The sequence below is a fragment of the Crocodylus siamensis genome, chromosome 4, assembly GCF_052110815.1.
Source record: "Crocodylus siamensis isolate JL-2025a chromosome 4, ASM5211081v1, whole genome shotgun sequence".
NCBI classification, from domain to species: domain Eukaryota; kingdom Metazoa; phylum Chordata; order Crocodylia; family Crocodylidae; genus Crocodylus; species Crocodylus siamensis.
The window spans coordinates 143364121-143435454 of NC_143398.1; the positions used below are offsets into that span (position 1 = coordinate 143364121).

General features: G+C 50.9%; 1 protein-coding gene across 2 annotated transcripts; it reads left to right on the forward strand.

The window, feature by feature from the left end:
• Positions 1 to 5351: 5351 nt before the first annotated feature.
• Positions 5352 to 26602, forward strand: LOC149866669 (killer cell lectin-like receptor subfamily G member 1). 2 transcript variants are annotated; one of them, XM_090044004.1, is made up of 5 exons: positions 5352 to 5791; positions 13075 to 13188; positions 21013 to 21182; positions 23426 to 23529; positions 23759 to 26602. In XM_090044004.1, exons 1-5 carry the CDS (start codon positions 5377 to 5379, stop codon positions 23892 to 23894), a joined length of 939 nt encoding a protein of 312 aa, XP_089900130.1. In that variant the 5' UTR covers positions 5352 to 5376; the 3' UTR covers positions 23895 to 26602. The 2 variants fall into 2 exon arrangements, with proteins under 2 accessions (XP_089900130.1, XP_089900131.1); XM_090044005.1 differs by having other exon boundaries at positions 5352 to 5782.
• Positions 26603 to 71334: the final 44732 nt, after the last annotated feature.

Genomic DNA, 71334 nt, shown 5'->3' on the forward strand with positions numbered 1-71334 from the left:
ATCAGTTGAAAATTGTCACTTCTGTCTGCACCTTAAGAGAAAAAAAGCTGCATCATAGATGCTGTTACCAGAAGTCATTGCAGATTTATGTTAAAATTTTTCCCAGAACAGGCAAGGGAGCCCAGCTTGGGATACAAAGGATTTATATTACAATAGCACTTGGCTTTCATTCCCTGAGGTTCTGAACACGTTTCATCAGAACCAATGCATGCAGGCACTGACATTGGCATTTCTGCTCTAAGACTGTGGTGGCACATGGTCCACCCTCCTCTAAGGCTCTGTGTCTCTGGCCATAGGAGTCATCACCTAGACCTGAATGACACCTTGCTGCCCCAGTACTATGACATGCTGAAAGAAGATGAGTCAGACAGTGAGTGAAATTCCAGCACTGCTCACTGGGATTTGTAAAAATTGACTTACTGCCACCATATTTCATCAGGTCATCATCAGTCTGGGCCTCCCATATCAATGAGGGACACACTTGTTTCCCCTAAAGAAGTGCTATTGAGCTGATTCTAACCCAGGGCCATCATATGTACTTTTTGCGTGGTGGGGTGGGAAAGTTCAGAAAAAGCATAACAGGGACCTACCACGCTGCCATTTTAGATAACACGGTAGCATGACCAGTAGATTTAGAACAGGACAAACTAAACTGTTCAGAGCAGGAGCCTGGTCCTAATGGGACCTTCATACACTGACTTATTTTTTTCAATCAAAACTGTTGCTGAACGTTGAGGAGGTTAAAATGAAACTCGCGGGCTCCTATAGGCACACAGAGAGCCTGCTCCAACATGCTGGAAATCCAAGGCATTGGAGCAGATTCAATTAATATGGAGCATGGAAATGACACACTCTGGCAGCCTTCCGTGTCACATGTACCAGGGTCCCCATGTGTCCCTGCACTGAAAAAATGGCAGCGGGGCGCTTTGAAATAAAACATGTTCAATGAGCTTTAGTTCATAGCACCTCACTGCAATTTTTTCAGCATAGGGATGCTGATACATGTGACGCATGGGTTCTTTTAATAAGCGCAGTTGCATCCCAACATGTAACAATGTCCACAGAGAATAAAGCCAGCCCTTCCCCCAGGGGCAAAAATCCCAAACAAAATTAAATCTAGATATTGTTACAGCAGCTCCTGAGAGAACACTGGTGGTGTTTGTTTGGCACATGGTAAAGAATGACCTGAAACATTTTTTAACTCATAACAATTTTCCCTACACAGTCATTTCTTTTCTAAATCTTTTGCAACTATCCTTGAATCCTGAATTTGATAATAATACTGTGTTGTCTGAAACACTAGAAATAAATACATACACTGAAGTTTCTATTCAGTATTTATCGTATGATGTTATGCAGCTAGCCAGTTGGGTCTTTAAACAACCTCTGGTTTCGAGGATGTTCCTTTCTGAAAGGGGTGTTTCTGTTTTTAAGTCCTCATCTTTTTCATACATGATCTCTGGCAGGCTCTGACCCCACTGAGACTTTCTACATGCTTTCTAGTGGTACAAAAGCAAACACATCAAGCTCAACCATGCCCTCATGCAGACACCCCACCCTGCAGAGCATCTGCCTTCAGGAAAAGGATTGAGCCCCAGGGGAGGCTATGACACTCCCTGATGGCCACCTGGCTCCTACCCTGCTTTGGTTCCTTGGGTGTTCTCCCTTTTCCTCTTTTTCTTGCCATGCCTTGCTGGTGTTATTAGATTGGAAAAAAGGAGGCTGCTTGGAGTCCCAGAGCAAGTTCTTGCCTATTTACTGTCAGTAGGTCCTTCCTGGACTCAGCCAATCCCTGCCCTGCTCTGCGTCTCAGGCACTAAGTGTGGCCCTCCCCGCCCATCCATGCACTAATGGCCTTAACAGCTAATTTCATGGCCTCTGATCTCCCCTGTATCCACACCCATGCTTCACAGATGTTACCATCACTTAGATGGGGTACTCTGCCCCCAAGCCAATGTCAGGCCACTTCAGGCTTCTACAACCTTGTTGGGGCCTCGGCTTTTCCAGGCGTCACCCCTTTTCTCTCTAGCATAGTCCCTTAGCATAGACCGACTGCACCAGACCTTGGCTTACAGGCTCTAGCTCCTATCTCCCCCATTCAGGCTCCAGCCCCTGGCTTTGGTTCCACCCCTCTCAGGCTCTGGCCTTAGCCTTCCTGTCTGCAGCCCACCTCTCTCGCCTTTCTGACACCAGCCTCAGCCCTCTCGGCTTCTGCCTGACTGTGTTGTGAGTCTGGTCCTTGGCAGAGTTCAAAACACCCAGTGCCCTTTGGGCACCACTGTAGCTTGCACCCCTGCCCCTGGCAGGCTTAAGCCCTCACGTGTCCTCTGGCATCTTCCATGGCCTCCAGACCTCCCCAATAGCCACCCTCAGTCCTCCAGTTTGGGCAAACAAAACTAGCAACTTTGCAACACAAGACCTTCTTGGTCTGGGCAAATGAACATGAGGAAAGAAAAAATCAGTCTAGGCTTTTATTTTTATAGGAATCCTTCCCCCTACTCAGGGTGAACAAAGGAACAAGCCTTCAGTCAGCCATCATCCAGCAGGGATCTCACAGTGTTTCTCAGGCAGCTCCTCCCTGAGAGCTCTCTCCACTGTGGAGCCTGGCTTTCCCTTCTTGTCTCCACCTGCCAGCTTTAAACTCCCCAGAGCAGAGCAGGGCCCCTTTTGAGCCAGGTGATTCTCCAGCACGGGGGACTGGTGCCTCCTAAAACTGTGGGGGCAGTAGTGGCTGATCACCAACTGGGAGACGGGGTGTCACCCCCGCCAGCGGAAGTGTCAGCAGCAACCAGAACGGTGCTTCTCTCAGAGGGTGCACGGCCAATCTCAGGAGGTGCGCATGCACCTGCGCATCGCCAATGCTCTCCAGCCTCAACACAGTCATCCTCCTGATGGGCATCTTACAGGGGCTCCTCTGGCTGCCCTAGCTGTGCTGTTGCTGCTCAAAAAGGACTGTGCCTTGCTGTCCTATTGCTGGGCAGCTAGCCCAATGTCCACAGCCTGTAGGTGTCTGGCAGCTTACTGCCTTACAGCCACCCACTAAAGAGCAGCCTTTCTCCACAGCCCCCATCAAACTTGAGGATCTCTCTGGGACTACTTCTCCCTTAAAGTACTGGGAACCCTGACTCCCTATTACACTGAGCCTGACTAGGCCCCAACACTCACACTTTTTGGCTGGATGGGTAGTGCCCAATCCCCCTGTGGGCCAGATCTAGTGGGGCCCCATCTGGCCATGAGCAGTGAGGAGTGGGCAGCCCAGCCCCAATCTAGCTATACAGTGGAAAGGGACTTGGGGCAGCCCCAACCTGGCCTTGCAGGGGGCAGGGACCATAACCTGATCAAATGTGGCCCCATGGGGTAAGGGGGCATGGCCCAGCCCCATGGGTACAAGGAGACATGGTTCAGCCCTGAATCAGCTGCACAGGCTGAGGGGGCATGGCCTGATCTCCGGATGACCAGGTGGAGGGAGGAGGGCATGGCCCAGCCCTGTGGGGACAAGGGGTGCAGCCTGGCTTGAACTTGGCTGTCCTGAGAGAAAATGTAGTCTGCAGGATCTCTGTGGGGGTGGAGTGTGTGTGTGTGTGTCTGTGTCTGTGTGTGTTTGTGTGTGTGTCCCAGCCCGTCACTTGGAGTGGACACCATGTCTTCTAGGAACATGTCTGGCAGCAGCTCTTTCTGGCCATGCTCTTAAGCCTCTTGTTCCCAGCCAGGCTGACTCTCAAGTGCCTTACAAAAGCCTGTCTCAGCCTGGAGGAGTCTGAATAGACTGGTAGGCCAAGGCCACGCTTCTGTCCTTACTGCCCAGGCTGGGTCCAAGGCCCCTCGGGAGTTACCAAGAGGTTACTAAGGTCAAGTAGGGAGCCTGTGGCAGTGCTGGGGATTGTAGCCAGTACTCTGGGTCTGGCCCAGCACTGCAGCCCCTGGCGCTTCCAGTGCCTTAGGGAGCTCACAGCTCCAGACTTCAGGAGCCCCCCAGCAGCTCCCAGACCTCCCCTGCCCCCAGAGCATCTTCAGGGGCACCTGCATCTTGGCCTACTGTACTGCTGTCCCCCACTGCCAGCCCAGCAGCATTGCAGGGTCTGAGTGCACAGTTTTTACCAGTGGGAGTGAGAGCCCCCATGGCCAGGGGCTCAGGTCAGTGTCTGTGGGGGTCCCAGGCAGCAGCAATCATGGGGTAGAAGAAGAAGGTGTGCTGGTTTCCAGGAACCTCCAGCTGAAGACCCACCCTGTACCCTACTGGGAAGTGCTGTGGGAAGCATCAAGGCAGGAGAAAGCCCAGGTGGGCTGGGAGCCACTGAGCAGGTGTAGAGCCCCTTGCTGTCACCACACCCAGGCAGCACTAGCCAAGTTTGCAAAACCTATGGGATACAGGTGGTATTGCCAAGAAACAGACTAGCATACAGAAGCTGCTTAAAGCACTGTAGCTTGCTAAAGTGCTCTAAAATATAGCGCTTCACATGTAATACCTCACTGAACAAGAGTTAATTTAAAGTGCTGTACCCATTTTTAAAGTTCTGTAAAGCTGTGCACTTCTGTTAAGTTATGGCAATGCTGCCTTTAAATGGTGAAAACTACAACTTCTGTATACACCCCTAGGTGTGAACATCATCATCATCATCATCATGTGACTGAGCAGGAGAGCTGGGTTTGAAGCCCCTTTCACCCAGTGGGCTCATGAGCTTGCATCTTCTTCCCAGCAAAGTGAACTAACCAGGCCCCAGGCTGCTCCAGCTTTCCACTTGAAGCTCAGCCACTGTACCTTGTATTTCACATGGCTTAAATGGACAAGCCACCCTGGGAACACTCCTCTCTCATTGGGAGCAAGATCTGCTCCCTTCCAGGGTAGCAGGCCTCTCACCCAGCCGTGCACACTGCGGCTTGTTCTCGTCCTCCGAGCCCATGTTTCTTATTGCCAGGTTGCCCAGTGGGGCAGCTTCAAGAGAGGTCTGGGTGGGCACTCCTGGCCTGGGGGCTGGTGATTCATAATTTGGTTCTTTTCCAGTGCTCTCCCATGTTTTTATGAGGATGGGAACATCATCCCTACCCAAGCACAGAGCTCATACACAGGATGCTCTCTGGCTGGTGCTAGAGGAGCAGCAAGGATCAGGCACCCTCTCCCGTGCCCAGGCAGCTGGGAGAAAACCCCTGGCCCGCACAACCAAGCTCCGTGCAGGGAAGCCGGGTCCTGCACGTCCCGTCTCCCCAGCAGGGATGGCGGGCTCACCCCATGGCGGATATGATGACACCTCCCTGCAAGGCTGCGGTGTCAGGGTAATTGCAACCCGGGCGGCACTGCGCCGTGCTCCTCTTACCGCTGTAAGGGGGAGGGGCGGGGAGGGGTGGGGCGGGGCCGGGCCTGTCTCGCAGGCTTGGGGCATGGCGGCGGGCAGCACGGAGAGCCTGGGGTCCCTGGGCTTTGAGGGCAGGGCCGAGCTAGAGCTGCGCGGCGGCGGCGACGACGGGGGCTACGCCTCCTGCAGCAGGGGCAATACCCCCTTCGAGGAACACGCGTGGGAGCGGGAGCCGGGCCGCGCCGGCAGCAGGAAGGACATCGCGCAGGAGAGCGACTCCGAGTCCGGCTACGTTGCCTCTGGCAGCCGGCGCGACAGCCTTCAGGACGGGGCATGCGGCGCGGCTGAAGAGAGCAAGGAGGCCCCGGGGAGCCCGGCTCCGGATCTGGGCTCACAGCGTGCGGGGAGGCCGGGGGAGGCCGGCGCCGACCGCCGCGCCCCGCCGGAGGAGCCTGCAGGCGCAGAAGCGGCGGAATCGCTCCTGCCAGCCGGTGCGCACGGTGGGGCTTCCCCCCTTCTGGGTCTCAGCTCTGCCCTCACTCATCCTTGAGATCCACTTCTCTAAACTGCTTTGACGACTCCTTCCTTCTAACAACTCACCTGAGTCCCATGTCATTGCTGCCGCTGTATGCACACCTGGCCGCAGGGCAGATGTTCTCGCCCCTTGCTTCTTTCAACCCTGCCTGGGGGGACAGACTTGTCTTTTTCGTAGAAATACTGGCAGCTCCGTTTCTATTCCTCTCTCTTACTTTTTCTGCTGTAAAAGTTTGACTCCGAAGTGGCCTGCATTTATTCCTTCCTAACAATGTACTGCTGCACCTAGGCTACTAGGTGGTGGAATGAAGTTAAGCACCTGCGTGTGTGTAGATAGGTCCTGTACCTACATTGCCTTACTGCTGTCTTGGAGAAGCTGGCCCATGAAAAGGACTTTGAATGAAGTATCTTTTGTTACAGAATGAGAAATCAGTTGCAGTGCCACTGTGTTCTTAGCAATTATCACGACACAGCCCAGTTTTTTTCTTCGTAAAAGTGTGTTTCCTGTTTTGTGAGGATGACTGCAAATAGAGCTAGCTCCATGCTGAGACCTGCTTCCTGTGTAGGTGCACGAATGCTCTAAAATCCATGTGTTGGCAATGTTGAGGTGATACTGGATAGTCTAGGAAATATGCAAAAGGAAAGAATTCTTGCAAGTGATATATTTTGTTGAACCAACTGCATGACTGGGATAGACATAGACAAGCTTTTGGGTATCACAGATTTTAACAGAGACCTGAGGAAATATACTGTGTGCAATCTTCTTCTTCCTTCTTTTTTTTTTTTTTTTTTTTGCTGTGCATCATCAGGGTTCAGGGTATGCCAGCAAAGTGAATTTGAGCAAGGAGATCTAAGATGCATGGCCTTGAAAAAAGCACATGTTAGAAACATGTCTCTTTGCATCCCTGGAAGTCAAATTATTGCACCGATCCATCCCAGACTGATACCATCTGGTTGGATTGCAGCTCAACTAGTGTCTGGCATCTGCTGCTCTTCCGAGGAATCTGTAGTCCAGAAATTATGTTGGGTTATGTCAGGGGCGGACAATTATTTTGGGCAGAGGGCCATTTACTGAGTTTTGGCAAGCCATCAAGGGGTGCATGACAGGCAGCCCAGGGCAGATTAATATTAATTTTCTACATTTTTTAGGGGCCCTGCGGGCCAGATAGAATGGCCTGGCAGGCCGCATCCAGCCCCTGGGCTGCATTTTACCCACCCCTGGGTTAAGTTCACAGTGGGTAGCCCGTTATAGAAGTGCACACGTGCATGCTTGAAAACAAAGCCGTTTTAAAATGAATCATATAAATCAGTAACGTACACTGTTCTGTGTTTGACTGGTAAACAGATATGTCAAAGAACCACAGTGGAAAGAAAGGAGCAGAACCACAGACTTTTGGGTGCTCATTTAGTTGTTTGGGACTAACTATCATGAAGATAAGAATTAAACAGTGTATCTTAAAGGTTAGATAGGTCTGTTTTGCTCATGGCCAGTTATGTCCTTGGGAAGCTATGCTGTATTCCACAAGGTGTATGGCATTGTGGTAGTGCAGTTTGGAAATATCCAGGTTACATATAACAGGCTAGATTGTCAGCTGCCAGGATAGGATGGGATGAAATGTCCTAGATGATCTTAAATGGTGTAATTCAGAATGCTACAGGAAAGCTTGGATTGAAATCTTGTTTTAACTTTTTCTTCCCCTAGTGGTATTTATGTAACCAAGTAAGGTGTGTGATTTTGTCACTTAGGCACTGTTCAGATTTTGCTTCTGCCTATAGCCAGGATTACAAGGGTCGGGGAGGAGGAGAGTGCTTCTGTGTTTTAGTGCCATAGTCTAATGGTTAGGGCACTGGCCAGGAAGTACAAGCCCTTGGTTCTAGGTCCCCTCAACCTGGGGGGTGTTGAATTTGAGGAGGCTGAAGTTGATTGTTTATTTCTGGTTCCTTATTCCCAGTTCTTTACTCCTTATTTCCAGTTCCTGGTTCCTTTACAAAGCTAATCTAGACCCAGTAAAACTTGTTATTAATGATTTACACATTCTAAAGAGAGAAAATTTAATTAGCTATGCATACGTACTAATTAATATGTAACATAATATCCCACATCAAGTACAGAGCCCTAACTGAAGCTCAGATTAGGGTGCGATTATGGGGCAAAATACTTCTTGGGCCACCCCAGACTTCCTCTCGATGCCACCTGGAGACTGTCCCAAAGAACCCTGACCACAGTCTTGCCTGGCCCAAAGTATGGTTTGGCCATGCCAGGCTGCTAGCTAACAGCCCCTATGCCCACTATACTAAGTATAATGGCTCGAGTAAGGAACTGGTTTTTGGGCAGGGATTATGGCTAAAAATTATTTGGGACACCGACTAGAATATCTCTGTGCCACCAGGGGATTCTCGCAGATGCATCTGACCAGAGACATGCCAGGCCCAAAGCACGGTTTGGTTGTGCCAGACTGCCAAGTGACAAGACTCCTGCCACTGTGATAAGTATATAGACCTGAATAATGAACTACAATCTGGGCTGTGATTATAGCTAGAAATCCTTCTTGGGCCACCCCATGCCATGCCTCTGTGGCACCAGGGGACTGTCCTGGACATCTTTGACCACAGACGTACCCAGTCTAAAGCGCAGTTTAGCTGTGCCAGGCTGCCAACTGACAGCATCCCAGCCACAGTGCTAAGTATATAGACCTGAATAAGGAACTGGATTTTGGGTCAGGATCATAGCTACAGATCCTTCTTGGGCCACCCAGACCACATCTCTGTGTCAGAGGGGACTCTGAAGGACATCTCTGACCAGAGACTTGCCCGGCCCAAAACACGGTTTGGTCCTGCCAAGCTGCCAACTGACAGCATCCCAGCCACTGTGCTAAGTATATGGACCTGAATAAGGAAATGTATTTTGGGCTGGGATTGCAGATAGAAATCCTTTTGCGCCACCCTGTGTCATACCTCTGTGCCCCCGGGGGACTCTCCTGGACATCTCTGACCAGTCACTTGCCTGGCCCAAAGTGGCCTTATGCCGTGCCAGGCTGCCAACTGACAGCAGCCCAGCCACCGTGCTAAGTATCTGGACCCTAATAAGGACCTGGATTTTGGGCTGTGATTATAGCTACAAATCCTTCTGGGTCCACCCCAGAACATGTCTGTGTGCCATTGGGGGACACTTCTAGACATCTCTGACCAGAGACCTGCCCAGCCCAAAGCATGGTTTGGCCATGCCAGGCTGCCAATTGACAGCACCCCAGCCACTGCTGAGTATATGGGTTTGAATTAGATATTGGTTTCTTGGGTGGGATTAAAGATGGAAATGCTTCTTGGGCCACCCCACACTATGACTCTGTGGCACCAGGACACTCTCCTGGACATCTCTGACCAGAATCTTTCCTGCCCAAAGTGCGGCTTGGCCATGCCAGGCTGCCAGTTGACACCCCACCCCATTCCCACTGTACTAAATTCATTGGTTTGAATCAGGCATTGGCTTTTGGGCTGGGATTATACTTAGAAATCCTTTTCGGACCACTCCATGACGCACTTCTGTGCCACCAGGGAACTCTCCTGGACATCTCTGACAAGAGACTTGCCTGGCTAAAACACGGTTTGTCTCTGCCAGGGTGCTAACTGACAGCACCCCAGCCACTGTGCTAAATATATGGACCTAAATAATGTCCTGTCCCCACCACTGCCTCGAGTCTGAACCCATGTCCCCTCCCCGCTTCAGGTCTGAGCCCAGTCCCCTCCTTCCTCCTACCACTTCAGTTTGATCCCACTCCCAACCCCTCCCCACCGCTTCAGGTCTGACTCTGCTCCCCTCCTCCCCCCCCCAGCCACTTTGGGTCTGCCTGACCCCCGTCTCCCCCTTGCTGCCGGTTGTTCTGGGGGGCATCCAGGTTGGGCGGCCACCGCAATACTTCATTCGCCCTCAGGTAGGGAGGCGGACGGCTGGGGCACATTCCCCACCGCCAAAATTTGGTGCAAACTTGGGCCCACGCAACTTGTGCCACCCAGCTAATAGCCACCCACCCTCTTGGGGGTGCATGTGCAGTTGGCTAGAAGCATTATGGACAGACACACAGACAGACAGACACATAGACAGACAGACTAAGCCTTTTATTGTATTAGTGGGCATGGGGGGGGCTGCAGTTAGCAGCATGGCATGAAGAAACTGCTCTGGGCTGGGCAAGGCTCTGGTCAGGGAGGTCCAGGGGAGTCCACCGGTGCCACAGAGTCATAGTGTGGGGTGGCCAAGAAGGATTTCCATCTCTAATCCCTGCTCAAAAAGGGTCCCTTATTCAAGCCATTGTCCTTAGTACAGTTGCTGTTAGGAGTGGAGGGAAGAGGCTGGGGGGAAGCTCTGGGTTGGCAGCGTGGCAGAGCCAAACCGTGCTTTAGGCCAGACAATACCCTGGTCAGGGATGCCTGGGAGAGACACCCAGTGCCACAGAGTCAGAGTGGGGTGGCCCAACAAGGACTTCCATCTCTAATCCCAGTCCAAAAAACAGTTCCTTATTCAAACTATTATACTTAGCACAGTGGCTGGGGTGCTGTCAGATACCAGCTGGGCATGGCCAAACTGCCTTTTGGGCCAGGCAAGTCTCTGGTCAGAGATGTCCACGAGGGTCCTCCAGTGGCACAGTGGTATGCCATGGGGTGACTCAAGATGGATTACTAGCTGTACTCCTAGCCAAAAAGCCTGTTTCTTACTCAGGTTCATGTACTTAGCACAGTGGCTGGGGATGCTGTCAGTTGGCAGCCTGGCATAGCCAAACTGCGCTTTGGACTGGGCAAGTCTCTCATCAGAGATGTCCAGGAGAGTCCCCTGGTGGCACAGAGATGTGTTCTGCATTGGCCCATGAAAGAGTTCTAGCTATAATCCCAGCCCAAAATTCAGTTCCTTATTCGAGTCCAGATACTTAGTTGGGTCCATATACGTAGCATAGTGGCTGGGGTGCTATCAGTTGGCAGCCTGGCATGGCCAAACCATGCTTCCGGCCAGGCAAGTCTCTGGCTAGCCATGTCCACGAGTGTCCATGAGTGTCCCCCAGTGGCACAGAGATGTGGTCTGTGGTCACCCAAGAAGGATTTATAGCTATAATCCCAGCCCAAACCCAGTTCCTTATTCAAGCCATTATACTTAGTAGAGTGGGCATGGGGGCTGTCAGTTGGCAGCCTGGCACAGCCAAACTGTGCTTTGGGCCAGGCAGGACTGTGGTTAGGGTTCTGTGGGACAGTTCCCTGGTGGCATAGACAGGAAGTTTTGGGTGGCCTAAGAAGTATTTTGCCCCATAATCGCATCCTAATCTGACCTTCATTTAGGGCTCTGTGCTTGATATGGGATATTATTTTACATGTTAATTAGTATATCTGCCTTGCTAATGAAATCTCTCTCTTTAGAATTTGTAATTCATTAATAACAAGCTTCTTTTGGGTGTAGATCATCTTTTGAAAAAGGAACCAGGAACCGGGAATAAGAAACTGGGAATAAGGAACCAACTGCAGGCACATTGTGTTTGCACCTCTCGTTTCCCAAGCAAATTCTGTAACCACCAGGCCAATAATTTAACCAGCCTTCTCCTGAAGCTGTCCCACCAGGCAACTCAGAGGGGAAGATATTCAGGGCAAAGAGGAAAAGAGCAAGCAAGAGGTAGGGTTAGGTTAGTGACATGGTCAAAGCCCTGGAAGGGAAGAAGTTCCGGCTCCAGATCCCCCACAGATTTTCTGCACTTTGCATTTCATATTCATTGGAAAATATGGAGAAATAGCAACAGGATAGTGTCTACCCCACTGGGGACATTCTCTTGATGTCCTGCTGTCTTCCAGTAATTGTCAAGTTAGCACTACTAATGTACTTTCTGTCCCATGTCCTGACCAAACTGTATTACACTGGGTGTTTCTTATGTTTCCTTCCTTCAGTTCCTACTGGTCTATAGTTTGCTCAGGAACAGAAGGTTTGATCTTGGGTGCCTGGTGGTTATATCCAGCTCATCCAGTATGGAATTCTTTGCTCTTGGTTAGACTACAGTGTACTTGAAGGAGAGGTGGAAAAATCTCTGCAGTGGCCTGAATATTCAAATTAAAAATTTCCTGAAGGTCTCACTGGCACAGGCCCCCATTAGGGAGATGATTCCCTGTAGGCCAGCCCTGCCTTCAGTGGGGCACCATGCAGTGCAGGGATATACTCACAGCCTCTCGCACAATAAGGGCTCTGCAGCTCTAGGAAACTTGGCTACGATGTTGCTAGTTCAGGGACTGTAAATATGTTTTAGAATTTCTCTAGGTTGCATTAGACCTAAGAAGGGACTTCTAGTCATCTTATTGTGCATGTTATTTTTTAAACATCTTTTTAAACTTTAAAGGCTAATTTTTATTTAGATGAAAGGAAGGGACTTTGTAAAGTCACCTCCCAACCTGAAATATTTCTATTAAGATGTAAAACTGAATATACAGTGGAAATGTCAAATTTCTTGTGTGGCAAGAGATTCATTTCATTTTGATTTTTTTATTATGGCTCATGGACTGGAGAATAAATTTCATTCACTAATTTTACAACTAAATTTATACCCATGCCAGTGTGATAAATTTATACCCATGCCAGTGTGAGGTATGCACGGAAATCAATGTAGGGCATGGTTTTTATGCAGTTACAAAGGTGTAGTTGTAATGATGGGTGCACATTCACTTCCTTTTAGTACCACGGGTATTTTTCCCCTTTCTTTTCTTTGTCTTTCCTTACTTTGCTTTCCTTGTTCCTTTAGCCTTCCTGATATTTGAGTATCTTCTTTCTTTCCTTAGTGATTCTCTCCTTCAGCAGCTTTTAACTGCTTAGTGGTTATGAGTATCTTCCTCAAGGCCTTTGATGAAATAGCAGTGAAATGGTTAGTGGTTAATTTAACTGAGATGGTTAGTGTCATGTGTTGGAATTATAGTAAACTGCGGTCTGTTAGCTAGTGTGGATTAATTCACCATAATTCTGATTCTCTACTAGTGCTACTCCCCACCTCTCTCAATTATTAACTCCTTATGAAGGATCACTACTTAATAATTCATGCTGATTTGCATTCCCCTGGGAATGGTAGATTAATTAGGGCTGACTATAAGCGGTGTGGGGGAGTTTCTTGTTCTTTGGGCCATTGTTTCAGGCTTCCTGTACACACATACCTGTCTTTATTGCTTAAATATTACTTGCATCTCATTTACATCCCTGTTTCTCAGTGTGATAATCCTAAATTCACCGCTTTTCTTTCAGATAAACAGTCATTCCTACAGAACTTTAAGAGCCCAGAAGGGAAGTACAACTATAGCTACATACTCAATATAATTCTGCTGCTCTTCATCATTGTGGGCTTACCAATTGCACTAGGTAAGTTGTTTTGATTATTGGGAAGAGCTGGAGTAATACTCTGTTACAGGGGTCAGCAACATTTTTGGTCAAGGTGCTAAAAATGCATGCGACCTTGACTTATAAGGTGTTGGCATGCTAGGGACAGACGACAGGGCAGCTGTGAGGGCCTGATCCTTGTCTTGGCAGCGCACCGTGACCCCTTCTCCACCATTTGCCCTGAGGCATACATTCCAAGCAAAAGACCCTTGTGTGCCAGGAGTTGGCTACACCTATTACCTTCTTTTAAATTTATATTTTTATCTCTAATTGACGCTCCTAAGCTTTGCACAGGTAAATACTAAAATTATTCTCCACTGTTACATGATGTGCAAGGAGCTACAATTACCCATGTCTTCACTTCTTGATCCCTCTGCAGCCCTAAAAGACTGTTACTTGAGCAGCAATGTAAAATAGTGTCACCCAGAAATGCTGTTGTACTTAAATGCTCATTTACTATCATTTTAATTATGTTTTAATTCGTATTTTTGAAACAGCTCATGTTCATTCTGCCCTTGTGAAATTCCATTAAAGGTGCTATTGGGATAGGCCTGAAAATGCCGTTTACACTAAAGGGAAGGTAGAAGGGAAATCAACCAAAGAGATTGGTTCCCAACCAGTATTGTTTTGTTGCTTTTTATTTTATTTTATTTTCTTAATACCCCTTTTTGACCCAAGGGGCCAGCCAAACTCACAGGTTGTTGTGGTTAGTTGAACAACGTGCAGGTCCCTACAGATTGGAACACAAGTTGTATTGGGGATCATTTGTAAGGTGACACCATGAAGCTCTGTGTTCTTGGAGAATTTGGGAATGGCTCTGAGCCCGCACTGCACCACGTGGCTGCAAACAGCAGCACCGAGCAGACCACTCTTCTAATGAAGATCCAAGTTCTTGCAATCCAAATGGAGTTCCTTTATAACTGCACAGAGCTGTCTGCATGAAACACGGTGGCAGCAGATGAGAACCATAGTGAAGGATGTGTGATTTGAAGCTGCACCCACGCAGTGAAGAAAGCGTGGAGGGCCTCAGACCCCTACCCCTTGCATATTTGGATTTTCATCAAGAAACCTGGCAGCAGCATGGAAGCACTGGAAGAAAGAGCTAAACTTATACACATGGCTGACTCTGCTGGACAAGATGAGAAAATAAAAATAAATCTTTCTCTTTACCTCATTGGGACAAAGGGCATAGAAGTGAGTGCAACACTTCTGAGGGGCCCAATACATCAGAGCAGCTGAGGAGGGCTTTTGATAAGTAAAAAAATAAGTAAAAAGTGAGACTGTGGAAAGGTACTGTTTTGTTTTGTTTTGGGGGGTTTTTTTTGGCGGGGGGGTTGTTTTTTTGCAGGGTGTTTTTTTAAAAAAATCTGGAATCAGGATTTAAAAGAGGAATAGATAATGATGTTACAGAGCTGAAAACATTGGCATCCAGTGTAATTTTGGGACCATAACAAACTTGCTTATTAGAGACAGAATTATTTGTGGGACATCTGATCCTATCCTAAGGAAGAGATTGTTTAGAGAGGCTGATCTGCCTCTGGGCAAGTGTCCAAATTTTACAAGCAGCTGAATTAGAATAACAATACTTGCTGGTATAGAACAAATACACAGGGTCAATATGAAGGGACCTGGGAGCCAGACCAAAGATGGGACCATTGAGAATGTGGTCCCCAGGCTCCAGTGCTGGTACTAAGGGAAACAGCATGCAAGAAAGAAGTGCCTAGCATATGGCAAAGATGCCTGAGCTTTGGGACACAAAACCAGATTTTGTGTTCCAATGCTGCAACACCTACAAAAGAAATAAAGCCAGAATATAAACAGTAGGGGAGAACACTGAAATGTTTGATAAGGGAGGTGAAGACTTTTCTGTGACTTTCGGAGTTTAAAATACTCTGAACATGCACGCTGTACTGAAGAAAGCTGATAAACTGTCATCTGCCATATCTGCAGCTCTGCTAATGAACCAGCAATCAGTCAGATTTCAGCTTGATTGTGGAACCAGATGCAATGTAATTCCTACAGAACTACTCTCAACAGTGAAATCAAATTGGAGAGGTGTGAGCAAATGTACTGGGACCTACTTAAATTGTGGTTTTGTGATGTGTATGGAAACTATGAAAAACGGCATTTTCTGCGATTACCACGAAAAATACGTTTCCCACAATTTTGTGTGGAATCACTGGAAAAAAATAAAATAAAAGCTTAGCAGAATACAAAGAAAGCACGACAATTTTTGCAGCCATTGAGCATGTGGGTTGAGAGAGTGCTACCGTAGAGACTGAGCTGGTGACAGACACGGTGAAAGCGCTAGTCAGGAAAGTGAAAGAGTTTTGGCCCCTTCTTTTAAGAAGCCACATGCAATGCTGCAATCTGAAGATGTTGAGTGAAAAGAAATCCAAGAAAGCTAATTACATTTCAGCTCAGAACCGTGTAAGGAAGCTTCCTATAGGAACCTTGCATGGAGATGGCGGTAAATTATTTTGTTCACTGTGGATCGTGACCCCAGATGCATCAAGAAAAAACAGCACTGATTGGCATTTAGAGTCTGGATTGCATATAAACCAAAAGGCTACTGCAGAGCCTGAAGGTTAGAGCAAGAAACAAAGAACTATGTCCTCAGTCTTTAAAAGAACCACTGAAAGCAGTTTGACAAGAAGAAAGGCTACATTCGCACTAGTGGAGGCATTCATAGCTGACAGCATTCCTCTGGAGAAAACTGATAACCAGGGTTGTCCCGTCCTATCCTTTGAAATCTGAGGCCGCAGGGGGCCCCCGCAACCAAGGCTGCAGAGGGCCCTACACCCGTGAGCATTCTGGCACCACCCCTTTCTGCAGGTGCTTGCCACCCTCCCCACTACTGCCGACAGCTTCTCCACATCAGGGGGCCCCAAAACTATAATTTACAGGGGAAAAAACTTTGGGCCGTCCCTGTTGATAACCTTAAATGAAAGTACTACTTGAACAAACGTGTACTAAATGCTGACAGTTTCCCATATGCAAACAATCTTCACCAAGATCAACCAGCAGGAGTCATAGCTTTGCATCTTCAGTCTGATTCATATTCTGCCAATGCAGATTTTGTCATTTCAAGTGTAGTAGATGAAGCAACAAATGCCCAAGATAATGTTCTGCACTTTTTGTTTGTACCTGGGAACAGCACATACCTGCCTGCTTTTCAGACAGAGCCAGTTCACCTTGCATCTGTCAAGTTTTCTACTGTGGTACAAGCTGTAGTGAACAGGGGTGGACCAATAAATATTGTTTGGGGCAGAACCGATGGCTGACGATTAACCAGCCATATCAACCGATACCAATCCAATAGCTGATATGCAGCCCAGCAGCTTGGAGAGCACTGTTCAGCTGGTAAGTCTGAGGGGGAGAAGGGGTGTGGAGGGGGCAGATCGAGGCCCCCATGGTGAGGGAGGGAGTGGGGCTGGGACTGAGGGAGGGGCAGGGGCATGGGCATGGGTTGCCACTGCCCAGCCGGGACAGGGTTGGGTGCAGGATAGAGCCACAGGCAGCTCGTCAGGGTGGGGGGGCCGGAAAGGGAGAGTTGGAAGGGGCAGCTCCCATTGCTGTGTACGCCCCAGGGGGAGGCATGGGAGACATGTACCCCCAGATTTGTGCACAGGGTGAAGGCAGGCTGCTGCTGCAGGTTAGGGGCCAGGGGCTGCACCAGCTTCTTCCTGACAGTGGGGCTGCGCCAGGGCTGTGCTGAAACAGGTGGTGGTGGTGCTGGGAGGGGGAGCTATGGAGGGCTATGGCAAAATTTGGGGTGGGTGTACTCTCCCCCATAGCCATCACTCCACATGCCACTGCCCCAGCCCGCCTGCCTTGAGTGCAGCACTAGCCCAGGTCCCCTGCCGGGAAAAGGCTGGCACAGCCCCTGGCCCTGAGCCTGCAGTGGCAGCCTGACCTTGGCCCACACACAGATCCAGGCAACACATACCCCTGATGCCTCCCCCTTGGTGTGTGAAGCGGCAGGATCCATTTCCCTCCCCCCCGCTCCGCACCCCCAGACAAGCTGCACATGGCTCCATCTCATGCCCTGCTCCACCCTGGCTGGGCCTCTGCCTCTGCCCCTGTCCCACTACTTTCCTCGCTGTGGGGGCCTCGATCTGCGCCCCCCCCCCAGGCCCCTTCCCTTCCCCTTCTCCCCCACAGATTATCAGCCAGACGCTGATCTCCAACTGCCAGGCTGTGGTTGCACACATGCACACGACATTTATCAGTGACATTATTGGCTACGCCGGCCAAAATAAATGATCGCCGATAATGTCAAATTTCCTTTTATCAGTGCACTTCTAGTAGTGAAGGCTGTTTTAAACTATGGCTTAGAATTTAATAAGATCTCAGCTTTTCTGTCTGATAATGCTTTTTATATGTGCAAAGCTTTCTCTGAAGTGCTCTGTAGAATAATGCCCAGCACAATTCATGTCACCTGCAATGCACACATCCTTTCTCTAGTAAGTGATGTCTGGCGTGCACATTTTCCTGATGTGGATAGCCTGGTTTTCTCTTTTAAAAAAGTGTTCAGACGTTGTCTAGGCCGTAAGCTTCAATATAGGGAGTTCATTGCCAATGTATGAGTCCATTGACAAGCAAACTAGGAATCTACATGCAACTGTGTCACTTCCACCAGTGCCAGTGCTTACAGGGTGGAATTTGTGGTTCAGTTCAGTTCATTACCATGCCAAAAATATGAAGTACCACTCAGAATTTCTGTGCAAGGAGCTTGAAATCACACCTGGCACACAGTGCATGCTTAAACTACATGATCTTTTAAGACAGGGTTACATTAAAGATGAAGTTTAAGTTTGTGGTTGAAAATGAGATCCAGTTTATGGAATTTCTAATGTGGTTTGAAAGTTGGCAGGCGGTGATCTATGAAGCACACAACACACTGATGGATTTGATAAGTTGGGTCAAAGACATGGCATCAACACAGCGTTCAACCTGTCAACATAGAAAGCAGTGGAGACAAGAACTATTCCAGGCAACAGCTGCAAAGTTGAATCAGTACTACAAGTATGATCAATCACCACCACTGCAGTTTATACAACTGGCTGCCTCCTTTTCTAGTGCTAGTCGCATTTTTAACCCTAATAGATGCCTTTTCTGAGTTGTGACCCTCAGCTACTGAAATCAATCCCTGGATCACAGAAAGAGCATGACGAGGAACCTGCTGCTTAAATGAACTTTGTCAGAGTGCCAGGTGCCTTTGACTGTGACTGTATTTTGGCAGTCTGTTTGTTTCTGATCAGCTTCGACATCTCCACAACTTGGCAAAATGCTGCTTTACCATTCCAACCCCTTCAGTGGAAGCAAAACATGTGATCTCAGTGTATGGACAATCATTCATACGGGAGAAACAGAGGATATCAGCTGCAGCTGCTAATAGATGCATTTAACAACTAACATGAATTATTTCTATCTAGATTAGCATTATTTAATATTACTAAACTTTTTGTAGAAAGTTAATAATTAGAGGTGCACAGAATGTGACTCTGCCCAGGGTCCTAACCACGTGCTCCCAGAGTCCCGCAGCCTTGGGGTTTCCAAGGAAACCAGCCAGGACCTGCATGGGCAGGGTGTGTGGCCAAGTGTACAGGTTGGGGCTGCAGGTGGATGGGGAGCTGTGTCTAAGACTGAATCTGGGATCTGGAGGCTGTGACAGTCTTGAACCAGGGCTAGGCCCAGGCCAGAGCCTTGATCTCCTCCCTGCATGCACCTACCCACAGACCCTGTACCCGTCATGAGGTTGTGCATGGACTGGATTGCAGCTTTAACCTGGCCCCAACCCCACCACCCTGCAATTCTGCCCCATGATCCTGGCCTTGCCCGTCTATCCCACTCCCAAACACAGTTCCCTGCCTGCCCATGGCCCTATCCTATCTGGCCAGGTGCACACCCTGCCCAAGTGGGTCTTGCCTTCAGTGGCGGGTGCAGGGCTGGGGCACCTGGGGTACCTGGGCAGCAGTGCTGCATCTGACAGTGGTGGCAGCCAGAATAAGCTGCCACTGCAGAGAAGTGAGTTCAGCCACTGTGCCCTGCTGCATGCTTAGGGGTGGCAGGACTGGTTGCATGAACCACCATCCAGACTGCCCCACCTGCCTGGGGTGGGAAGGACCTAGGGACCTGCCACAGGCCAGACAAAATCCCTTGGCAGGCCACATATGGCCTGTGGGTCTTATTTTGCCCACCACTGCCATAAGAGCACATGCAGACCAGGAGGACCTATCTAGTATGAAGAATGTTGGGGACCAGTAGGGTCTGAGAGGGATCTGCTGACACAAGGACAGAGTAGGGCTTTCTGTAGGACCCTTGGGCAGCCTAACCTTGCTTTCCAAAGATAGGAAAGAACATCAAGGTATGGCGGATGGGGAAGAAGGGGAGGATAACCTAGAGCAGGGATGGGCAAAATATGGTCCATGGGCTGAATGTGGCCATCAGAGGGACTTTGTGAAGCCCACAGCGGGTCCCTCAGTCCTGCTTGGCCCTGTTGCCATCCAGCCCAGGGTGTGTCCTACCACAGGACTGGGTCTGCACTGAGGTGGGACTGCATTTCCTGGGAGTCTTGGTGGTGGTGGCTCCTGGCTGCCACCAGCAGCAGCCCTGGCCTCATGGAGACTGGCCAGGACCTGCACAGCTAGAGCCCAAACCACGGGCTGAGGACACTGCTCAGGACCTGGCCCCAGCTTGCCCCGCAGGGGGCCAGGGTTCCTGCAGCACGAGCTCCAAATCCAACTACCCTGGCCACGATGAGCGGTGGCAGCAGTCAGGCAGAAGCTGCTGCTGGGCATAGGGAAAAAATGGGACTGAGCAGTCAGTGCGGTTGCCTCTACTTCCCCAGCAGCAGCTTCTGCCTGGCCATCACAACTGCTGCTGCTACTCATCATGGTCAGGGAGGGCTGGTCCTGAGTGGATGCTGCAGGGGCCCCTGCTCAGGGTGGGCCAGGGCCAGGGCTGTCTGCTCAGCCTCAAGCTGGGCAGAAGCGTCTGATGGATGCCAGGGAGAAATGACCTAGTGGTGTGTGTGGGTGCCTCCCACTCACCGCTGCCAGGCCCTTCTTGCTGTAGCTGCCTAGAGCCTTCTCTGGAGCTGTTCTGTTCTGCCTCCCCGGTGGTGTAGAGACCCAAGGCATCCCAGAAGTGGTGCTGGTTGTGACAGTGAGGGGGAGCTGCAGGGCAGTCCCAGTACAGGCTCCAGCTGGCCGCAGTGAGAAGGGCTCCAGCAATGGTGAGAGGGAGGTGGCTTCACCTGCTGTTTCCCAATTCCCAGCAACGGCTTCTGTCCAGCTGCCGCCTCTGCTGAATCCAGGAAGCAACAACGCTATCCCATCCTTGGGGTAGAAGGGTGGCCTGCAGATGGCACTTGTGGTGGCAGCGGCCCTAGCTGAGTGTCCCTGCCACAGCCTCCCCCACGCATGCCCACACCAACTCCCCATTTGCCCACAGCTCCATCCCATATAGGGAGGTTTAGGGAGTTGTTGCAAGGTGTAGGGGTGCTGACTTGGCCCGCAGCAGCTCCCCCAAACTTCCTGTGTGTCCAGTGGACCCACAGAATTGACCATCTCTGACCTAGAGCTAGAGCACGACAGGAGCCACGTGGCCACCAAGGAGTGTCACAGCCACCCCTGGGTTACAGAGTCTAACTGAAGATAATTGGTATACTTGCAGCCTTTGTTTCTGCTGTACAACCTTCATGTTTTCTGTACATTTTCACTTGCTTTCTCAAGATTTGTCATGAAAATAGAGAAACGTTCTATATTAACAGACCCACTGATTTGTTTTCTGCCTTCCCAGTGAAAAAAGATACTTCATCTCAAGGGTGCAACAACTGCCTAAAAGGTTGGATGGGATACGATGGGAGATGTTACTATTTTTCCAATGTGAGCAGAAATTGGAATGAAAGTCTCGAATTCTGTTCATCGTTTGATGCTTCTCTGGTCATAATAAAAACCAAATCAGACCTGGTAAGTACAAAATAAAATGCAGTCTTGAACTAGAATTTCACAAAGGTCCTTTTTTACTAAATTGTTGTTTTCAACTATTGATCTTTATCAGAGGTAGAATTGGGTAGTTCTGTGCCCTGGGTGGCAGCAGCACAAATTGCAGCAGCTACAGCTGGGCTATTAGCAGTGCTTGGGAGAGCAGAAAGAACAGCTGCTATTTTTATTCCTCTTCTTAAGTCGGAGCCCAGGGCTGGTGCTGCAGTCCTGCCTCCTTAGTTATGCTACTAATAAGGAAGCAAAGATCTTCCAAGAGAACAGATAGATATGCCTTACAAGAGATGTCCAGCATTGAAACTAATAGTGGCAAGGAGGGAGTTTACAGGCAAAAAGAAAAAACTAAGATGGACCCCAGAATTCCCCCTGGCCAGACCGAGGTGTGCTGTGCACTGGCCTGAACTCTAGGCTGTCAAAGGATAACAGACATCCAGCACAGCCTGCTGCACAAGCCTGTTTTCACCAGAAGGAAAGAGAGACTGAATTAGTCAAAATTCAGAACTTTGCTTCCACAACTTGGTCTGGTTATAAGAATGGGTGAATACGGGTGTTTAACCAAACAAAACAAGTTTGTTAGAAATTATGCCTAATTGTTGGACAAATTAAGGAGGACTTGGGTTATCCCCTGTCCTCTCCGGTTGAGGGTATTAAAGATTTTGGGGAAGGGAATTAAAATGAATTGGAAATATGGGCTGACAGAAGCAGCCTGTACCATTACCTTATCACCTTATGGGATACAAAGTGACATTACTGGGTTTCCATCCCCTTCTCCTTCCCAATGCTAAGATATGTCCTGAGATTGGGACCCACATGCCATCACTAACTTAAGATAAATCCTAAATGATAGCTGGGCTCCAATACTTGGTTTCCTGCTCTCCCTGAAGAGCTGTTTTCTTCCAAATTTAGTCTCTTTCTTACCTCTCTCCTTTTGCTTCTGTCTAATGGATGCAGCCCATGGACAGTTCCACCCTTTGCAATGGTACCATGAGCCTGACATCAGAAAGGCAGCTCAAAAAGAGGCACAAACAACCTGACCATGATAGAATTTTACCAGGTCTTGAGTGACTAATTGGGTTGTGTGCTTTGCCTGTTTGTTTCCACTAGTGTCCTGCTGGAATTGCAAGTGGAACAGCGTAGACAGAAACTGCACTTCCTATCCTGGCTGTTGTTTTCTTTTACTGTGTGCTCATGCTCTTGTGCATGTAACTGCACCAGCCTTTCTCAAGAAGGACAGTTAATGTCATGTTCAATCCTAACTTGTCACCATACAGAACTTTAAATTAAAACTCTATTGCTAAAGGAAAGAGAGAAAGGGATATTGTTGAAATGAAAATGTTTCACATTTAATTGGCTCAAACCTCTTTCTCTACTTTTTCCTGTATTACTAACAAAAGGACATTCTGGTTTTTAAGGATGGTGTTGCTGCGGGAGAATGCAGCCCCAGTTTCCATACTTGACAACCTGTACCATCCTCAGCTGTTCAATATTGTACAATGACAAGGTCATAAGAACACCTGCAAATCTCCAAGCCCACTCATTCCATCCAAATTAACACAACAAAAGAGAGGCTAGGACAATGTCCTGCAAGGAATGTGGGGTTTTACTTTTATTGTGAATTGCCCAAAATAAATGCACAGAAATGGTCACTGCAGAGTGGATGACTTACCCACAAGGTGGCATGGAGAAGAGCATCTGGGAAAGGAGCCCAGATCTACTAGTGCTTGGTTTTGTGACCCAGACCCTCTTTTGGTTTAAACTTCAATGTTTTCTATCCTTTTCCCTGTTACTTGGCCTCACTCCTACTGTCATCTCCTTTTTATAACACCAGTGCCTCTCTTTTTCCTCATTACTGAGTTAGCTCGTTCTACAGGTAAAGACAATCAGGAAGCTGACAGCATACCTCCAGTGGAATAATAACCTCTATGCTGTCCACAAACAGAGCCTCAGTTTCATTTTGCTGCCCTGTCTGCCCTGGTAGTGGAGGTCTGGCAGGGCAAAACATCAGACTAGGTCCGATCTTCATAAGGAGTCTGGAGGCAAGTATTAGTCCTCTGTGTTATAGTCATATCAAAGGGTAAAGTATTGGACCATTGGTACACATGTGGAGTCATACAGTGACTTAGATCAAGACAGGATTTCACTGTAAGCCTTTTGTAAACTGTAAGCAATTATAAGAGGAATAACTCTGGTCTTGCTGGATTTAATTACAGGAAATCATCAACCGTTACAAAGAAAATTTTTACTACTGGATTGGACTGACAAAAGGAGCTGAAGGGTGGAGATGGTTGGATGGATCACCTTTTACAAATGACATGTAAGTTAGTGGGTCTGGCTGCCCACCCATACCCCATCGTCACTGTGGGGAGGTGACTCAGAATAAAGGAAATTAAGGTGTTCTGAAAGCAGAGTTGTAGATATTGATTTGCAATTATATTTTTCTTATACAACAGGTTTGTGTTTGACTGAAATGGCATTGACACACTACTCAGACTATCTTCAGGTTCACAAAAATTAAATTTCTGTGCTCTTTTTCTCCTTTACAGAATCACACTTGAGAATGAGGCGCCAAACCTGAACTGTGGTTACCTGAATACAGAGAAGATTGTTACCATAGCCTGCGAATCTCTCAGGCGCTGGATCTGTATCAGAGATGTCAACCCTACCTTTGGCCCCTCCTGAGCTACCTCCTGAGGGTCTGGCTGCACTTGTAGCAAAACCCCCAATTTTTCTTTTTAAATGCATTCCCTTCCCTTCCCCACCCATTTCTGACTTTGTCTCTCCCTCTCTATTCCCTATAGATAGGTATAAGTGAGCTAGGGTAAGCTTCAGCATTTTATTCTGGTAGCAAGCGTGTGTGTGTGTGTCTGTGGGAGTGCTTGTGTGAGTGAGTATAGGAACCAAGCTGTACGGTACAGTGTTTATTTAACAAAACTGTTATTTGCACCCCTGAACTGGGTTTTGCTTTACTATGGTCCTGCTCCAATCTCAGCTCTTCGCCCCTCTAACTTCTGTCTCATTTTTCCCCTCTCCTGCTTCTGGCTCACCACCACCTCTGACACCTGTCCTGAGCTCCTCTCTGCCTCCAAACCCCCTGTTTCTTTGCCACTGTCTTATCCCCACTGCCTTTTCCCTGGATCTCTGCCACTACTATTGCCTTGTCCCCACTGCCTTTTCCCCTGAGCTCCCAGGTTTCTGCCTCAGTTTCTTTCCTGGCTGTCTTCGCCTTCCCACCACTTATGTGCCTCCCCCCCCCCGCCAATATCTCAGCTGTCTGCCTCAGTTTCCAGCCCCAAGCTCCCAGGTTTCTGCCTCTCTCTCCTTCCTGGCTGTCTCTTTCTTGTCACCAGGCTTTTTCCATTGCACCAGTGACCTTGAGTAACCCTGGGGCCACTTCCTCTTAAGTAATCCCAAGCCTAAATTCCTCAGCCAGCTTCTCTCTAGTCCACTGGTTCTAATCCCGGTTCTGGCAAATTTCACTCCCTACACTTTAACTCTCTCACCTTAATCTTCCCCCAAGTATCCCAGGTACCCCAAGCACACACATTCATACATACATACATACTGTACCTTCCAAGTTAGAAACTTACCTGTGTATGTGTAGGTGGATTGTATGTGTGTGAATTGGTGAGTGTGTGTGGGTATATATATATGTCATTGTGTGCATGATATATGAATTAGTAATCTGTATGTGTGCAGGTATGGAGAGTTGATTTTTGTCTAACTTTTGGGGTGTATACTGTATGTGCTTGAATTGGTGCTAGGTATGCATGTGCCTAGGATGGTTTGGATGTGTATGTGCCTGAGTTGGTAGTGTGTGTGTGTGTGTGTGTGTGTGTGTGTGTGTGTCCCTGTGACAGAAGTATCAATATTGGAGCCTTTCTGGGAGTGGCTCTGCCCTCCTGTAACGGGCCAACTGCCTGCTTACTCGCCTGCCATGCCTTGATCTTATTTGATTAGAAGATGGTTGTAATCAGCGGGAGGCTGCCCATTTTTCTGCACCCTGGTGACGGGGCGCTACCTACGGCTCCTTTTCCTCCCCTACACCGCAGCCCAAGCCTCGCAGATGGAGTTGACGTGGTTTGACCTGGGCCTTGTTGTTTTCTGGCCCTCCTCTTTACTCCTGGGGCTCCCCGCCTCCTCCTCTCACTTCGGGGCTCCCGGGCTGGGGCCAATGCGCCCCCTAACAATGCTGCGCCCTCTCCGGCACCAGGAAACCCCGCGCTACTGTGGCATCCCTACGAGGCCTCCTCTACCCCTCATAGCCTCACCCGATCCTCTGGTAAAACAGTAAACATAAAACATAAAGCCTCTGGGCTACAACATAAAAACTAGACCGTAGGGTCAAACAAAAATCTACTCCCTACTAGAGAGCGAGGGAGCGGGGGAAGAAGGGCTCCACCAGCCTCAGCAGTGACCAGGGGATGCTCTCATGGCCAGAGTCCTCTCCTCTGTCTGTCGAAGCTGAGTCCCTACTCCCACAGCTGCTAGAGTGGGACTGCCCTCCTGGCCTCCTAGCTGGGCTTAAGAAGGGATAAGCCCTGCCCCTTCCTGGTCAGCTGGTTTTACCAGTTGCCCTGGCAACCAGCACCTGTGCAGCCCTGGAGACTGGCAGCTTAGCCTCCCCCTTTCTGCCACTAGGGGTCTCCCCAGAGCAGTCTCTGCTCTCAGGCGCAGCGCACCTGAGTGCACTGCAACAGCCCCTAATTGATTTGTGTGTTTGTATAAGTGCAATTGTGTCACACCCTCCTCTCTAACAGTGCAATATTGAGAACCTGAGAGTTGGCCTGACCCCACAGAGCAACACACTCAGGGGCAGATCTACGGAGGTGGGGGGGAGGACCAGTGGAGGGAAGTTGCAGCCCACTTTTGTTCCTTGTCCACCCAAAGTTTAGCAGCCTAGCAGTAGCAACAGCATTTCTATTTAGGCAGCAGTGAAGGAATCACTTGACTTCATAGCTCATTATCAGGGATCTGAGTTTTCCGTTTGCTATGAAGAAACATGAATTTTCCCCTTTAATGGAGAAAAATCTGGGAAACCAGGGGTTTCCACTTGCAGGCTGGCAGAGTTCCCCTTGCAGGCTGGTAGCTGGTTGGTAGTCAGGGGCAGTGACATGGGCAGGGGCAGGACACCAGCATATCAGGGCTGCTCAGAGCCACAAAACTGTGTTTGGGGGGAAGGTGACACCGAACTGCAGCTGGATCTGCATCCTGGTGAGCAAAATGGGCAGAGGGACTTCTGATTTTTCCATGATAAAAAACCCCAAATCAACCCCCCAAATTTATAGTTTAGAATTTATGGTATTATAATACTTGAGGCACTACTCAGGTTCCAAATTGTTTTAAAATGGTAAATATACCAATAAAACATTGTGTTCATCACATACGTATATATGGCGGCATTTCATTTTATTTGCGGAAAAATGTGAATTTGGGGTTTAAACATCCCAAATTCTCTGATTAAAAAAAATGAATTTGGGGGTTTCATCATAGATTTTGGAATTTTTAAACAGAAAACCAGGATACATGGACAATTACAATTTATTTGATTCCTTCTAAATTCTTCATTCCATGGGTGTTACCAGCCCTCCACCTTTTAAAATAATTTTCATGTTCCCCTAATAAAGCTATACCTTTTCTGCAATTCTACTCAAGGTTGGCAAGCTGATCAACTGAATGAATATTTTTTCACCAGCCAAAAATTATAGCAACTTTAACCAAAAAACCTTACAATTTTTGTAGTTTTCTTGACACAAATATGATTTTATTTATTGTTTTTCAAAACATCTCTTAATGAAAACTTGCACTTTTTCTGTGTACTATTTGGTCCTATTAGCAATTCTCTACCAACATTTGGCTAGTTAAATGCCTAACCCTAATTCTGCTGTCTGTTTGCTACTCCTGGTAACTGTCAATGAAGCAATGGATATGCTGCCAAGATGCTCAAGAAGGCTAGAATTTGCTTTATGAATCTGAAAGAAATGTACATCTCATTCTAATGACTATAGGGCTAAAGAATCTTCTGAATATTTTTGCCTAGTGCGGGGGGAGGTGGAGGAGTGGGGACGGGGACCTGCATCCTGTCCTGCGCCCACCCTGTGCTGCTCTGGGTCCAGTCCAACCCCACCTCCTGCTGCCACTCCATGACCTGCCCCACTCCTGCCCTGTTCCCCCTGCCTCCACTACCATTTTGGGGCATGTCCTGCTCCCTCTGCCGCTCTGGGTCCAGCCCCGCTTCACCCCCCATCCACCTGCTCCGCGTGTGGGGGGACATGGCGTGCAGCTGTGTGGGAGAGGCGTGGCATGCAGCCACAGGTTCTGATGCAGGGAGTCGCCACAGCACAGGGAGCACTCAGCAGCTGCATGGAGTGGGGAGTGGCATGGGTGGAGGTGGCGTGTGCCATGGTGTAAGCAGTGGCCACCGCAGGGGGAGCACCCACTAGCTGCATCCATGTGGAATGGGGAGCGATCCTGAGGTGTGGTGCAGGATGTGCAGGGGGTGGGAGTGGTGGCACGCGACCACAGGGCATGCGGGGGATGGGGGATGCCCACTAGCTGTGGCTGCATGGTGTGGGCAGCAGCCCTGGGGTGTGACACAGGGCGTGTGGGGGGGGTGTGGCACACGGCCACGTGATGCCCGTGTGGCACAGGGAACAGCCCCAGGGTGGGGTATGGGTCCACGGAGGGGCATGGTGCATGGCTGCACTGGCGGGTGTGGGACATGACTGAGGGGCATGGCACAGGGGATGCCTGCTGGCTGCAACCATGTGGTATGGGCAGCAGCCCTGGGATGTGGCAGGGGGGCCTTGGTATGCAACAACAGGCATGGCATGGGGAGTGGCCATGGCACAGGGAGCACCCACATAAGCCATCCTCCAAAAAAGAATCAAACTGGCCAGGAGGCATGCTCCATAGTCCTTGTAAGTTCAATAGCTTGCAAATACAATCAGCCTGGTAAAACCACCACTATAAGCTATCTTCTATTAGACCAACTAAAATAGTTGGGAAAATGCTTTTTTTGCAAGCTTTCAGGTACAAACACCCTTGTTCAGGCAAAGGGAGCAGCTGTAGATGTTTTGTGCTGACTGCATTTGTGTAACTCTTCTGCTGAGCACCTGTCAGCAGCAACAAGGGCAGGGTTCAATTTTGGGGAAACTAAATATATTTTACCATGGCTTGAGCCCTGTCTACCTGGGAAACACTAAATGGGTTACTAGGGTGTCCGATGAAAACAACAACCCTTTTCTCTCAAGCAGTGTAAACACAAAAACCAGATTTATTACAAAGCACCAAGAAAAGCAAAAGTAAATTACTAACCATAATTTAAAAACACTACAAACTACAAAACAAAGTCTATAGGTGGCACCCTCTGGGGGGAGGGGCACAGGTGTTTACCCACACCCAGGAAGTCTGGGACCTGGGACTCCCCAGTGGGAAGCCCCTCCCCCCAATACCTGCCCTTCAGCAGTAAACTGGGAAGGGTGGCCACACCAGAAAGTCCAGTGAGTTGTTCCATGGGTCCACTGTGCTGCAGGGAGCTGCTAGAGAGTGCAGGTCCTTCTGTGTTGCAAAGGGCCTCTCATTGCTCCCTGCAAGACTGTAGCACTGGTCCTCACTTCGGCATGGCGGATTTGAGGGGTGAACTTCAGTTTTCATCAGCATAACGCACCCCAAAGTTTTTAGTCCTAAAACTGCAAGAGAACTCGGAGTAAAGCCAGCTAAACAGCAAAAGAGCCTGACAAACAGCCAGCACTAACTGCACTGCATTGGTCAGGACACTAAGCCACGAAAGCAACATGTGCCAGGGCCAAAACATGCCAGGCCCAGACATATAGCAAACAAACACACTGCGGGGCTCAGCAATACAGCTATTCAGAGACACTACTGTTAAAAATGAAGTATTGTTAGAAATGCACAGTTTGCATCTCGCACCTGATAAGAAAAAACACTGCCAAGGACTTTTTTCTTAGCCAGCCTTGCCACAGTTCTTATACTAAATCACAGACTCTCCCCTCGCCTCTCCCTAGCTTTTCTCATGCAGATTACAGAAGCTGGAATTCAACTGACTGTGTCCTTGAAAGGGGGGGGGCTAAACTCTTGGTGACCTAAAGAACTTTCTGAGCATGCGCAATTAGCTGATGCATATTTACTTCTCCGCCCTGCGTACTTAAGTAATTATACTATACATGTGATATATGTAGCGATGTAACCACATATATGTTTATATAAAACGGAAATGAGCTGTAAGAGTTCCTGTTTCTGCACACGTGCCCAGGAGAAAAAAGGATAAATACAGCCTGCAAAAATTCCATGGGGGGTTCGGAGTAATCTGAGTCTTTGACTCTGCTCTGACCCTATTTGCAAATACACCTTTTGTGCTGCTAATGAGTGTGTGTCTATAATTTTGGTGGCCTCCAAGAAACGGACTGCAATCTTTTGCAACACTACCGCTGTAAAACAATAAAAGGGGGACTCAGGCCTGTCCTGCACCGCACCTGGGCCTGAATATACAACAAAAGAGTGCCAGGCCTACATGGCTGCGGCCTGGACATATAGTCTTCTTACCCACACAGCTAGGCTGATACCTAACAGCTATGAAACAATAAAAGTGGGGGCCAGGCCTATTTTGGCTTGGGCCTGAACCAGAACTAGTGCCCAGCCACAGCGCTTGGTTGGGGCATAAATTCAGAAAGGGACAAAAGTAGGCCCAGGCCTATTTCACTTGGCCTAGACTGGGCAGGAAAACCCACCCAGGCCTGTAATTACTATAAAACAGCAAGAAATAGGCCCCAGGCTTATGGCTGCAGCCTGGCCATGTAGTCTCATCTACACTACCACACTGAAGACACTACGATCCCCACATAGTGACTTCCAGGGCCCTGTCTCCTGGTCAGTCTCCATTAGGGAATGGTATCAGACCACTCAAGGCCTGCACAGCTGGTAGCTGTCAGGACCCTGTTCCTGGGCTGCCTGAAGTAGAAGAGGACACACTTATGGCATCATCCCACTCAAGCCATGTGTCTGGCATCACTAAAACAGCCAGCAAGACACGTAGCTGGGGTTCAGTGACACAGCTGTTAGAAATTGAATATTGTTAGAAGTGGAGTATTGTTAGAAATGCACAGCTTGCATCTTGCACCCGATAAGAAAGAAACACTGCCAAGGACTTTGTTCCTTTCCTAGCCTTGCCACAGCTTTTCTTATACTAAATCGCAGACTCTCCCCCAGCTTCTCCCTAGCCTTTCTCATACAGATTACAGAAGCTGGAATTCAACTGACTGTGTCCTTGAAAGTGGGGGGGGGTTGAACTCTTGGTGACCTATAGTAGTCTCTGAGCATGCTTAATTAGCTGATGCATATTTACCTCTCCGCCCTGCATACTTAAATAGTTAATTATACTATACATGCGATGTATGTAGTGATGTAACCACATGTATGCTTGTATGAAACGGAAGTGAGCTGTAAGAGTTCCTGTTTCTGCACACGTGCCCAGGAGGAAAAAGATAAATACAGCCTGCAAAATCCTTGGTGGGTTCAGAGTAATCTGACTTTTTGACTCTGCTCTGACCCTATTTGCAAATACACCTTTTGTGCCATCTAATGAGTGTGTGTCTGTGATTTTGGTGGCCTCCAGAGAAACGAACTGCTTTAAGCATCACAGCTATGCTATGCTGAGCCCAAAAGAAGTTGCAACAGCAGCTAAAACATGCCAGGTTCACAGTCCTGGCCCAGTGTGCACCAGCAAAACTGCCAGCTTCCAACCTGGGCCAGTTTGCTGCAGCGATTGATGTCCCCCACATGGCATCATCCCACTCAAAACCCAGAAAAGAAAAAGGGAAAGCAGAGGTCTCGAGTTCTGAGACAGATGTCCTCTCCCTGTACCTGAGGCTTTCCCTTCACATAGCTTCAGTTTGAAGAGCAAGGGGGAGTTAACTCACCCTGCCACGGGAAGCACGTTTTTTTGGCTCCCCAGTCAGCATTCAGGTTTCATCAGCCCCAAGAGGAAGAAGACCCAGACCAGGTGCCCTGACCCTTACATGCTGGCCACAAGGCACCTGTCCATGCCTCTGCTCTGCTCCCTGTCCCAGGCACGCATCGCCCTGAGCTGGGGCTGGGGCTGGCCAGCACTGTGGCCCCAGCCACTGCTGCCCCATCCTCTGCCCCAGCCCCGTCCCTCATTGTGGGGGTTTCAATTTGCCCCCACGCCCCAAGCTCCCTTTTTCCTTCCACAAACTTACCACCATGCAGTAAGTGGGCTGTGCAGCTCAGCTTTCTGCTCTCTGCTGGCCCACTACCTGTGGCCAGCCTGCATATGCACATATGCATATAGCGCTGCCTGCTTCTCCCTCCCAGGATGCCCCCATTTCCTGAAGGACCCTGGGCAACTGCCCACCTGGCCTAGGCATTAATCCGCCTTTGCCTGCAGTCAGCCAGTGCCCCTGCCTGAGGCAGATCCTTGCTGGTGCGCTGTAGCAGGGAAATGTCCCTGTCCTATTTCCCACCCTCTGAACCAGCCAACCCCTATGCCCCTGTCCTCTCCCTAAGAAACAGCCAGGAGATAGAAAGAAAAAAAATGTTTCATATGGGAGAACCCTTACAAGGAGACCCTCCTGGCCTGAGATCAGTGTTGTTGGCAGGTGTTGTTTACACCTTGTTGGGACAGTGACAACAATCAATCATGTGACAGCAGTAATGACTCAGGTGATGTCATAAAACAGCCTGCTGTGTATTTCCTATTCAATATTACCGTTTCTCCTCTATATAAATATATATAAATATACAGTACAACAAAATCCCTACAGCCCTATGGGTACTCCTTGGCTAGAGACAAACTACAGGGAATCACCCTGACAGAAATGCCCCTCACTGAGGTGCGAGGCAGGAGCTCCGCAACAGAAGCTGCAGGCATCGAGGCGCTGATGTCTGGACTCGGTCTGGCCTCGGACTCTCACTGATCTGAAGTGGTGGTAGTCAGTCTAGGGCAGCCTCCACTCCTCCGTCCTCTGGCTTGAAGCCAAACTCACAGCTCTTCCTCCCAAAGTCACCTGCTTGGTGCTGGCAGGGGGTGTGTTCCAGGCCAGGGAGGAGAGAGGCCAGCAGGATCTCCATGGTGCCACCACGGTGCTGCCAGGTCACTTGCCTTGGTCCTGTGATGGCCATGCAGGCTTTCATGAGAGGCTCTAGGATGGACCAGGTGAGAGGCGACAGTCACCGCACCATCCGTGCCCTGCCCTGGGCACAAAGGGTCTGAGTCCTTCATGCCCCTGGGTGGCCATAAGACAGAGAGCCTCACAGGGCTCCACCTGGCACCCCTGGTCCCTGAACACCGCCCACTGCAGCCCTGGGTCGTGGCTAGCTGGGGATTAGGAGAAGGGACATAGGCCTACATATACATGCACTGCTGTCCCCGCCCCCCCCCCCCACTTCATCCTCTGGACACATGACACATGCACTGCTCCAGCACACAGAGACACGGACCACCAAAAGGATGTCAAGGGCTTTTGCTCTCCATGGCCAGGACAGGTGTTTGTACATGGCAGGGTGTAGAGCTCTGTGCCCACACCAAACTGCAGGATGAGGCTGTTGCTGTGGGGCCATGCCAAGTCAGGAAGCAGGTTGGGCAGGGAGGGCTCCAGCAGCCCCTGCTCACCCTATGGTCAGCAGGTCATCCCTGCCCTGTGCCAGGCACAGAGCATGGTTCTGCCAGTGCCTCACACGCACCCACCTGGCTGCTGTTCCTGGGCAGATGACCTGTCCCCACATCTTCACACCCTTCTTGGAGGCATGGTGCATGCAGGAGAGTGTACTGCACCTGGACTGCTCTTCAAGTTGGCCTAGAACTGCCAGGAGGAGGCTGCGGGGCCACCTGCGCCTCAGATCCTCCACATAGTTGCACCTGGAGCAGCTGAAGGAAGAGAAGAGATGATTAGATAAAACACCCCCCAAAACCCTTCCCTGCTTGGAGCCACAATATACAAGGAGAGGACTCACATGGAAAGAGGGGTTACTGAACGCCCCAGACCTCACCAACCTCTTACCATATGCAGAAAGGTGATCACTCCCCAGGCACACACCCACTCTCACCATACACAGATGGTGCACACACACAGGGGATCAGCTGCTCCAGTTCTCACCCACTCTCACCATACATGCCTCTACATCTCACACCCAAGCCTCTCACATACAAGCTTCTCACACACACACCTCACTCTGCAGCAGTGTGGCTAAGTCTCACAAATAAAAGAAAATTGGCACTGCCTTTAAAAACAAACCCAAAACAAGCCCAACGCATTTCAAAGAGAAAGGAGTGGGGGACGCTTATATAAATTTCACATTTTTAGTAGTTCTACTTTTACTGCATATAATATTAAATTACACATTAAAATATTAAAATAAATTTGGGTGTGCTTACATTATTAAAAAAGGTCATCTTTGCTTGCTCCACCCTCTGTGGTCTCTGTTGTCATCAGACACATTCCCGTATTGAACTGTTAAAGCATATCCCGCCTTGAGACAAAATGTTTGCGGCAAATCCCCACTCTTCATAATCCATAGCAAACCTAGCACCTAGGGATCTGCCACAAGCCAGACAAAAACCCTTGGCAGGATGCATCCAGTCCATGGGTTGCATTTTTCCCACTCCTGCCATAAGGCATCAGGTGCCCTGGGGCATGTGCAGTCCAGGAGGGCTATCTAGTGTGAGGGCTGGTTGGGGATCAGGAGGATCTGAGAGGGATCTGCTGACAGAATGATAGAGTAGAATTGATACAGCACCATGATCATGTCCACCCCCTCCATGGTGTTAATTTTGATTCCCGTTTTCCATTTCTAATATAAATCCTCTAACTGAGCCACAAACTCATATAAGGATTATCCCAGCAGCAGGGTATCATTACAGAACTTTTTCTGGATATAATTTAGCCCCAACCTATACCTTCCAAACACAGCATCTTTAATGGCATCATAGTCATTCACTGACTTGTGGTGGTGGGGAACGCTGTTCAGGATAACAGACATGTTGCCAGTTATCAGCCAAGCAATATATCTCATGTATTCTCCTTCTTCCAACTTCCGTTAATGTACTTGGTTCTCCAAATTACCCAGAAACACCTCTGGAGCCTCTCCTTCCTTGTATGAGGTGAAGGACAAGGTGTTCACCCGGGGCGGGGGGGTGTGCAGCTGCCACCTGCTGAGGTAGATTGATCAGGACTCCAGTGCCTTGCTTCCTCTGAAATATTTGAGTTCTTGCTCATGCTTAAGCCAGGCCTCTTTAGCCTCGTGTTCGCGCTGTGCCGCCTTCTTGTTTGCTCAAGGGTTTTAAATGACTCTACTTCCTTTCCCCAAATTATTCCTTCTAGACAGCACGCTGTGGGATCCCATGGCTACTACCAGGTGTTGAGGACCAGTAAGAGGCACCCCTGCACTGAGCCACCCACTTCACCCGACTACCTACTAAGCCCCAAATGCTTCCCAAGGGGCAACTCACATCTGGCTGACCCCCTTCCTGGAGTACACTTGCAAGCCTGGGGTAACAGCTGCCACTACCCAGGGGTCTGGATTGTTTCCAGATGCTGTGCCCCCTGGGGTACACAGGCCTGGTAGACCTTGAAGGTTCTTGACCCACTGGGAGAACTTGGGGTGCTTCCTTAAGCCTGAAACACAGAAAGTAGCCTTCCTTAGCCAGCCGACCATGGGGAATAGAAAAGGCATGCCTAATCCCTCTCTCAGCAGGTCCACCACGATTGATATAGTGGAGAGCTTTATTGGTTAAAGAGGGTAGGTTTGGGGAAGGGTACAGGATAGAGAAGTATTAAAGAATAACCCAGAGCAAACAGTGTCAGCTTAGTAGCTGGTTGACATGCTTCTACATCACACTCAGCTATATATCTAGATAAATTCCAGGTAGTTTACTCAATTCAGCATCCTCAGAATCCTGACAGAAAGAGAGTTGCAGAGGTTCCAGTTGCTGTGTGTGATTTAACCCCCTCCTGGGGGGTCTTAACTTACATAGCCCTTTTGATATCACCTTCAAGATCCAATCAAGGCCCGGTCTTGCTTGATGTGGAGAAATCAATTTAAAAAGCTTTACTGGTCACCTAAGAGAGTGACATGGGCTCAAGCCCCTGCCCCCATACCATGAGGTCAGTGCTAACACAATAGAGAGGTGGAGTTCCCACCCTCTACCTGAAGTTCCTCATGTCAGCAATAACTCTATCGCAGAGCACTTAGGTGCCCTGCTCCTTTTAAAGAGGGGAAATTGCTAGGAAAAGAGCCCTAGCAGTGAGTGAGGAGCCCCAGCTGCTGGTTGCCAGGGCAACCAGAGTTAGCTAGTGACCCACCCCTGCCAGTGGTCAGCTGACAGGAAGGGGCAGGGTCTGGCTTACACTTAAACCCCAGGGCTGAGGCCAGGCAGTCAGTTCCTTGCTGGCAGCCAAGGGGAGAGGTGTGACTGCATGAGCAGCTCCTGATACTGGTGAGGGATGGAGCACTTCTGGGGTGGCTTGAGCGTTGTTATAGCCCGGCAGCTTGAATGTATGTTATAGCCCAGGGGCTTGTGTTTGTTTACTGTTTGACACCGGTGGCTTGAGTGAGGCTGTTAGGGGAAGGAGGAGGCCTCATAGGGGACCCATGGCAGTGTGGGGACCCCGAGTGCCAGGGAGGGCGCAACTCTGGGGGTGCACCGACCCCAAGCGCCAGAGAGGGTGTAGTGCCAGTGAGGGTACAGAGCGAGACAGGGCTGCAGAGGGCCCAGGGAGGACAAGGGGGCCAAATTATAATAAGACCCAGACTGAACAACGTTGATTCCATCAGAGAGGCTTGAGGTGTGGTAAAGGGGTGGTTGGAGCCATGAAAAGTCCATAAGGCTAGGGTGCCCCGAAATACCCATTGTAGACTGGGACCTACAAGGGGTTCAGGAATCCATGGGGTCAGTGAGTACAGCAGAACCATGTCCAAGATGACATAAAGGCAGCCTCCCTATTATCTTTACCATGAAAGATGTGGTGGGCGAGAATCAAGGGTACCCTTTGGGTCAACTTGGGATGGTAAGGGGGCCTTGGGGAGTGTCACGGAGTCACCTAGGTGCCCCGTGAGTGTGAGGGTGATGGGCAGAGTTGTCAATCACCCAGGCAGCTCAGGTGCCTGGTTGCCAGGGCAACCAGGTGGTCACATGGCCGGAAGAGGGCAGGGCCAGGCCTTTATAACCAGCTGAGGCCGGAGCTGGAAACACAGTTCCCTTCTGGCTGCCGTAGGAGCAGGAGCTCTTCGGCTGAGCTAAGCGGCCTGAGTTAGTGGTCGCTACTTTACCACGCTAACCGGCTGCAATGATGCAGGGAACAAGATCGCCCTGATGGAAGGTAGGATTGAGAGCCCTGGCAGGGATTGGAGTTATTGTTAGGCGTGTGGAGCCTCTGTTTATGCTGTAGCCAGATGGCTTGAGTTTACGTTACAGTTTACACCGGAGGACCGGGTGAGGCTGTAGGGGAGCGAGGAGGCCTCAGCGGGGCTCCCCAGCAGCTTGGGGGCTCCGGGTGCCCAGTAGGGGCACAGTGCCAGGGGCACTATGGTCGGTGCCGCAGGGCACGGTATTGCGCCAAGGAGGCGCGGTATGCGGGGTTACAGACCCTGGCCCATAAGGGCGGTGTAGCCCCGGAGCGGGGCAGCGACAGAGCGCGAGGCGCGCGGTGTCAGCCCTAGAGAGGGCAAGGCCCAAGGCGGGGCCGAGACAGGGCGCGAGGCACGCGGTGTCAGCCCTAGAGAGGGCAAGGCCCAAGGCGGGGCCGAGACAGGGCGCGAGGCGCGCGGTGTCGCCCTAGAGAGGGCAAGGCCCAAGGCGGGGCCGAGACAGGGCGCGAGAGGCACGGTGAGCCCCAGAGAGGGCAAGGCCCCAGAGCGGGGCAGAGACAGCGCGAGGCGCTAGGCCCTGGCCCTAGAGAGAGGGCAAGGCCCCTGAGTGGGGCAGAGACAGCGCGAGGCGCTAGGCCCCGGCCCTAGAGAGGGCAAGGCCCCAGAGCGGGACAGACCAGGAAGGGATAGCAAGCCGGCCCAAGGGCGCCGAGAGTAGGGCGGCGATAGAGCCGGCCCAAGGGCGCCGAGAGTAGGGCGGCGATAGAGCCGAGACTAGGGCGGCGAGAGCGAGCCGGCCCTAGGGCGCCGGCCCTAGGGCGGCGAGAGCGAGCCGGCCCTAGGGCGCCGGCCCTAGGGCGGCGAGAGCGAGCCGGCCCTAGGGCGCCGGCCCTAGGGCGGCGAGAGCGAGCCGGCCCTAGGGCGCCGGCCCTAGGGCGGCGAGAGCGAGCCGGCCCTAGGGCGCCGGCCCTAGGGCGGCGAGAGCGAGCCGGCCCTAGGGCGGCGAGAGCGAGCCGGCCCTAGGGCGGCGAGAGCGAGCCGGCCCTAGGGCGCCGAGACTAGGGCGGCGAGAGCGAGCCGGCCCAAGGGCGCCGAGACTAGGGCGGCGAGAGCGCTCCAGACCCAAGGCGGAGCCGGCGATTAGCCAGGCGCCGGCTAGAACCCGGCCCAGGGGCGCCGGTATCAAGCGGCACTAGTGAGTCGGACCCAGGAGGCGCCAGCAAATAGCTGGGCGCCAGCGTGACAGGCCCAGGGCGCGGGGAACGGGCTAGAGATTGGGGCCCGACCCAAGGAGGCGCCAGGTGGGCGAGGAGCCCCGGGGCCCGAGAGAGAGAACAAGGGCACCTGAGGGGCGAGGGACCATCCAAACGTCCCCCAGAACAGCTGCGAGGCTTGGGGCGTGCTGAGGGGGAGGTTTGGAGGCACGCATAGCCCTTAAGGCAGAACGCTCATAGATACCCCAGTCTGGGCTAGGGACAGGAACAACAAGACCGTCCACTAGGGAAACTGGCAGCCTCCACATTATATATTCAACCATCAAAGTCGTGGCGGGCGAGATTCTGAGGGTGCTACGTCACCCTAACGTGACGGTAGGGGGCGCTAGGGGGTTCACGGCCGCCCCTAGCTGCCGCGCCCTCACAGGGAGATCACAGCCATCCCTGTGCTGTGACAAATCCGGGCAACCAAATTGACAGACAGGTGAGTAAACAATAGCAAGGAAAAGACCTAATAGTAGTGACTGGGAGAAACCTGGGGTGGACTTCTTCCACACAGCCCACTTTGATTCCTGGTCCACCTGAAGATTAAAACACTGTCTGGCAATAGCAACAGCATTCATATTCAGGCAGCAGTGAAGGAATGACTTGACTTCACAACTTGTTACCAGGCATCTGGGTTTTCTGCTCATCATGGAAAAACATGGATTTAAAGGAGAAAAACTGGAGAAACTGTGGGTTTCCCCTAGCAGGCTAGCAGAATTCCAACTTGAGAGGGTTTGCTTGGGCCTGGGGGAGTGAGACTCAGGCAGCAGGGGCACCACATGAATGTGCGTGTGTGCACATATGCATGTGACTAGCAATACAGCCAGGGTGCAGTGGAGAGTAGCTCCCCCAGCTACCTGCAGTTAAGTGTGTAGTAGGGGAGGGAGCATAGGTGACATCGGGCAGGCAGGGGGCAAGATTGAGGCCCCCACAGTGAGTGAGGGAGTGGGGCAGGGTCAGCAGCTGGGGCTAGGAGTACTGCCCAGTTTGAGCAGGCTCTGGGGTCTGGGGTTGGCCTGGGAATGCATGGCCATGGGGCCTGGCTGGGGAGTGGGACAGAGCCACGGGCAACTCAGGCAGGGGCTTGGGGGGGGGGGGAGGGGGCAGCTCTGTGCTACTGCATGCAGTGCCAGGGACAGGTTGGACACCAGAGGCGACCTGTTGGAGGGTCATGGGGGGGCACGTGCCCGTCCAGATTTGTGTGTGGAGTGGGGGCGGATGCAGGCTGCCCACTGAGGGGCTTGGGTCTCCCCTCCCTGATGCCCTCACCCAGGGAGCCTCTGCAAGCTAGCAGCAGGGGCCAGTCCAGGAGGGAGAAGTGGAGAAATATGGCTTGGTGCTGCTGCTGCTGCTACAAGACCTACACCAGCTGCTGCCTGTCCCCAAGTAGATGTGGATCCCAGGGCTGTTCTGACTCGCCAGAGCAGCCATGCTCAGCACAGAAACTGTGGGGGACAGGTACATACTGCTTCAAATGGCATGAAGGCCACACACTTCACCGCTGACAGCTCAAGGTCTATTTGTCCACCTTTGGGATCATGGGCCTAGCCCACCAAGTTACATGCTAGTCTTCTTGGGGTGGGGAGGCTACAGAAAAAGGGGACAACTGAATTCTTGTGACAACAAATAAAAAGGAGGGCCAGGAGTGTGGGTCAAAGGTTCAAAATAAGTGCAATGAGGAGGGACACCAAGCAGAGTGCCCTGGCTCTCAAACACATCCAAGCTGGTGGTGGACACTTCCCAGGGGTACTCTGCCTGGAGGTGAGAACAGACCAGGGAAAGGGAAGTGGCCCTACAGTCCCTGGGGACCCTCCTGGCCACAACCTCTTTCCTTGTCACGTACACAGCCAGCTTGGCCAGGGCCAGGAGGAGGTTGACTAGGTCCCGGGCAGTGGTTAGGCCATGGGCAGAGAGTGCAAAACAAAAAGTTCAGGTAGAAGTACAGCCAGAACCTCAATAAGAAGTTCTAGAAGAGTAGGTGTGGGGTCTGCAGCCTGGTGCTAGGTAGGTGTGTGCCAGGGTCTCCCTCTGCCCACAAAAGGAACAGGTGCTGGGGGTGTCCGTGAAGTGCACCAGATAGATGCCTGTGGTGACAGCTCTGTGCAAGAGCCACCAATTGAGGCCCCGAGCAGCGTTGGGATCAGGGTAGAGTAAGAACTCATCCACTGGGGCCCCACAGCCCCACCCTCACCCAGAGTGTCCTGCCACTTAGTGTCCAGGCAGGATGTGAGGGCAGGATGATGGATGGTGTGGCACATGAGCATGTATAGCTGGCAGGGATGGGTGGTACAGAAATGGACTCACTCCCTGTCCTCCAGCCTGCTCAGGTGGTTAGGTGGGAAGTGCTGCAGGGCCTGCCAAGGCAAATGCCCCACAGCAAGCTCTGGAGGGCTGGGGGACATGACGTGTGGGGAACACCCTTGTGCAAAGCCTGATCAATGTAGGTTAGGGCAGCAGGGGGCAAGTCGGTCTTGACCTCCTGGACTAGACAAGGCCACACGCATTATGGGGAGCTCCATGTGATGGACCAGTGCAATGGGATCCACCCACCCCTGCTTGGTGTAGTCCAGAAGGTCTCTGATATGGGTGATGTGATCCAGGACCATTCTCTGGTGCACCCTGGGTGCCTGACAGTTTGAGTGCCTGTAATGCCAACAGATCTTTGCATGCACCCAATGCAAGCTCCCCTTTGCACCTGACACACAGGCCCTATGGTCCTAAAGGAAAAACTGCTCTGCTGCACACAAGGACTCACCCCCCACACAGAGCCCCCTTCCTCCCTCAGACCATAACGCACACACAGCATTGCTGCCCCTCTTACAGCCCCAGTAACACAAACTGGTTCAGTACCAGAATCTCCCCTCCCCCCGACAGCCCTAGGGACACAACCCTGCTTTTACTCTCAGACATCCCCAGTCAACCCAGACACACAACCCCCACTCCCTTTCCTCTAAACCCCCCACAAGGCCCCTGTCCTCACACATACAGCAGCTTCAATCATTCTTCACACACAAAAGCACTCCTGTTCACCTCTGGCACCCCCATGGTCCCATCCCTGCCACCAGAGAGGCCTCTATTTTCAACCTCAGATCCTCTCAGACCCCCACCTCCCACACCAACCCCTTCACAAACTGGGGGGCCACAAAGGCCACACGCTTTCTTCTCTCCCAGGCAGCCACAAGGGCTCCATTCCCAACACAGCTGCCCTTTTTCCTCAGACACCCAGTGCCTGGCTCCCCCTGTAGAGGCACCCACTTGCAATCCAGACTCCCAGGGCAATCCCTTCCCTCCACACAAAAAGCGCTATCTCTTGTCATCTCAGGCCCCCATGCCCCCTCCCTCTAGCACAGAGGCCCCACTTGCACTCTAAGACTCCCACCGGGACCCCAATGCCCCCACATTGCCCTCCTTTTGACCTCAGGCACCATTGGCAATGTGTAGGGGGTGTGGGTTTATGGGCACCCGCTGCAAAAAATGCTGCTGGCATCGCTGCTCACCACCCCCCTCCTCCCCACCCCCACCCTTGATACTGCCATGGCTGCCTGTGGGAACTCCCCACTTGCCACTGCCACTCCCCCACGACTTGCAGGCAGTCGCCATGCCCCCCCGCCAGCCTCCAGGGGCACACATCGTTCATGTCAGGCACCAATATCTCTGCCCGTTGAACAGGAGCTCCTCTTCCACCTGCAGAGGGTACCTCACACACAACAGAGCCCTCCTTTCAATCTCAGACACCCCCATGTCTTCATGCCCCCCCAACAGCCCCCAACTTTCACCCGCAAACACACACCCCTGCACACACAACAGAGCTGTCTTGTGCACTGTTCCCTCCTCGCCCCTGCTAAGGTTTCCTCTGTCACCTGCATAAAATTCCACGTCCCCACCCCTTGGGCTCCCCCAGAAGGGAGCCTTCCTTCAGGTCCTCCGACATACACGGGGTCCACAGCCATGACCTCCCCTCACTCTCATAAAGCCTTCCCACACAGTCCCAGAAACATACTCAGAGACACCACTGGACCCCAGCTGCTTTGTGAGACACACACAGATCCTCACTCCCCAGAGGTCCCTCTTTCCCCACCAGGTCCCACAGAGGCTCCAGCCTCCATAGAGCCCCTCAGCTAGTCTGCACTCTAGTCACAAAGGGCTGCAGCTGCTCTCACTAGCTGCCCTAATGGCTCCCACTTGTCTGGCTGGGCCTTCCCTCACCTTTGCCTCCTGCATCCTCCCCAATATTCTTAGTGTCTGACCCCACAGCACCAGGGCTTCATCTTCTCACAGCAACAGCTATGGCTCCTGAGGCAGCTACTCAGGCCCGTGCCCAAGCAGGTGAAGGGCTGGTAGAGAAAGCCCCTCTTTCTTTCTATTTCTGTGGCCATAAGGCACACAGGATGTCTCAGCCAGCTACAAAAATAGCTGCAGAGGCTGCAAGCAGTTTGTGGCTGAGCACTCCTGCCCTATAGGAAGAGAATGGGCACCATTAGCAGATAGGATTGTCTTCTGGGCTTCAGCTGTTCTGTAGAGGTTGGAGCACTGTAGGGACAGAGTCAGCTTTCTTTAAGTGGCTTTTATTATGCTGTACCACAAGTGACATGTTCTGGTTTGAAATGCAGCACAGGTTATCACATAGAGACTCCCATGCTCTCAAATCATTCAATTATGACTAGGTGTTCAACTCGCATGTAGGGTGTTGCATCCCTGGGCCCAAAGGAGGAGTGTCTACATCCTCATGTTACAGCCGGGGAAAATGCATCACAAAGCGGGGAACAGACTTGGCCAAGGTGACACTGCAGACCAGTGGCAAAACTGGGATTAGAACTCATGTCTCTCTCCACTAGGCATCACTACATCCTATGAGATTCCAGGGACAGAGTTATCACAGGTGGGACCAGCTGAGCAACATTGCCACTTCACATACAGCCCTACCACAGCATGACCATCTGACACCTGTGGGTTGGAGTCCCACTGCTGCAAAGGTGCCCCAAAGAACAGAAATCCGGTTGTGTGTGCTGGAAGGTAAAGCTATCTATGGCTGTGTAGACAAACTTAATCCAGATTGCTGCCTCACCTAATTCAAAACTAAGAAAACAAGAAGTAAACAGATACCTGAATCATGCTGCACAGATCACATGCTGCTAACCATTTACCAGCTGTTTGCATTGGCAAACTGACACGAGTTTCAGCAGGAGCCAGGACCTCGACTCTGCAGTGGTGACGTTGCCTCTTGTATCTGTGAACCAGTGACCATTGCACCTAAAATTGCTCAGGGAGGTAAAGGAGCAGCTTTGCTAGCTGCTGGGGACAGCAACAAAGACAGACTTTTTACATTGAGCAAAGAACAAATGTGTTGCTACACAGCAATGCAAAATGCTAGTGAAGGCAAAGCGCTGTAGTTCTGTTTGACTACACCTAGGTGAGCTTGGGCACAGTGGCAATGTTCCTTACCCTGGCCAACTACATTACAGTAAAATAAATACAACTGCGTCTGCTCCCCACTTGGATTTTTCAGCCTGGTAGCTCTTTCTGGAAAGACAAACCAGGATTTGTAATTAATCAGATCCCAGTTCAGTTTGCAACATTGTTCTCTTACTCCTGTTCTCATGGCTGGATTAACCCTTTTGTGGGCCCTAGGCAAACAAACTCATGGGTCCCTACTTAATGCTGTATATTTATATTACTTTTTTCGCTCAACAATTATAATATGTAAAATAAGCACAGCTGGGCCCCTTCTTCACTTCCGGCCCTAGGCATGTGTTTAGTTTTCCTATGCGTTAACCCATTCTTGCTTGTGTGGGCTCTGGAGAGTATTTGACCCCAGCTACAGTGACACCGCTGCACTTTGTGACAGTCTAGTGAGACATCCTTTCCAGGGCTGCCAAGGCAAGTTTTTTATTGACCATCTTCAACGTTTTTACTGATACCCATTTTTTTTCCTGACATGTTTTTCCTGACATATATTTTACATAAGGTAAATGTAACCCTTTGGCCAGATCTTAGACAAAGGCCAGGTTCAAATCAGAAAATGTTCCAAGATTATCAGTTTAAAGAAATATTGGGTTGATAACTTTCTAGACTGCAGCAATGGTTTTAAACCATGCTGCCCCCACCCCACATCCTGCACTCTGCACCATGCTGTCCCCGCAGCCCACCCACCATGAGCTCCATTGCTGCTGTCCCAGTGTGGACTCCCAAAGAAGGACCACTCTGCCTGCCTGCCACAAAACTGTTACAGGCAGATGGGAGGCAGCACAATGTGTAGCACCAGCATTGGCATCAACACATGGTTTGGGAAGAGTAGGGGGGTAGGGAAGGGGCCAAAAATGCCTGAGAAGAGCTACTTTTTCAGGTGCTGTGCTTCAGCTCAGAGATTGTATCCAACTTCTTTTTCCAACCACAGAGCTTCAGAAGCTGTGCTTTTAAGAAGCTGATTTTGCAGAGCTGTTTTTGCTTCACAATTTACAGAGGGCAATATTTTTTACAGAATTTACAGGCAAACATTTTTAGCTTGGTTATATATATAGTGTCAGTAAATTTATGGATGTTTAGCAACCCTGGCCCCCTGCACTAACAAAGGGCAGTTGTGTCCATTTGACTGCACTGGAACAAAGTGCTTCCATCAGCATGGCCGTTTCAGTTGGGGATCACAGCTATTAACTCCCATGGGACAAACAGCTAAGCTTGCAGAGGCTTCAGGGTAGACAGTACCTGAGGTTTGGCCTGAATAACCTTCCAAGACTTTTGCAGGCAAAACTGAAAAGAGCACCAAGTAGATGAAGACAACTCTTTTTTAATACTCTTAAGAGCTGAGGAGAACATCTTCAGGAGGAAATGCCTTGGAAAAAGAGTGACTTTTCCTGCCTCCAGCTATTTTGAGCAAACTATTCTCGGTACCTATTCTGACTCATACACTTCCAAGCTCTTTGCAAAGGAACTCAGCTTTATTAGTCTTATTTTATAACTGGGAAAATACAACTTCCTCTTTGCTGCCTAGGGCTGGACAAAAAGCAGTGGTTTTATCCTGAAGCAAAAGCGATTTAAATTAATGCTCAGGAAGAACCCCCTTACTGCTAAAGTAGTGAAGCAGTAAAATAGACTGCCCAGGGAAGATGTGGCGTCTCTTTCACTGGAAGCTCAAGAAGAAATTGGATAAGTACTGAAGAAGAATAATTGAAGGGTAGCATTCCTGCTTCTGGGGGTTGGACTAGATGGCCCTTGATATCCCTTCCAGCCCTGGGATTTTGGGATTCCCTGAAATTACAACATTTCACGAACAAATTCCAACTCATCAGTATATTCTGAGACCAAAGGAGGCCTCTAGGATCAACTCAGCCTTTTGTGGACTGTCATGCATGTCCTGCCAGTAACCAGCCGCACAACTGGGAGTGATTGTGCAGAGGTGACCCTGACAGTGTTTGCAACCTGGGGCACCAGAATGGAAGCAGGGGGCTCAAGGATCCTGTTGTGTAAACAGGAGCAGGAGCAGGATGCTGCTGCAAATGGAGGTGTCACTGCCTACATCCAAATTAACCCTCCTCTGGCCCTGCAACTGCTACACATTTATATGATGAGTAGAGATCCAAAGCCCACTGTACTTCACTGTACTCCGCACTGGTGAGACCACAGTTGGAGTACCGCATCCAGTTCTGGGTGCCGCACTTCAACAAGCACATGGAAAAACTTGAGAGGGTCCAGAGAAGAGCCACCCATATCATCAGGGACTTGCAAGACAAGTCATATGAGGAGAGGCTGAGGGACTTGGGCCTCTTCACCCTACAGACGAGAAGGCTGAGAGGGGACTTGGTAGCAGGAGTATATCAAGAACTTGGTAAACAGCTATTCACCAGGGCACCCCTGGGGAAGACCAGGAGCAATGGATACAAACTCCTGGGAGGGGGCTTCAGGCTCAGTTCCAAGAAAAACTCCTTCACAGTCAGTGAAATAAACTCTCTCCAGTGGTGGTGCAGTCGCCTACCCTGGAAATCATCAAAAGGAGACTGGACAGTCACCTCGCTGGGGTCACTTGACCCTAGTTGTCTTTTCTTGCCTAGTGCATGGGGACTGGACCTGATGATCTACAAGGTCCCTTCTAGACCCTAACTATCTATGAATTAATTGTAATTAAAAGTAACAATTAATGTTTTGTCTTCTGATAAAAAGAACTGAATTGCATGTATATAGTCAGCTAGAATCCTATTGAAATAAATGTGTCTTTGTTATTAGAAAATGGTAATGACAAAATGTATGTTACATGTAGAAAAGGAATGAAAAGGGGATTTAAAGGTGCTCTTGGGGTGTGACTCCAGGAAGAGAAAGGAACAGAAGAGCACCATTGAAATCACTTATTGTTAGCCTTGGCCACTTGCAAGGGGCTTATGATATGCTAAAGAAGTGTAGCCAAAGCAGAAGGCCCCCAAACCTGTTTTAGAGTGACCCCTTGCAGATATTACAACTAGCTTCGTCAACAAAGGAAAAGAAACAGGATATGGCAAGTAGTATTCCTGGATGGTGAGGGAAAGAGATGAGAAATCCTCCCTTCCAGAACTGCAATTTTCACAGCGTCCCAGATAATTGACATCTTCCAAGTCCATAGAAAAAATAGTTCATTCTAGTTCCCAAAGTCTCAATAAAATAAAGACATTTGAATGAAACCAATCAGAGAGTTTTTCTTAAAGTAAGTCACATAAATACTGGGTGTAGACAGAAGCATATTTTGGTGCTATCAGCAAGTTCAAGATGACTTCATGTCAGTCTATATACCATCCTCTTCCTCCCTTTTGCGTCTCTTTAGTCAGTATAGGTGAGAACTGCATTGCGCTTTGCAGGTAGCACCCTAGTCCTTGGGATAAGTATTTATTCTTGTGCTTTGAGCTGTAAACAATAACAGGTAGAGCTATAGACCTGTCTCTTGTCTCTTTATCTGACTTGTATGGTAGCAATAAGAAGGAATGGAGGATCACTGAGAAGTACAATTGTGTCTTAATTTGGTATATGAAAATAGGTAATCATTGAAGGAATTGCAGACGTACCTTAATCGTGTGTCGAAGCTTGCAAAAGAGATCCTGATCAGAGAGGGGGCTGTTGTCTTTTCTCTCTAAAGACTAAATGGTCTGAAGTTTATGGTAATACAATGCCACATACAGAGGAAAGACCACCTTTTGCTATTCCCACTCACACCTTCCCTGCCTATAGAGCCTAGGATTGCATGTACCGTTATCACAGGCTTGCACTGGAATTCACATTCAGCTTATTTCCACCAGGTTCACTGCACTCCTCTCAGGGCTTCTGTCTTCCAAGACACAGTACCCCACTGTAGGGGAAATTGGATCAGCTAGTGCGTAGCACCCATACACTGAAGGGTGTGCTCATACGCCGAAGAGCACTGATCTTGTCCCTTTTGCTGGGCTTGTTCCTAGCTGCGATCAATGAGGCAGAGAACAAGGGAGTGTCGGCAAGATGATTTATTTCTCTGCAGACGGGTCGCTCAGTGCCCAGTAGACGAAGAGCTCCCCCGAACTAAGTTCAGTAGCACCTTTTATACCAACAGGTCATACATATGCAAATATAGGCATACATAGGCGTATATGCGCTGTATCTTTGGGAAATTTCCACTCGCCTGGGGTTTTTCCACTTGAGGTCACAAGGTCACTACAAAACAAGCTCTAATTGGTTCAAACCGGTGATGACCAGCTTTGTGAATCTGCTAGCTGGCCATCTTGCACACATGTTCTCATGCACATTGCTCCTCCACAAAACCCTCATAACAAACTTTCTCTTACAATTCCCCCCTTTCAGCCTTGAGCGTAAGCTCAGTGGCTGACATTAGAGGCTGCCATTCGGGCATACATGATGTGCCTGTTTTGTATTGTACTCAAAAACAACTTTTTTACATAAGCAATAATACAAGATGCAAACATACAGACTATAATAACCACAACAAGTATAGAGAACCAGGGGGTTAATAAGGAACTTAACCAACCACTAACAGTCCATCCTAATGAGCTAGTTAAACTGCCAAACCAATTATTGCTAGCTAAGTCTGCTTTATTAACATTTGTGGCCACAGATTTAATTTTCTTTATTTGTTGCTTGAGTGGAATAGAAACATTGTGGATAGTTATGCAGCAATAATCCTTTGACAAGTTAAGGTATTGACATAGATCACCTTTGCGGATAAGCAGGGTATCTAGGGCCAATCAATTCTGCAAGGACATCTGTGAAGTAGCCTGTAATTGCTTGTTAACTAGGCTGAAACTACCTGCGGTAGCATTGGCAAGGATTGCGACCTGTTCAGCAACTTCAGCTATTGCTACCTGAGCCTTGCTAATTCCTATGCCCCATAAAAACAACCCTTCGAATCCCCATTCTAATTTCCTTTTTCACTCGTTCACCATAAGTGAGTTGGCTCCAGGCTTCCTTAGAAAACCGGGGTATTTGTACTTCTCAGCGGTTCCTTCTCCAAAGCGTTATGGGAGGTGATATACCAGTGTATATTAACAGTGGGCAGAAGGTTACAACTCCTAGAGTGCATTGGACATTACTTAAGATTGTGGGTAATACTGTTCGGAGTGTTCCATCAGTACATGTCCACAAAAATCCTGGTGGAGTTGGGGTGCTAACCTCACTACAGGGGATTGGTTTAGTTGTGTCTTCGCCTGCATGGAGGTGCCAATTAAACAAGGAACTGGGATAGTCGCGATACATCTTGTCGGCCCATTGGTTAGTTTGGTTAAAGCCGAGGCTACTGTTATGACAAGCTAGACCTTGTAAGTGTGCGCGTAAGGCTGGGAAATAAAAGTTGAGAAGCTGTTGTTGGCGTGGGTTAGTTATGGTTTGGTTACATCGCCAGGTAGTTAGAGGTTGTGCGATGGTAAGGGGGCTAAGGGTGACATACCTTTTCCTCCATGTTTCATATGTGTTATTAACCATAGATGGTCGTTCAATGTACCACGGGGGATCTGAGATCATATGTGGGTCCCATTGCAGAGAGTGATCTTGTGACCACACTGCTCCTGAAGGGGACATTCCCCAGGGAATAGTCGAACACTGTTCCTTTTCCTTACTATCGCCTTTACTGCAATTTTTGTGCATAGGATTCGAGGAATTGTCTAACTCAAAACAATCCAGGGCCGGATGGCACCTGGGCCAGGAAAAGTTTACCTTGTTATTGAAGTGGGTTGTGATTCTTATGGACCCACTCTGGTTAAGAATAGTGGACAAGGCTTGGTCTACATCAAGCGGGGTGACATAGGCCTTTAAGGGGCTGTCACTCACGGAGGATGGGACAAGTAGGCAGGCTGTGATACCGGGGGTATCAAGGGATCTCGCCCAGGTTGGGATAAGTTGTAGGACGATATTGCCCGTACTCTGAGTGACTATAGCTAAGATGATGGCAAGAAAGGAGCAAACTGTTAACTTCATCCTTTTAGTTGTGTCCTTGCAACCAACAACAATCAGCACTAAATACTATAATAACAATTGTTACTATTGTTAAAATAGGATCTACAACTTAAGAGGAGTCTAATGGGTTTTTAACATGCCATGTGTTTCCCTCAGTCCTTGTAAGTTTTAAAGGTGGAACAGCTTGCTTATCTGGTGTTGCTGGGAGTGGTGCTGGTGATGTGGGAGTGAGTTTCAGGTGACTATGGTGAATCCAGGGTTATTTTCCAGCAACCTTGACTGCCGTGTGAGTTGTCAACAGAACCTGAAAGGGCCCATCCCAACACGGTGCCAAGCAGTTCCATCGTCGACGTTTCTCAATCCAAACCCAATTGCCGGGTTTATAAGGGTGAAGGTTAGCATCAAGGGGTACTGGTAGTACTAGTGCCATGGACCTGTGAAGAGAACTGAGAGAATGCTGTAATGATAAGACATAATCAGTTAGTTTTTCATCTCCCCCCAGCAGACTTATATGTGGACTTTGCCAGTCTTTATACAATGGTGGGGGGTGACCAAACAACAACACATATGGTGACAGGTTGAGGGGTTTACATGGCCTTGTCTTAAGAGCAAATAACACAATAGGCAAAGCTTCAGGCCATTTTAATTTGGTCTTGGCACAGATCTTTCCTAAAAGGGTTTTCAAGGACAGGTTTAACCTTTCTACCCTACCTGAAGATTGCGGGTGATAAGGGGTGTGAAATTGTGCTTGGATTCCTAACACCTTATACACCTCCTGCAATATCTTTTCAGTGAAATGCGAGCCTCAATCTGACTCGATAACTTCGGGGAGTCCAAATCTTGGCACAATATCTCTGAGGAGGGCTTTAACTACAGCTGAGGCATCTGTTCATGAGGCAGGGAAAGCTTCTGGCCATCCAGTGAGCTGATCACTTATTACTAGGCAATGTCTGTAATGGAGAGCTTTTGGCAAGTCTATGTAGTCAATTTGTAGTCTCTGAAATGACAAGTAAGCCCATGGTCTCCCCCCTTCGTGAGGGCTTTTCTTCGTCAAATGGTTGTGCGCTTGACATGTAGAGCAAGAATTTACAATTCTGGCGGTCTCTACCTAAATGCCGAGAGCAAACCAGTTGCAGAAAACACAGTGTGCTAGGTTTTCTGTTCCTAAGTGGTTCAGATGATGGACTCGTTGCGCAAGTGTACGGAGAATAGAGTCCATCAGGTACTCTCCAGATACCATCTGCTCCTTTTGCATCCTCGTATTTGGTTTTCCAGACTTGGACCTCTGCTGGTTGAAGATGCTGGTAGATGGAAGAGGGGTCAGATAGAGTGATGCATAAGAGGCGGGAGTCATGGTCATTGGGCACGGGCTGAATGGCCGCTGCCTTTGCTGCTGCATCAGCCATGTTGTTCCCGACGGCAACTTCAGTGTTGTCTTTAGAGTGACCCAGACAGTGGACAACAGCGATTTCTTTGGGAAGCAAGATAGCATTCAGAAGATTTTTAACTTCTGTGGCATAAGCAATTGAGTGTCCATTTGAGGTGAGGAATCCTCCCTGCTTCCATAGTTGACCGATGGCATGACAAATGCCAAACGCATATCGGAAATCACTAAAAATGGTCACTGAGCAGTTTTTGGTAAGCTCACACGCTCTTCGTAAAGCCGTAAGTTCTGCAGCTTGAGCACTGGTACCTGGCGCAAGAGGCTTGGCTTCCCAAACCCACTGCATAGTAGCTACTGCGTACCCTGCATGCCTAGTGCCCTTAATGACTGATGACGACCCATCGGTGAAGAGAATGTAGTCTGGGTTAGGCAAGGGCTGCTCTTTTAGATCACTCCGGGGCTTTTCGGCGAATTCAGTTATTTTGCAGCAGTCATGATGTGGTTGTCCTTCATCTGCCTTTGGCAAAAGGGTGGCTGGGTTAAGTTGTGCGCATCGCTGTATGGTGATGTTCTCAGATGTTAACAGAAGGACTTCATATCGGTTGAGCCTTTGGTTTGAGAAATGTTGAGTGTTATGTTGGAGAAGGAGGGCCTCGACTGAGTGTGGCACTCTCATGATAAGCTGATGCCCTAAAACTAGATCTTGGGCCCACAGCACCAACGTCGCGGCGGCAGCAACGGAGCGAAAGCACGCAACAGCTCCCCGGGCCACAGGTTCTAGCTGAACTGAGTAGTACGCCACTGGACGAGGCCGATCTCCCCAGGTCTGTGTCAGTACTCCAGAAACAACTCCTCTGTTTTCGTGAACATATAGGACAAAAGGCTTAGTATAGTCAGGGAGGCCTAAAGCCGGTGCAGTCATGAGGGCATGCTTTATTTGATGAAAGGCTTGCTCTTTTTCTTTAGACCAGTGAACAGGGTCTTCGGCTTCATTTGCAGTCGCTTGAACTAGAGGACGAACTATTTCTCCAAAGGCCGGGATCCAAGGTCTGCAGAATCCTGCCATGCCTAAGAGCACGCGGATTTGTCTTTTAGTCTGGGGTTGTGGAAGGTCTTGAATGGCTCGCAAGTGTCTGGGTGATAGTTTTCTGGTGCTCTCTTTGAGCACATAGCCTAGATACTCAACTTCAGCTGGCAGTACTGCAGCTTTAAAGGAGATACTTTATGCCCTTGGCTCGGGAGGGCAGAGAGTAGCTTTTTGGTATCTTTTTTACAAGATTCTGTGCTGTTTGAAGCTAGCAAGAGGTCATCTACATAAACAATTAAAGCGATATCTGAGGATAAGGTGATCGCAGATAGATCTTTATGTAAAATTTGTGAAAAAAGTGTGGGGGATTCCACATACTGTTGGGGTAACCATGTCGAGGTCAACTGTCTCTTTTTCCAAGTAAAGGCAAACAGGTACTGCGAATCTGGGTGTATAGGAATACTAAAGAAAGCTGCACACAAATCCACGACAGTGTAGCAGGTTGCTGTGGATGGGATGGTAGTAACAATGGTAGCCGGATTTGGGACTACAGGGTGCTGTGGAACAACATAATTATTGATTGCCTGAAGGTCTTGTACAAACCTGTACACAGGTTTGCCATCAGGACAAAGTTTAGGTTTCTTAACTGGGAGAATGGGGGTGTTGCAGGGTCAGAGACACTCTCTCAGTATACCTTGTTCTAAATAACTATTCACCAGTGGTTCTAAACCTTCTTCTGCTTCCTTGGACAGGGGATGCTGGGGTACTGACGGAGGCTGACCTTGTTTAGTTTGGATATTGATCAGGGTGGTAGACTTAAGGAGTCCTACTACTGTGGGGGTCCAACCCCACAATGAGTCAGGCAGGGTTCGGAGATCTTCTGGGAGAGAAGGGTGTTCTGTCTCATTGAATATGGTCTGGAAGGCCAAGAGATTAGTGCTAGGGACAGTAATTTGGATCCATCTTGGCTACACTGCAAGGTGGCATGAAGTTTGCAGAGTAAGTCCCTTCCTAACAAATTAAGAGGTGACCCACTTGAAAGTAGGAAGGCATTCTCAGTAGTTCGGGGACCAATGATAACCTTTGTGGGAACGCTATATGGGACGCTAAAGGGCTTTCCTGATACTCCTGTTACCCATTTAATTCCTGTTACCTTTAATTTGGCCTGACTAGGGGAGACACCCAGTGAAGAAAGATCTGCACCAGTATCGATTAAGCATTTATATACTTGGCCCTGGACTTCTAGATTAATATATGGTTCAGAGGACGGACACTTTAGCTTATGTGATGCTATATCAAAGTCCCCAAAGTTCATCTTGTGGAAGAGCGCCCCCCCATGTCAATCTTCAGGTTCGGGCAAATCTTCTAGGAGCTGCTGGTAGTGATCAGTCCCGGACAGGACGGCAGACAGACGAGAGGCGCTGAATGGTGCGGGGGATCCCCGTGGACGAACTGGACAATCTATGTGTTGCCACAGATGAGGAGACATCGGTTGGTGGTGGGAGTTTTGGATAAAGGGTTTCATGGGAAGGTTTAGACCTCAGATTGCCTTCGCTGTTCCAAGACATAGGAGACGCTGGAGTTGAGATAAGGTCAGGAACAGGGTGGGGTGGTGGTCCAGTTGGGCGCCACTCGTACTCCTCAGATTGAGGGGCTTTCGGAATGTAAGGAGGTGGTAAAGTTTCAGAGGGGTTCTTTGGGCTAGCCTGAAGTGAAGCCAGATGTCGGGTCCTATCTTTGGAGGAGCCTGTGCGGCCCTTCTCTATTTCAGTAGCAGCATTTGCCCAGACATACCAGAAATCCATCTGACAGGGATGAGGATCCTCCAGGGATCCTCTGAGGTACCGCAAAATTTCTCAGTCAAAGGAACCGAGGCTGAGCCATTGTCGGCTCGGATCCTCATAAGTATATCCGGACCAAATGGCTGTGCACAGCTGGATCAATTTAGACTTTTTAACCTGACCAGTTCCCAGGATTTTAGTCCAATCAGAAAGGACAATTCTGATGGGACTTCCTAGTGGGACAGGGACAGATCCCGTCTGCCCCATGTTACCTCCCTCGGCAGGGTACCCCTTTGTCTAGACTAAACCAGATACCAAGAGTCGACTCACAGACCAGACCAGAATTGTGCCTCAGACAGGAAAGGGGACTTATCAAAAGGAAAAAAGTAGGGGTAGAAATCGGTTCCTCAGTGCATGAACAGAGATGTAAACTGTGCCACACAGCTTTACCGGCCCGAAAGGTTCGGACGGACAACCCATTATGGTTGCCTGTGTCACCAGGGCGAGGAACCGAGAGAAGACAGGCCTAAGACTGACACAAAGACAAACAGAGACACAGATAACAAGGAGCCTGAGAATCACCATACTCAGACTGACATACCATAAAACAAATAATCAATTTGGTGCCCGAGAATCACCGTACTTAGGGCATATAGCCAACACTCCTACCCTTTAAAGATTTGCGATCGCCTTACCTCCAACTCAGGGCCACCCACTCCCCCGACAAGGACACTGAGGGGAAACTTACCTTCGTTTGCCGGCTGGATGGTGTCGCGGGGTGGTGGCACCAGTCCGGAGAGCTAGGGTCCCATCTGGGTCGCCAATTTGTAGGGGAAATTGGATCAGCTAGTGCATAGCACCCATACACCGAAGGGTGTGCTCATACGCTGAAGAGCATTGATCTCATCCCTTTTGCTGGGCTTGTTCCTAGCCACAATCAATTAGGCAGAGAATGAGGGAGTGTCGGCAAGATGATTTATTTCTCTGCAGAGGGGTCACTCAGTGCCCAGTAGACAAAGAGCTCCCCCGAACTGAGTTCGGTAGCACCTTTTATACCAACATGTTATACATATGCAAATATAGGCATACATAGGCATATATGTGCGCGTATCTTTGGGAAATTTCCACTCGCCTTAGGTTTTTCCACTTGAAGTCACAAGGTCACTACAAAACAAGCTCTAACTGGTTCAAACCGGTGGTGACCAGCTTTGTGAATCTGCTAGCTGGCCATCTTGCATGCATGTTCTCATGCACATTGCTCCTCCACAAAACCCTCATAACAAACTTTCTCTTACACCCACCCTGTCAATGAGACCTGCAGTCTTTGTTCCTCAGGAAGTGGCCAGGCACTGGCTGCACCAGTGAGGGCCAACCTTTTTGCCAGGAATGCCACAAATTAGCCCCATACCCTCAAGTGCCACTCCAATCACGTTCTTCTGCCTGATCGGCCATTCTGCTTTCTCCCCTATTCTCCCTTTCTAGTCTGCTCCTCTTTTTCCTGCTGATGCCCTATCTTCCACTATGTGGTTTGCCCCCTACCTGATTTGCAACATGCCACACACAGATGCTGCCCGTGCCAGTTGTGACATGCATGCTGCAGGTTGTTCACCCCTGGGTTGTATTAATGTAAGGCCACTGAAGGCCATCTCACTAAGTTCACTCTGTGTAATTTGCCAGTCTCAATCATTATGCCCTGCTCCAGCAGTTCTATGGTGACTGAAAACTTTACCAGCCAGGTAACAGCCCAGTGCCACCACAGCCTGCTGTCATCCCATGCACAGATCCAAGGGCACGTGCCCCTGGGAAGAGCCTGGCACAGCTTCCCAGTCTGCAGCCCTCCTGGGGGCGCGCAGAGCAGGAAGAGGCGTGCTCCCCTCCCACACTCACTGACAGTTCCTTCCACAGCTGGTGTGGGCTGCTCCCAGGGCTGCTGCGGCAGGGGCTGAGGTGTGCCACGCTCCATGCCACCCAGGGCTCCGCTTGTTCTCACTTACCCCTGCCCTTGCTGCAGCAGTGTTGGGAGCAGCTGACACCAGCTGGCTGCACCATGGCATGGCGCAGCCCAGGAGCTGGGGTGAGTGGGGACAGGCGGAGCCCAGGCACAGGGGGCCAGGTGGAGCATGGTGCAGCCCAGTGGCTGCAGGCAGCTGGCGCAAGCCACTCCCGGGGCTCCTGCAGCAGGGTCTGGGGTGAGTGGGGCCCTGGTCCCATGGCCCTTTCCCCTTCTCCCACAGACTTACCTGCTTGGGTGAGGGAAGAGTGCCTATGCTGTTTGCACTGCCATGGCACTGTGTCATTGGGTCTCAAGCCCAAGGGGAAACCAGATTGGAGGGCTGGTCCTTTGGGGTCCACAGTGTTTGTGAATGACCTCAGCTTCAAGGTTGGCTGGAAGAGATTGAGAGGTATTCCACGTGGCAGGGGCAGTGAGATATGTGGTCATCCGGTGGAACAAATTCTGGAAAACCTGAGGGATCAGGACAGTGTTTTTTGAGCACCCCAGGGAAGTCACTCAGGTGGTGGCCATGTTCAATGGAGAGATATTAAGGGGAAGTCCCCTCTGGTTCAAGATGGACAGGAAGACTACTCCTCATAAAGACTGTCAAACAGTGACCCAGCCACCTGGAGTTGGTGGAACTGTGGCTCAGTAATATAGCCAGAGCATATTTCTGAATAGATCAATGATCTGTCAGATTGACAGGTTCTTCTTAACCACAAAAGAGTAGCAGCAAAAGCCAGTGGCTTCTGAAAAATGCTTTCAAGGGCTGTGAACAAACTTGATTGTCACTGCTTGCTAGATCCATAGGGGGAAACCTGAACTCAAACCCTTCTGTGCCTGCGGACAGGACTGGTATGGAGGCAGCAAGTAAATGTTCAGAGCTGTGACACACCCAAGGGGTTTAACTGAACACTTTTCAGCTGGAATCTCAGTGGCATCTGGACTTTGGGTTATGCTAAGCAGAGAGGAGAGGGGAAAGTTTGGGCCAACAGCTCCCTTGTCCCCACTAGCTAGCAAATTCTCCCTGAATGGAACTAGGGGATAAGTCTGGTCCTGCTGATGGTGACACACTGTGAATACTTAGCTGGGGCAGGCTACAGACCATTAAGATCTTTCCCAAATTTTCTTCTGAGTCCCACCTTTACAAGACCCTGTTACAGTTTGCTATTGCTTTTGAGTGGGAAGCATGTTCACACTGGAGCCACCAGGCAGCATTTGTTTTCCCAGGTTTCTGGATGGAGGCTCAAGCCAAGATGGAAAATGTGTCAAATGTCTAAATTCACCCTTTGTCCATGCTGCGGCTTTCCAGTGCTTAGCAGAAGGGTTATGCTGTAAAAGTAAAATGTCCTCCCTATTTAGCTATTTTCTGAAAGGGTACTTCATTTGCAGCAGCAAATGTGCTACCATTTGAATACATCACCCAGCTAGAAGGAAACCATTCCAAGGGCCAGACATAGTAATTTTTTCCCCCACTCAGATTGCACGCCTGGTTTCATAACAATCTTTTGATCAAAAAGGACTAAGCAGGAGGCCTCAACCAGCATAAGCCTTGAGCTGGCTGAGGGCAGAACAGCACCATTTCCTTCCTGTGAGGGGTTTGGCTCTGCTGGCACTGGGAGACAGTGCTGAGGTGGCATTTTGAACCAGCATTGCTCTACCACAAGCCCTGCTCCAACTGCCTCCTTACAGAATAGAGCCATTTCTGGAGCTGGCTGTGTCCGTTGCTGTCACTCACATGAGCCAGCCTGGTCTGCAGAGCTGTAAGACAGGAGACAAAGGTGGCTCCTGGGCCCTGCAACCCCCACCACCCAGAAGGGCTCAGCTCTGGTCTGGGGCCTCCAGGGGTTCAGCACAGCTGGAGTAGTGGTCATAGCTCCAGGTGTGGAGGGCTGAGCTGGGTGTGAGGCTGAGCCAGGCTGGGGCCTGACTTTCTTGAGAAGACTCCCATCTGGGCCCAGCAGCTGCATACTCCCAAGCCTGGCTGCTAGGGTAGAGCTTACCCCCTTCCCCCAACAGAGCTGCCAGCCACTTCCCCTCCTCTGCCCAGCATCCTCTAGAGGGTCTCAATGACCCCCTCTCCCCCCAAGCTGGATGCATTGTGGAAAAGCCCCTCACATAGTACAAGGGAGTTACACTGAGATTTCAGGTTCCCCCATGTTGCGGTGATCCTGGTAGTTTCCGGCATCTTGCTCTCATAACAAGCAGGCCCTTCCTAGCAGTTTAGCCCTGTGGGAAAGCAGCTCATTCCCTGCAGGTGGATCCAACCTAGGAAATAATGTGCTCAGCAAAACCTGAACTTGCTGCCGGGGAGAAAGCAGAGGACACTTTGTACCTACAGGATGGGGGAGCTGCTCCATCAAAAGCCCTGCGTGTGGAAAGGCCTCTCCGCCCTTTCCTTGCCCTGCCCCTGCCTGAGGCAGATCCTTGCTGGTGCGCTGTAGCAGGGAAAGGCCCTTGCCCTCTTCCCCACCCTCTGAACCAGCCAACTCCTATGTCCCTGTCGTCTCCCTAAGAAGCAGCAAGGAGACAGCAAGAAAAAACATGTTTCATATAGGAGAGCCCTTACAACGAGACCCTTCTGCCCTGAGATCAGTGTTGTTGGCAGGTGTTGTTCACCTTGTTGGGACGGTGACAACAATCAATCACGTGACACCGGTAATGACTCAGGTGATGTCATAAAGCAGCCTGCTGTGTATGTCCTATTCAATATTAGCAGTTTCTCCTCTATATAAATATACAGTACAACAAATCCCTACAGCCCTGCGGGTACTCCTTGGCTAGAGACAAACTAGGGGAATCACCCTGACAGAAATGCCCCTCACTGAGGTGTGAGGCAGTCAGGAGCCACCCTGATCTGCTGCTCCGCGACAGAAGCTGCAGCCATCGAGGCGCTGATGTCTGGGCTTGGTCTGGCCTTGGACTCTCACTGGTCCGAAGCGGTGGTGGTCAGTCGAGGGCAGCCTCCACTCCTCTGTCCTCTGGCCCAGGTGCATGCGCTGACAGTCTTGGGGGATGTCGCACAGACCTCGTGTGTATACACCACAATCCAGGGGACTGATGGTTGCCAGGACAGGACAACACCACACACACAAACCGGAGGACCCTAACTGCTGTTTTCTGCCCCACAGAGAGGACCCTGCTCCGACTCCCAAGCCCCTTGTCTTGGCTTGGTGGGCACTGGGATGCGAGGGGGGAGGCAGGACAGACAACAGGTGTCAGGGCCACGTTGGGTCAGGGTCTGCGGCTGTGTCTGTTGCAGGACCGATGGGCAGGCGATGAAGGGTGCCCTGGGATGAGCCTGGCTGAGCAGAGCTGTGTCTGTGAGGGGATGGAGGGGACATCCATCAGGGCCATGGAGAGGGGATGTCCTGTAAGAGCAGGGGTCAGGGTGTGAGCACAGATGGGCAATTGGTTCGGGCCAAGGGGAAGAAAGTTTCTGGAGAACCAGGGCCTTGTCCATGAGGAGAAAGACTGACAGCTCATCAGGGATGTGGTGGGAAATGCCCTGGCAGGGTTGTACTCAGTGCAGGAAGGGACAGGCTGGCTGCTACATGCACTTGGGCCTTGTAGCACTGACCCTGGACACTTGATATCATCATGAGGCAGGCGCCCGGCTGGGAGGACATGGTGTTGGCCCACTCCTCCTCTTCCCAACAGCTTCCACCTTGCTCCATGTTGCACACGACCATGGGGCAGTTCTCACCAAACTGCAGGTTGAACTGGAAGGCGATGTTGCTATTCCCGCACCGCAGATTCAACATGAACCTGTGATGAGACAAGAGGCCAGTGTGGCTCCCACTGTGGGCAGGGTGGATGTGGCACTGCTCTGTGGAGGGCAGGGGATGGGGCCTTGGGGCCAAGACTGACAAGTGCCGGGAGCTGGGTGCCATTACTTATGGCAGTGAGGAGCTGGCATTCATCCCAGGCCTGGTATCATGCCCTGGACAGGAAACTGCAGCTGCTTTCAGTATTTTCCTTCTCTTCTCCCTCGGCTGCATTGCAGGTGGCTTGGAGCTGAACTCACAGCTCTTCTTCCCCATGTCTCCTGTTTGGTGCTGGCAGGGGGTGTGCTCCAGGCCTGGGAGGAGAGAAGCCAGCAGGACCTCCACGGTGCCACCACAGTTCTGCCCGGTCACTTGCCCTGGTCCTGTGATGGCCATGCAGCCTTTCATGACAGGCTCTAGGATGGACCAGGTGAGAGGAGATAGTCACTGCACCACCCATGCCCTGCCCTGGGCACACAGGGTCTGAGTCCTTCATGCCCCTGGGCACCCATAAGGCAGAGAACCTCATAGGGCCCCACCAGTCCCTGAATATTGCCCACCCCAGCCCTGGGGGCATGGCCAGCTGGTAGACTTACCATTCCCCAGATGGACATATTTGGGGTTGCTCTGCACCCTGTCCTCTTGAGGATGAGAGCCTGCTGGAGGAAAGGATGAGGGAGTTAATACAGGGGACACGGGCCCACACACTTGCATGCACATGGTAGCCACCAGCACAGGCTCACAGGCACATATACACATATACATGGACTGCTGTCCCCTACATGGACATGCACAGCACACACACTGCCCCAGCACATGGGATCACACACTACCAGAAGGTTGTCAGGGACTGGGGCAGCAAGTATTACTTGGGGTGCAAAGGGTTTCAGGCCAAGACACTGCCAATTTATCGGTCTTTCCAGGCCTTGCCGGGGTGTGCAGGGCGCTGGGTTCCTCTGGGCCACAGCTCTCCTCCCTGGAGCCTCCACCTGGACCCTGCTCTGAGGGCTTCAAGCTGTCCAGGCCCTAGGAGAGAAGGAGAGGGGACAGTCATCATACCAGTAGTGCCCTCCCAGAATGCATATGCCTTGGACAGTGAAGGTCCAAGTCCCTCACATCTGTGGGCCCCATAAGGGAGGGAACTCTGTGGGGGCTCCATCTGGTGCCCCAGACCCTGGATACAGCCCATCCTTGCCCTGGGGCACTGCAGGTTGGCGGACCTACCACTCCCTGCACTGCCAGACTGGGAAGCCTCTGTTGGTGCCTCAGGGTTTCGGTGTGGTGTGGCTATAGAAGGGAAGAATGAGGGAGTCAGCGCAGGGAGCAGCAAGTGCTCATTGGGGACATGACCTCACATGCATGCACATGCATAGGCCAGCCACCAGCATGGGCTTACACGTGTATGTACACACCCCACGCCACTAGACACACACATCCTACCTGATGGACACCTCTGTACATCCAGAAGCTTCCCCAGGGGAGATAGGCATGCCCATGCTACCACCCCCCAAGCACACACATGTGCACAAACTGGGATCCTTTGGACAAAGCCCTCCATTATCCAAGCCTCTGTTTACCCCTCTCTGTCAAACAGATGCCAGAGGTCCTAGTGCTAGGAGATACTCAGAGGCAGGAACCAGAGTAGTCCCAGCCTGGCCTCTCAGGGCACCTGGGGATGCTGGGCTCTTTGGGGAGAGAATTTCAGACTGCTCAGCCAGGGCAGGGCACAGGGCAGGCTGGGCAGGGTCCTTGATTGGTCCCCGTGGCTAGGGCAGGTATTTGTACATGGCAGGGTGCAGGGCACTGTCTCCTCCCAGGACTGCAGGCTGAAGCTCTGGCTGAGGGTGGGGTGTGCTTGGTCAGGGAGCAGGCAGGGACAGGGAAGGCCCAGCAAGTCATCACTGCCCTGTCCAAGGAGCAGGGTCTGCCAGCACCTCACAGCCACTCACCTGGCTCTTGCCCCTGGGCACATCACCTATCCCCATGTCTTTGCCCTCTTCCTCATGGCATGGTGGGTGCACCAGCAGGGGGGCCCGCACCCAAACCAGTTTCTGGGTCAGCTTAGGTCTTCTGGGAGGTGGCTCCATGGCCAACTGTGCCCCAGATCCTGCAGGTATTTGGATCTGGGTTGCTGGAGAAGAGTTCCTCAGCAGAATCTCCCCTGGGACCTCTTCCCCCCAGGAGTCTTCAAGCCACTTCCTGCTCCCACAGAGAACCTTTGGGGCCTTTCTCAACCTGCACTGACCCAGTGCCCAGCTCCCAGCTCCCAGAGCTCCCACTCACCCCATCATCAAGCGTAGTGGGAGGTGTGCTCCTCCCATGCCTGGTTATGGAGAAGGTCCTGGGAAGGACTCTGGCAGCTCAAGCCCCAGCCACAAACCAGAGCTGCTGTCACAGAGCTCAGGAGGCCTCATGCCTCCCCTCCCTCCCCCACCACCAGTTTCTGCCCTAATGACATCAAGGGCCACTCAGCTGGGCCAGACAGCTCAGGCTGAAGAGCTGAGAGTGCGGGGTCAGGAAAGAGCAACCCCAGCCAGAAGAAGCACATGGTAGCACCATGCCAACAGGAGGCTGGAGCACCACGAACCCTTTGCTACTACTATGCCAGCCTCACAGCTCATTGCAATACCCCAAGATATTGCTGGCCCCTTACCCGCAATGGGCAGTCTCTCCAGTGTCTCTCCTTGCTGCCCAGGCCAGAGCAGCTGGTCTGAAATGGAGGGAGTGAGATGGGAATAAGCAGCCAAATACTAGGACCATGCAGTCCCGGGGACCTGAGCTCTGTGCGGCGCAGCAATAGGCACGAGCTCCAGCACCAGGATAACACTTCCCTTTGCGGCCAGTTCTGGGGCTTGTCCCTCTGAACACTCACCCTGCTGCTCTGCTGTGGGCACAGCCCTGGGTCTTCCCTACCTATCATCACTCTATGCTGTTTCTTATTCTATCTACTCTACTCTACTGTTTCTGTCTATCTATTGTTTATCTTCTACTTCTCTCTGCTCTATCTACTATCTACTCTAGTATCTATAAACTCTCTCTGCCATGCTCTACTAGCTACTCTCTATCCACTGTCTCTAATCTATCTAATCTACTCTCCTAACTTGAACTCTCTCCAACTAACAAAACCTCTCTTACACCTTAGCTGAGTCTCTGTGGTTGCGCTGAGACTGACCAGAAAGCACCGGCAGTGAGCTTTTATTCCCTGCCCATTCCTGGTCCCCATGGCATTGGAGTGATGTGGGAGCTACATCACAAAGTAGCTTGTGTCATGCCCTGAACATAGCAGTTTGTCAGGGACCTTGGACTACATCCTTCCTGCCCACCCCCCCCAACTACAAAAGGCCTCTCACTGTCCTCAGGTGACCAAGCATGATCTGATTCCATCCCAAACTGTTAACACAAAGTGGGTCCTTCTCTGCCTCTCCATGGGCAGATGCTGGCTGAAGGCTTGGATGGGCACAAGGAGCTGTGGACATGGAGCTTTAGGGTCTGCAGCAGCCTGGGGCAGGATCCCAAGCAGATAAGAGAGTCCCAGCAACCGAGGATAGCAGGGCCCTCAGGAGGGCTTGTCTACCCAGCCCCTGCTCGGGGCAAGATCAGTCTTGTCTGAACCCTCCTAGCATGAGCTCACACGTATATGTATACACTTGACTCCACTAGACACACACATCCTAGTTCATGGACACCCTTGCACCTCTAGATGCCTCCTGAACACACATGGGCATGCCCATGATACCACCCCCCAAGCATAGACATATGTACAAACCCGGGGCCTGTGGGCAAAGCCATCAATAGGTCATGTTTCAGTTTCCTCTTCTCTATCAGACAGATACCAGAGGTCCTGGTGCTAGGAGATGCTCAGAGGCAGGAGCCAAAGGAGTCCCAGCCTGCCCTCTCAGGGCACCTGGGGATGTGGGGCCCTTTGGGGTGAGGATTTCAGACTGCTCAGCCAGGGCAGGGCACAGGGAAGGCTGGGCAGGAACTGGATTGGTCTGCATGGCCTGGGCAGGTGTTCACACATGGCAGGGTGTAGGGCACTGTCTCCTCCCAGGACTGCAGGCCAAGGCTCTAGCATGGGGAGGGCAAAGGGAAGTGCCAGGTCAGGCAGCAGGTGGTGGCAGGGAAGGCCCAGCAATTTGTCGCTGCCCTGTCCCAGGAGCCGGGCACAGCTCTGCTAGCACCTCACAGCCCCTCACTTGGCTCTTGCCCGTGGGGCATGTAAACTTCCCCCATGTCTGCGCTCTCTTCCTGATGGCATGGTGGGTGCACTGGCAGGGAGGCCTGCACCCAGACCAGTCTGTTGGTTGGCGTAGGTTTGTTTGGAGGAGGCTGTGGGGCTAGCTGTGGTGCCCCAGATCCTGCAGGTATCTGCAGCTGGAGTAGCTGGAGAAGAGCTGCTCAGCAGAAGCTGCCTTGGGACCATTTCTGCTCAGCAGCTTGCAAGCCACTCCCTGGCATGGGTGGTCTAAGGCAGCCTCCACTCCTTCATCCTTTTGCACTGGTGTATGTGCTGAAGGTCTTGGTGTGATAGTTGCATAGACCTCTTGCATGTAGACCACAATCCAGCAGATCAACAACAATTCTCTGCCTCCCAAGCCCCTTGTCTGTGGCCTGGTGGACATTGGGATGTGAGGGGGCAGGTAGGACAGACGGCAGGTGGTCAGGGCCGTGTTGGGACAGGGTCTGCCCAGCAGGGCTGTGTCAATTGAAGGACCAATGGGCAGCTGGTGAAGGGTTTGGTGGGATGAGCCTGGCCAAGCAGGGCTGTGTCTGTGAGGGGACGGAGGGGCTACCTGTTAGGGCTGCAGTGAGGGGATGTCCCATAAGAGCAGGGGTCAGGATGTGAGCACAGATGGGCAGCTGGTCTGGGTCAAGGGGAAAAAGGTTTCTGGTGAACCAGGGCCTTGTCCATGAGGAGAAAGACTGACAGCTCATCAGTGCTGTGGTGGGAAATGCCCTGGCAGTTCTCATCCATTCCTCCCAGGCCTGGTGTCATGTGCTGGACAGGGAACTGCAGCTGTTTTCAGTATTTTCCTTCTCTTCTCCCTTGGCTGCATCGCAGGCGGCTTGGAGCTCAACTCACAGTTCTTGCTCCCCATGTCTCCTACTTGGTGCTGGCAGGGGGTGTGCTCCAGGCCTGGGAGGAGAGAGGCCAGCAGGACCTCCACGATGCCTCCACAATGCTGCCAAGTCACTTGCCCTGGTTCTCTGCTGGGCCTGCAGGCTTTCATGATAGGCTCTAGGATGGACCAATTGATATAAGACAGTCACTGCAGCATCAGTCCCTTGCCTTGGGCACATAGGGTCTGAGTCCTTCATGCTTCTTGGTCCCCATAGGCCACAGAGCCTCACAGGGCCCCACCTTGCACCCTCAGTTCCTGAACACAGCCTATGGCCTGGGTCATGGCCATGGGTCATGGCCAGGTGGGGGACCTACGATCCCCAGACAGACAACTTTGGGGTCTCTTTAAACCCTGCCCTCTCAAGGATGCGATGCTATTGGGGGAAGAATGAAGGAGTCAGCAGAGGGGACATGGCCCCACTTGCATCTGTACACATAGCAGCCACCAGTATGGGCTCACCAGGGACACGTACACATGTACATGCACTTCTGCTCTGCCCCATGACCACATAAACATACACGGTACATGTGCTGCCCCATAGGGGCACAGACCACCAAAATGTTGGGGCTGAGGCAGCAAGTATTATTTGGGGTGCAAAGAACTGCAGGCTAGGACATGGTCAGTCCATCAGTATTCCCAGGCCCCACTTCCGTACACAGGGTACTTGGGTCTCCCTGGGCCTTAGGTCTCTTTCCTGTAGCATCTACCTTGACTCTCCTTGGGGCTTGTCCTGAGGCCTTACAGTGAAAGGGCACCATGCTAGCAGTGCCCTTCCCTGGGCACTGAGGGTCTGAGCTCCTCATGACCATGGGCCCCGTAGCTCAGGGAGCTTGGAGGGGGGCCTATCTGTCGGCCTCAGCCCCTGAATATGGCCCAGTCCTGCCCTGAGGCCCGGCCCATCAGGGGATCTACCACTCCCTGCACAGCCAGCCTGGGCAGCTGCTGTGGGTGCCTCTCTCAGAGTGGAGTGACTGTGGGAGGGAAGGATGGTGGAGTCAGTGTGGGGAGCTGTGAGCAGCTGCCGAAGATAAGGCCTCACATCCATGTGCACCCGTAGGCAGTCACTAGCACGGGCTCACATGCACATGTACATTTCCCCCCACGAGACACACATGTCCCACATGATGGACACCTCTGCACCTCCAACTGTCATGACACCATTGCGAGACTCGGGATTTCAAAGTCAAAATGAGTCTGACTCACAATCTCCGGATTCAAACAATTGAGATCTCCCGATTTTCCGAGCTAGAAAGTGAAGGGAAAGGGGTGGGGGAGAGGGAAGGGGTTGGGGGAGACTAAGGCCCCAGGGTGAGGTAGGGCATGGGGCAGGAGCAGGGGCAGGGGTGAATGGGGCCGGAAGGCTGGGGCGGGTCGTCCAGAGGTGCTGGGAGAGGAGCACAGCTTCCTGCAGCTGTGCACACCCCCAGGGAGGCATGGGGGCATGTGGCCTTTGTGGGGCAGAGGCGGGCTGCCCGCTGCGGGTGGAAGCTCTGTACCCTGCTGCCTTGCCCCAGGAGCTCAGCCACGTGATGGTGTTGCTGCCCGCCACCAGGCAGGGGCATGGGGCACATTGGCTGTGCAGCACATCCCCTGGACACCCAGCAGCAGGAGGCACACTGGGGTCATGTGGCTGAGTTCCCGAGGCAAAGGCAGCAGGGCACAGAGTCCCAGCCCACAGCGGGCAGCCTGCCTCTGCCCTGTGGGAAGCATGTGCCCCCATGCCTCCCCCGGGCGTGTACACTGCTGTGGGGAGCCGCTCCCTCCTGCAACTCCGAACAACCAACCTCAGCACTGGGGCCCCATTCACCCTTGCCCTTGCTCCTGCCCCACTCCCTCCCTTACCACGGGGACCTTGATTTTCTCCCCACCCCTTCCTCCCCACTTACCAGCTGGGTGATGTCCGTGTGTCTGTCAGTGTCTCTGTGTGTGTCTCTGTCTGTCTGCTCCTCACTTCCAAGCTACAGCCCACCCAGGCCTACTGCTGCTTCTCACGCCTGACTCACAGTACACTGAGCCCTGCCAGCGTGTGCAGGGATCCACCCCTGCTGGGCTCCAGACCCAACACAACTCAAAGTCCCCAACATGTTAACAAATAACCCCCTCACACACACTTAACATCTCATGATTTATGTGCCACTCTCTTGATTTTTTAAGAGTTTGTCTCATGATTTTTGGTGCAGTGGGGTTGTTAATACTGGTTCACACACCAGAGGCCCATGGGAAAAACCCTGCACAGTCTATGCCTCAGTTTCCCCTTTCTATCAGACAGATACCAGAGGTCCTAGTACTAGGAGATACTCAGAGGCAGGAGCCAGAGGAGTCCCAGCCTGGCCTCTCAGGGTGCCTAGGGATATGGAACCCTTTGGGGAGAGGATTTCAGGCTGCTCATCCAGGGCAGGGCACAGGGAAGGCTGGGCAGGGACTGGATTGCCCAACATGGCCAGGACAGATGTTTGTACATGGCAGGGCTCTGTGCCCACACTCAGAGCTGCAGGGTGAGGCTGTGGCTGGTGAGGCCATGCTGGGTCAGGGAGCAGGCTGGGGCAGGGAGGGCTCCAACAGCCCCTGCTCACTCTACAGCCAGCAGGTCATCCCTACCCTGTCCCTCGCACACGGCACGGTTCTGCCAGCGCATCACCCACTCGCTTGTCTCCTACTCCTGGACATCTTTGCCCTCTTCCTGGTAGCACTAGGAAAGGGGCCCGCACACAGACTGCTCTTTGGTATGGCCTAGGACTGCCGGGAGGAGGCTGCGGCGCCAGCTGCACCTCAGATCCCCCATATGTCTGCAGCTCGGGCAGCTGGAGGAAGAGAAGAGATGATTATAAAAAGCCCCCTTAGAAACCCTTCCCTGCTTGGAGCCCTGTAGCTACTTCCTGCACTCACAGGAACCTGTAAAGCCCTTCCAGGCCTGTGCTGACCCAGCACCAGAGCTCCCACCCACCCCATCATCAAAAGGCAGCCCTAGCAGACGAGGCAAGAGCCAGCAGCATCACTGCTGCCAGGGCAGGCCAGGGCTGGTGCTGCGCGCTCAATCTGGGCCTGGGCAGAAGTGGCTGCTGTGTGCCAGGGAAAAGCAGGACCTAGTGGCGAGTGCGAGTGCCTCCACCTTACCGATGCCAGGCCCTTGCTGTGTTTGCCCAGAGCCTGTTCCAGGGCTGCTCTGCAGTGCCTCCCCTCTGGGCACAGAGGCCCATAAGCAGAAGTGAGGAGGAGCAGGCTCCAGGTTGCAGGCCCAGTGCAGGGTCCAAGTGGCCACAGGGAAAAGGGCTTCCACAGAGGTGAGAGGGGTGGCTGCACCTACTTTTTCCCAGTGCCCATTGGCAGGAATTTCTGCCCAGCTGCTGCCTCTGCTGAATCCAGGAAACAGCTCCAGGCCCTCCTTGGGATAGAAAGACAGCCCAGAGGCAGCACTGGTGGCAGCAGGAGCCCTGGCTGAGTGCTCCTGCTGCAGCTGCCTCCACCCATGCCCAAGCCAACTTCCCACCCACCAGCAGCCCCATCCCACATAAGGGGGTTTGGGGAGTTGCTGTGCAGTGTTGGGGGGAGGAGGGCGCTGACCCAGCCCACAACACCTCCCCAAAACTCCCTATGTGGCTAGTGGGACCAAATATTTGCCCACCCCTGGCTTAGAGCTAGAGCATAACAGGAGCCATATGGCCACCAAGGGACACCAGAGCCACCCCTCAGTTACTCATTGTTTTCTGCTTTTCTAGGGTACAAACATACCTACCCACAAGGGTGCAATAACTGCCCAGAAGGTTGGATGGGATACAAAGGGAGATACTATTTTTCCAATGTGACCAGAGTTTGGAATGAACGTTTCAACTTCTGTTCATCCTTTGGTGCTTCTCTAGAGGCCACTTTACCTGCATCTCCTGCTGTAATTCATTAGGAAAGACATTATTGGGAGCAGAGTGGTATTTTGCCTCCCCCTGCTGGAATCTGCAGAGAATGACTCATGAGACTTAACTCACTCAAAAGCTCATGGTGTGCAAACACAAACGTGCTGCACCACAACAACCCGGATTAAAATTTTTCAGGTGCAGTAAATTAACAAGGATCAAATGCTATGTCATGTACAAATGCCCATAAACACTAAATCAGACCTGGTAAGTGCAAAATAAACTTCAGGCTTGAACTAGAATTGCACAAAGATCCTTTTTTACCAATTTGCCATTTTCAACGATTGCTCTTCATCAGAGGTGGAACTAGGTAGTTCTGTGCCCTGGATGGCAACAGCACAAAGAGCAGCAGCTGCACCTGGGCTGTCAGCAGTGACTGGAAAAGCAGAGAGCAGCTGCTATTTTTGTGCCCCTCCTTAATTCGGAGCCCAGGGCTGGTGTCCCACTCACCCCTCCTTAGTCATACTACTGATAAGAAAGCAAAGATCTTGAAAGAGAACAGATAGATCTGCCTTACAAGAATTGTCCAGTATTGAAACTGATAATGGCAAGGCGTGAAGTTACAACCAAAAAAACCCAACAACATTAAGATGGACTCAAAAATTCCCTCTAGAAAGGCAGAGGTGCACTGTGCACTGGCCTGAACTCTAGGCTGTCAAGGGGTAACAGACATCTAGCACAGCCTGCTGCACAAGCCTGTTCTTACAAGAAGGAAAGAGAGACTAAATTAGTCAAAATCCAAAAGTTTATTACCACAACTCAGGGACTAGTTTTAAGGATGTGTGAATGGGGGTGCATCCATACATTCATTAATGTACCTTAGTTACTGAGCATTTAGTTTAGTATTTGCTTACTGAAGTACTAACTAAATGTCCAGTAACTAGCGTTACTGCGCAGTAGCACTGGCACACAGCTTTTCTTGTGACGCATATTGAGTATTAGCTTAATAACATTGCACAGTATGCTATTAGCATGATTGTTGACCACCATACTACTATGCAGCGCTATTAAGTTTATGCACAGTAAACATCTCATGTAGGCACACCCTTGGTGAATAAAGAGTGTTTAACTGAACAAAACGAATTTGTTGGAAATATTGGCTAACTGTTGGACAACTTAAGAAGGACTTAGCTCACTGTCCTAAAAATGTAGTTTGCCTTCTGTTTGTTCTACTTAGTAGTAACCAAGTACTAAATCAAGGCTCAGTAACTTGTTCTATTGTACACTAGCTCCAGCATACAGGTTTTTTTGTGACACTGCGCAGTAGTCTAATACTACTGCACGGTAGCATATTAGCACAGGTTTTATGTGGCACACTAATGAACAGTGTTGTAAAGCTACTGCATAGATAGCATCTTGTGTAAACACGCCCAGTGGTTCTCAACCTTTCTAGACTTAAGCTACCCCTCAGAAAATGTCAGCTTTTATTTTTCACTTATTCTTTGACTAAAAGAAAAACAACAGACCCATTCTTCTGTTTTAAAGAACTCAGAACTACTACATCACTGCATCAGGTCAGAATGTCTTGGGTACTATTTGAAATCTCTGGTTCTGTCTTGTCACAGTCACACACCTAACAGTGCTAATATTGGGGGCACCCTTCAAAAGGAGTCTAAAAAGGATCTCAAGGCACCCTTGTTCAGAATCACTGTTCTAATTCCATGAACCAAAAAAAGTAACATGAGAAAATGCAGTGGCGACGCATAGGAGGTGCACATGCACACCCTGAGAGAGCTTGTGCACCCTCTGACAGCCAGCATTCCCCACTCAGGCAATGGGCAGAGGGTGCAGGCGATAGCACTGGTGCCCCCCACCAAAAGCACCAGCCCAGGAGTGGGGGCACCTGGAGAAGCGATCCCCACAGTGTACCACTAGCACTTCCGCATCAGCACGATAGGCTGTGGGGGACCCCCCTTGGTTGATGACTGGCTGCTGGAGGGGGGGCAAGTGTCCATGAGAAAATGTCTCACCCTTCCTTTCCCCATTATAATGGAAAACCCAAGTGGCTGCTTCCAGGCTGCTGTTCTAAAATCATTTGTCTTTGCTTAGAGAACCACAGTGAAGATGCCAATAGCTATTCAAATTCTTCAAACCACAAATATTGAAAAATAATGAAGCAAGACCCAAGTCATAGTGTTTCTAGTGTGTTACCACATGCAAATTGGGGCTGTCCCCATTACTTACAGGCAGAAGGCAGCCCCTGTTGAAGAGGTGGAAAAGGTGTTATTTCTAGAGAAACTGGCAAGATGAGCTGAATCCACAAGAAAGGCTGTGTTAAGTGCAGGAACTACAAGTGATGTCTTCATCATTGAGGGCTATGGGAGGTGAGACATGGCTAGTGCTATTTACACAATAAAAGAATGCCTAAATTAACCATGCAGTGTTACTGTTCTAGGTTGGGGGAAAGGGGCAGAAGGTGTACAGTCTGTCTGCAGTCTGCTCTGTGAGCAATCTGGACAGCATACACTGCATTTGCTAACCAAAAAGTCTATGTCCCCTCTAATGTTACATGGCACTTCGTGAGTTTTATACCAGTTTTATACTAGTATAACTATACTATGTCTGCACTGAACTGTGCCACCAGATCTAAAATAACAAGCCTCTTAAGGGTAGAAAAGGCTACTACTGGTGTAATTACGGGTACCATATTTCCAGTTCCAAAAAAGAGGAAACGCAATGGGGGGATACCTCAGTCCCACAGACCCCTGGCTCTATCAGTGCCCCTCAATCCCAACCCACAGTCCCTCGTCACCCCTGGGCTATACTGGTGACCTTTACTCCCAATCCAGAGCTCTACCATCCCTGCCGCTGCCCCTCACTCCTGACCTGCAGCCCCCGGGCCATGCTGGTGCCCCACACTCCCAAACCATAGTCCCACAACTCCTGGGCCATGCTGATGCCCCTCACTCCCAACCCAAATCCCCCCATCCCTATTGGTGCCCCTAACTGCTGACATATAGGCCTCTGGCGCTGGCAGTGCCCTGCTCTCCCAGCTCAGTCCCCAACCTCCTGGTGCCCCTCACTCCCAAGCGACAGCTGCCTAGCCCTGCCGGTGCCCTTCACTCCCAATCCACATTCCTCTGCTCTTCCCAGCCCTGCTGAAGCAGGCCTCCAGCTGGCCTTATCCGAACTGGGCCAGAGCAG

Excerpts from the sequence above, each read along its gene's own strand:
- LOC149866669 (XM_090044004.1), top strand. The coding sequence starts at position 5,377 with ATGGCGGCGGGCAGCACGGAGAGCCTGGGGTCCCTGGGCTTTGAGGGC. Across the intron at positions 5,792-13,074 it reads CCTGCCAGCCGGTGCGCACG|ATAAACAGTCATTCCTACAG; the intron begins GTGGGGCTTCCC and ends CTTTTCTTTCAG. Across the intron at positions 23,530-23,758 it reads TCACCTTTTACAAATGACAT|AATCACACTTGAGAATGAGG; the intron begins GTAAGTTAGTGG and ends TCTCCTTTACAG.